We start from the raw sequence: 72,089 nt of genomic DNA, 5'->3' as shown, positions 1-72,089 counted from the left end.
TCCAGACCACACACACATACACACGAGCCATTCGAGACACTCCAGAAAGCAATAAAGTCTTTAATCTTGGAATTCAGAACAAACTCCAAAAATCCTGATGCAATTGAAAACTCCATTACCTTGTAAATGCAGCTCAATGCGTAAAGTGAAATCGTGTTTAGTGTTTTGCTAAAATGAGATGGTCTCTGCAACTTGTGTTGAACTGTTGAAAGTTGTTTACGGTTTGGCCAAAAGAGTGATTGATTCAAGATGGGTCCAGGCCACTGAGGATTAGCTACAGACAGTGGAATTTAATGTTTTAACAGTTGAGAGAAACTGTAATTAGACAAATTATTCATGTGTTTTAAAATGAGGTCAGGTTCAACGTCGGGTGACACAACAGAGTGTGTCAGAAAATTCTTCCTGCTTCACATCATAGTGTTAGCATTGTCTTGTCAACCTGCTGCCTCTTGAATTTAGTCAGAACATTGGCGTTCCTGCTTACGGCCTTTAAAACCAGCACTCAGGTCAATAATGTGATGATTTTTCATAAAAATCTTACCAGATCAGACAAATTTGACATAATTTTTCACTTTTTTTTGTGTGTTTTAGGATATGTCCTACAATGCATTAACCTCTTAAAGGGGAAATATCACTTTTTGAAGGTTCTTTAACATATATTTGGGTGTTTGTCTTGCTTTCTGACCCCCCAAAATCTGTAATTTGCAAGGACTTCCAAGGTTGAAATCCATGTGGCACGAGCTGTTCCCTCAGTTGTCATCCAATGATGTCATTGGTTTTTTCGAATTTGCATAATACCACCCCTACCTGTGAGTACAGGTACCGGTAGAAGGGGCGAGGCGGAGGGAGTGGTGGCTTATTAACATTTAAAGGGACAGGCACTGAAACCAGCTGTTCGGAACAGGGCTGTTTTAGGCAGATGAAAAGAGCTGTGATGTTTGATCTTCGGGGTATTTGGACTGAAGCCTGTCACAGACATGTCTTTAAGACACCTGGGAACTATTTCAAATTGTGGAAAAGGAGCATGATATGTCTCCTTTAATATGTAAATAGAAGTACAGCAAAAAAAAAAAAAAAGGTTTAACCATTTGACATTTAAGGGGCATTGAGTCTTTTGTTAAAGGTATAATATGTAGGAATTCCCCCCATCTAGCGGTGCGGTTGCATATCTGAACGTATTCTTGATGTTGCATTCAGGTGAAATGGGGCAGACATCAGACAGACAACAGACACTGCATGTAACAGGATAAACAAGCGTCTATGTAAACAAGTGGTCCGCCAGCACGAGGCAAAACAATACAGGAGTGACAATATGTTGTCATGGTGATGTGGTATTGTTTACCTGACCCACGTTTTACCGTCTTTCTCTCGCTGAGTAAAATTACATCTGGTTGGTTTGCCGACGGCCGTCTGCCTGACTGCACCTGAATGCAACATCAGTGCCTCCGTCCTTCCTCACACTACACAGTGGTGACAGTTTTAACAGGCCGAGCCCACAGCTCCGCTGAGTTTCCGTGGTTACCTACGGTCACGCTGCCACTCAACGTAAAAAATGGCGATGCAACATGGCCGCCTCGGTTCGGTGCGTCGCCCATTTATGTATTTGTAACGACTTGTAACAACTCATTCTAAGGTACGAGAAAGCTTTCATTTGTATGCGGGGGTGATTCCACTTCAGTGAAATACGTATTTATGAAGCAATATTTGATTTTTGTTAATAAAAAGCCAAATAAGTGACATACTGGGGCTTTAAAAAATGGTGCAAATGTCATTTCAAATGACATAAAACCAACATGAATACAAATTGTACCTTTTAACAAATATGATGCATGCTTTCAAAACATAATTCTGAATTGCTCATCTTGCCAACTCTTACTTTTCACCGACCCACTAACAGGCTAGCAAGTAGCACTGTAAATAATCAACCTGCTCTTTCTCCCTCTGTGTTGTTGTCCAAAGGTTTCTCTCAGGAGTTGTGGTACAACAGGAAAACAGAGGTAATGCTTTCACACTTTTGGACCTGGTCCCTGTGTCAGATTCTGTGTAATTATTCAACAGCCTGATTGAAAAACACTCTACAATTGACCCCCCCTCTGCACTGCAGGCCAATGACGCACATTGGTACAAGACTGAAAAAAGAAACAGTTACTCTTTCCTGCAGTTCCACTTTGACATCTGCCAGTTTGGCTACTTCTGATGCTGTTTTTTTTTTGGTTCGGTTCCATTAAACCATGTCTCAGTTTATTTGATCTCACAAAAAGTGGTGTTATTTCACCGTAGCTGTTGAGTGTTTTTTTTCCCAGTGAATACATTTTTGTGAGTCACTTTCTTTCAACTAGAAATCTTCAGCTACTTGATTCAAGGTGGCATCTGAAATACACAAGTGCTCCCGTCTCATATTGTTTGCCTCACCCTTGACTCAGCGCGGTAATAGAATGAGGCTTTCCATCATTCCCGGAGCAGCACATACTAATGTATGCACTTCGCTTTTCACATACACACAAAAAACGCCACATATCAAATTGGAGCTCATCCATTAGTCTCCGCCTTGACATGACTGGCCCACTGCCACCTACCCAAACAACATCCTCCTCCGACACACACTTCAGTCTGGAGCCACACACTGAGACAAGGCATCAGACAGGATGAGCTCTGCTGAGAGTTTTTATCAAAGTGTTGCACTCATTTGCACAGAAAAGGCACAGTGATAAAGTAGGTCAGTCGATTTTAATTTTCCCAGCTCTGACAAAATAATATGTGGAAATAATGAAGTATTCAAGAAGTCATTAGTCTGGTGTCAGAAAGGGGGGTTCCAGGTTTGACACACACGGGAGAAAAGTGCTTTATGTAAGTGTGTGAGCGTGGAACATGCATGTGTGCAGATGTGACACCTGCTCTATAAGCAGTAATCCCCGGGGTGAATATCATCATTCAAAGTGCAAGGGATGGATTTGTTACGCTATTTGTCAAATGTCACAGTGACACCAAGCCAGATTGTAAAAAAGAAAAAAGAAAAAAGGAAGACATTTGCACATGTGGGACAAGAGACGGGTGTTGAGTAGAATACAGAATCAGAGGCCAGGAAGACACAAGGAAAAGAGGATGAGAGAGAGAGAGAGATGGTGTGTCTGACTCAGTTCAGCGTGGAATCAGTGGTCTGAGTCTCGGGAGGGAGCCAGAGCATTTCTGTTCCAGCAGGTAACGCAGCTCACACCAGCCTACAAATGAAGATGAATGTGCTTAATCTCCGTAGTGCCAAAAACTACACCTCGCTATTGAGACACACACTCATTCGCCGACACCTACATGCCCCCACACACACATCAGCCATCAATCTAACGCGGGCGTCACTGCTAGAATGTTAGTATTTTACAATCATTTCAACGTCTCTGCCCTCGAGTGAATACGACTTGGTTTTTTGTTTTTGCAGCATCCAAAAGCCTGGGTGTGTGTGTGTGTGTCTTTTTGTGTGTGTGTATCGAAGGAAATCTAGAGCAGGGCCACAGATGCTTGACAGCGGGACAGTCTCATTATCCCGGTCCAGTGTGAGCAGCTACCAGCGACCCCTGCCAACCCCGTATGTCACTCAGAGGTTGCCTTTGGTAACAGCAGATTAGCCTGATTGGCTGCAGGGCACTCTAGCGGCAGAGGGCTGATTAAAACGTCTTATAGTTGGAGAATATACACATACAACTATCTAGAAACGATAACGTCAATAGATGGCTGAATGATGCATCAGAACATGACATTTTTTTAAAACATAAACTGCAATATCACTCTCTCCATCCGTTGAATTCTGCAAACTTCAGTCCCCGACAAGCCCTCGATGTCTCAGGGCAAATGGAGCATGTCCACGCTGTGATTTTCAGTGACATTTACAGTATATAAGGAAAATCAGCTTTCTCCTATCAGGGCAAGCCTCACCTGAAATGTCAATTCATGCCCTCCAGTATATCCATCTTTCATAATGGTAGTAATGCTTATGTAAAAGTCAGGTTATATAGTAGTAGTGTACAGTTTTAAAAAAAAAAGAGGCCTGTTAGGGCCCACGTTGGTCTTGCTCCAATCATTTCGTTGTATTTTGGCGTGATTAAATTGGGCTTATGATGCAACAGTCCAGATGACCAGGACTTACAAGAATGTGAACAGACGGAGTCATTCATCACAGCCGTAATCCTCTCATCCTTTTATTAGACAGTCACTCTACTCCGCTGCCATGTAGCAATGTGCGTCCACATACATGAAAACACCAACACAGTGATAATATAGACATTTTTTTGTTTATTTTGTTAATTATTAAGATCCCCATTAGCTGCAGCAAAGCCACATCTATTCTTCCTGGGGTCCAACAGTATCAAATATACAGTTGAAAACACAAAACATAAACATTATAAAAATTAAAAATAAAAAACCAAAAAACAAGTGAGCGATATGCTTCACCTAACAAGACAAAAACAGCGTTTACATTTCTTAACTGTGCTTCATTCATTCTTCGTTATATTAATTATTCACATACTAATCCATATTACACACATTTCTACATATCATATATGTATATATCATTTACACATCATACATATCATATTGTATATACATTCATTCTACAGAATATACATTATAATAACACACGTCATATATCCATATATAAATATACCATGTTTTCTTACTTTGATAAATACTGTTTTATTAATATTGAAATGATTCAGATGTGCAAAAAAATATAGCAACAACCTGTAAGAGAAGCCTGGGAGCCGACGGCCTGTTTCAGCTCAGTGTTTCTGAAAGCAAACATCCTTTTGGGAAGGACTGTTGAGCGCTGAATGAATTAAGCTTAATAAATATTCACAAACGTCTCCTCCTCTCGCTCTGCCCCACTGTGAGCGCTTAGCTACTCTCCCAAAAAGCCTTAGATTTTGTAGCCGTTCTCTTTCAAAGGGACTCAAAAAAAGTGATTAACACAGTGAAACGCAACATGTTTATTCTTGTCGAGAAAAATATTCATGCATTCAGAGCGAAGACATGAAACCTCGCTGTGAGCGCCATGCGCAAAGTCCCATAAACGGGAAAGAAATCATAATTATTAGATCAGAGTAATTGTTCTGTATGGGTGTTCTGACATCCATTTGTGACGGTCATTATTTTCCATCTGTCTGTTGCTATGGAAATAGTTTTTTCTAATTTCATGCTCCCAGGCACAACGTTGCTTGCTTGTTGTTAAGGGTGCAGGTTTTGCGTTTGACTGATGCTTTTGTACGTCTGTGACACCTCGCGTCCCTCCGTCCCCGCTGCTGCAGCACGTCTGTGGTTGTATTGATTTTCGCTGTACGCCGCCTGTCTGGCTGTGTTGCTTCAGTGGAGTGTGATGTGCTCAAGTCACAGCAGCACCGTTGTTAAGCCGGCCGCCGGTGGAGTCCCTCAGTCTTTTGATGTGAAGTATCTTGATGGTTCTCATTCAGCCTCCAGGCTCAGCTCTACTGCTTCACTTTGACCCTGATAAAAGCCATGTCAAAGAAATAATGCTGCAAGAATGACGTCATACCTGTGTATTTCTACTGCTGTTAACATCCTTGCATGAAGCGCTTTCATTGACAAAATTATTTAAAGGGATATTTCAACATTTTGGCAAATTCGCCTATTGCCATAACCCCTATAGTTTATATATTGTCGGTGCAAGCTGTTTTGAGATCGGCGGAGCAGAGACGCAAGCTACTCAGCTAACGCAACGGAGGCTTATGGTATTTCTATGTTTCCCTCATCAAACTCATCAAATACACAATCCAACAACTCCAAAACGCTCTGGTGGACAAGTTGTGACCTGCACATTCACCACACTATGAGATAATAACGTATAATATGTAACATTACGACACATTAAGCAAATACTCAAAACTACTTTGAAGTCACTCCGTCGAGCAGCCGTGTCGGGAATGTAGTTTCGCTTACGTATTTACCTCGAAAACAACTCCGTCTCATAACGTTCCGTTATTATCTCATAGTGTGGTGAATGTGCAGGTCACAACTTGTCCATGAGAGCATTTTAGAGTTGTTGGATTGTGTATTTGATGAGGGAAACGGCTTGCACCGACAATTAAAGGTAATGAACCTACTCCTAAAACTATAGGGATTATATTGTAGCAATAGGCAAATTTGCCAAAATGTTGAAATATCCCTTTAACTCAAAAGCCGAGATTACACTGCAACGGCACGCAATAACTTATGTTACAAGCTGGTCCAACTACACAACCCATTACATTTTCTCAGCATATCTGAAGCTGCTTTTCCACTGGTCAAAACTCCTGCCAAAGCCTCTGTCATAGGTCAAATGACTTTGCAGTAGACGTGAGTGTTTGTTGGCCCCAAGCTCCGATCAGCTTGGATATAAACACCACACCTGGGTGAACATGCTAATTTTCACCCCTTTTCCTGCTGTCTCATTTTTCAGAGCACACACACTTGTCACCTGCCCCAGCATGGTGCCGTTAAAGCAGAGACACCACGGCTGCACCTTCTACTGACAGGAAGCTGCAGCCTGCAAACAAGTTGAAAAACACAAAAACGTCACACTATCCGACAGCAGCACCTCACAGAGAGACGACAACGCTTGCACAAGTGACGGGACAGTGTGTGGGTGCTTTGTGAGTACATGTGATGACATCACTTCTTGCAGTTGTGTGTGTGTGTGTGTGTGTGTGTGTCTGCAGTCTGAACAAAAAGGCCAAATTGGCTGAAGGTGGAAAAGGGTTCAGTCTGTTTGTTAGCAGGTTTACTCACGTTTAAAGGGACTGTGAGGAGTTTTGGAAAGCAAAGTGTTTTCACACTACATTTCCCATGAGCCTCCGCGCGCACGGTGAAATTCTTGGACCGACGCAAGACGGACGAAAGTGAAAACATTTGCCAAGAATGTTTTCATTGATCAAGAATGAAAATTGGAGGTTCGAAGATGATCAGATACCGTCGTAGTTCCAACTATAAACTGCGATTTGGCGACGTTATTCCCATGACGCGCCAGGCAGCATCCGGGAAACCGAAAGTAGGAAGTGCTGGGTGAGTCGACCACTAAATAATAATATCAAAATAACTATAAAGACAAAACAATATATTTATCGAAAATGGACCCATTAACAAGTGTGGGTAACGTAGATTCATCCACATTAAAAGAATAGTTCACTCAAAATTCAAATTTCACTCATTATCTCCTCCCCCTCATGTGGACTAAGGGCTGGGAGAAGTTTCAGAGTCCTCCGTGGCTTCTCTGAGTTACAGGGGGTCTCGGCGTAGCAGTGCATGTCCATATAACGGTTGCAAATGGATACCAACTGTCTTCGTAACAAAAAGACACACCAAAAAACATCCAAATACCTCCATGCTGCTCGTATGTAATGTCCGTCTTGTATTGAAGCCCCGAAATGCAAAATTGTTCCGAAGAAAATTAAATAAGTCTATATTTCAAGCTTGTTTGCAAGCGGAAGCTCCTCTTCCTGGTCCGTCCAAATCTCAATCTCGCCTTAATGTCTTATTTTACTTGAGCCATTTTCATTTTTCAAGAGGAGATGTTGGAGATGAGGTGTTTCTAAAAATAGCAGGTTTGATTCTTGTGTCGGACTCGGACATCATCCTTGCGACTCTTCCGGTGACGACACTATGGCCAATCAGTGGCCGCCTCTGGCAGTTGGTTGACGTCACGTTTTTGTATCAGCTCAGTTCGCCTGGAACCTCAGCTAAGGCATTACCTAAACAGTACCAGGTACCAGGTCCTATCCCTAGTGGAAAAGCAAAAAAAGTAAGTTGAGTGGCGTTGAAAAGGGCCATTAGACTTAAAAGGCCTCAAATGACATTAGTCACCGGTGAAGATGCTCTATAAACAACATTACTTAATGTGTAACCTAGCTTTCCTCCGAACATCTTGCCCTCTTTTTTTTCACAGTGAACAATTTGCAACAAAGTGCCTTTGTGTTCTTGTGTGTCGCTTTCAGCACAGTGTGTGCAGTATTACCAGTGACTGGGAGACACAGTCGGTGGATATGGTTGTCATAACCTAAGGGTGACATAAGATATTCAAGCAGTTCTGCCCAATCTTCTGAGAAAAAGCTTAGCAGAAACAGGGTCAGAGCCAGATAAAGAATAACAACATTTTGAATCTCAAGTTATCATAATGTGGGAGAGAGACCGAGGAGGAGTAGAGAGCTGCCGTGTAAAACTACAAGAGAGCTTTTTACATCACAGAGCGGAGAGAGAGGAAGGCGACACGGCTAATAAAGGCGGGTGGAGGGGGGGGGGGAGCAGCGGGAGACTGAAGGCTTTTAAGCAAAATCACTGGTTGACGGAGTGGAGGTATAGGAGAGAGAGGAGATGGTCAGACCAGTGTGAGGAGATTAATGGATGTGTGTGAAATGAGACTCCATCCGCAGCAGAAGGTGAGTGACACTTAGGTCACACTTGGAGCTGTGCCTCTCTTCTGTTTCCTCCCTCTCCTCTGTTCTGTCCAACACCCTCCATCCCTCCATCCCTCCCCTCCTCATCTATTTCCCACCTCACCCCCCTCCCTCGACCTCCCCTGCAGCTTTCCTGTGACGTTGAACAGGCGTGGAGGTTAGCATCACTGAGTGGATGGAGGGGGGACATAAATAGAAACTGACCTATCATGAACACACACACCCGCAGTTACTGCACATTAACGCACAGAGGGAGCAGAGACAGTTTAACCGTCACCATTTCTGTATTTAGCGACGGTTACATGCTGCATTAACATAATCTGTTTTCTGTGTATTTTTTTTTTTGCAGGAGGATTAAAATAAAATGCCAACTACTGTATAAACCCGACCAGAGGATGATGTCCCCCGGTGATGCAGGGAACTCATGTCCTCAGTCGGTGACTCTCTCTCTGTCTCTGTCTTCGACAAGTGGAAGTGTAATCAGACATCTCAGGTTCGCCCAGCGCGGCTGTACTCTGCTTTATCTGCCAGCAGTCCTCGCGCTGCATGGTGACAGATCAAGGTTGGCACAGAACAAAAAAAACAACAAAAAACAAAAAACGGTTGGCACACTCGCACATAAGAGATGGATGGAAGAGGAGCAGCTTTAGAGTTTGAGCTATTCTGCGTGTTTAAAGCCCACCGCATGTTGAATTGGAATTTAAAGTGGTCTATTAATTTCAGAGTGAGTGAAAGAGTGAATAACAAAGGGGTCCTTGGACTGGTGGTAATCCCATTTAGTTGGTCCCTAATCCTGTGGTATAGATGGCCTGAGCTGGGGAGACTGCACTAGATGCTAATTACGAAGCGTATTGACTGTGACAGAGGCCTATTTTTAAACTGAAATTGTTACATAATTAAGAGAGGATCGATAAGTCAATTGAAGGAGAAAAAAGAACAGTGACATTGCCCACATATACACATGTTAACAACCCCCGAGGGAGCTGTGTGCACGTACTCTCCTTTTACCACCACGAATAGGCTGCTTTCCCTCTCCCCATCCCTCGCTCTCTCTTTCACACACATATTGCAGACACTAATGAAAGCAAACATTACCCAGAAGCCCCTACTTACAGTATTAGCATCATGCACTGAGGAGCCAGAGAACTGAAGGGTAACTACAATTTGTGCATCTAAATATTCAGCGGCTGCTCAGAGCAGCACAAGAAGGAGCAGGGAAGTGGCCTCGGACCAATAAAGGAGACGCAGTGAACTGGTGAGGTGGGAAATTAGGAACAGATTGAATTAATTTCATTCTCTTTTGTCATTTTTATTACAAGAAAAAAAAAACGCATTTGTGTTTAGTCATTATACATTTTATGCAAAATTATTCAAATGGAAGAAACAAGCAGCTCCAGTTTGGCGGCGCAGCGCTCTTGTTTCATGCATTTGAAAATGAAGTGTTTCTGACGGCGGTGGTCCAATGAAGCTGGGATTATGTAAGAGCGGTTGTGGTGGAAAGGTAACACCTCACCGACAGTTGTAACAGAGCAGCCAGTTAGTTAAGGCTCCACGGCCTCATTGCCTCGTATTGATTGGAGTTGCTCCGCTGTAAGTAAAGCCTCGGAGGTTATGGTGCACCATGATTTCTGTGGGTAGTAAAAATGGATTTGAGTTTCTCTGAGCCTACTGCAGCCTGGGTGTCAGTGTGACAGTATCCTCTTACCCAATACACTGCATGGCATTTGCTCTATACAATTACAGTCTTTTGTAATCACTTTTTACTGAATTCATGCAAAGCTAGCAGGTAGCTCACACTGGAAGCACAAGTCTTAAAGGGATAGTTCAACATTTTGGCAAATTGGCTCATTGCCATAATCCCTATAGTTTTAGGAGTAGGTTCGTTACCTTTAATTGTCGGTGCAAGCTATTTTTAGAACGTCGGAGCAGAGCCGCAAGCTGCTCAGAGCTACGCTACGGAGGCTCATGGGATTTCTTGGTTTCCCTCATCAAACTCATCAAATACACAATCCAACAACTCCACAACGCTCTGGTGGACAAGTTGTGACCTGCACATTCACCACGCTAGATAACAACGGAGCATTAAGAGGCGGCGTTGTTTTCAAGGTAAATTCATGCAAAACAGCTGATGCGCGTTCCCGTTGGGGGTGGGGGCTATGAGATAATAACAGAATGTTATGAGACAGAGTTGTTTTTGAGGCAAATGCAGAGACTGCTTACCGAAAAACTGCTTCCGACAGGAACGCGCATCAGCTGTTTTGCATGAATTGACCTCGAAAACAACTCCGCCCCTTAACACTCCATTGTTATCTCGTAGCGTGGTGAATGTGCAGGTCACAACTTGTCCACCAGAGCGTTTTGGAGTTGTTGGATTTTGTATTTGATGAGTTTGATGAGGGAAATCAAGAAATCCCATTAGCCTCCGTAGTGTAGCTCTGAGCAGCTTGCGGCTCTGCTCCGTTGATCTAAAAATAGCTTACACCGACAATTAAAGGTAACAAATCTACTCCTGAAACTATTGGGATTATGGCAATTGACCAATTTGCCAAAAATGTTGAACTATCCCTTTAAACCCACCCCCTCCATGGACCAAACATTTTTCCCCCTTGTTTTTTATTTTTATTTCTAATCACACTGGTTTATGCTCAAGTGTTATTATTTCTGGTGTTTGCTACTTGATGCTGTGACATCATGACTGCACAGCTGGAGCTGACCTGCTTGATTAAGTGCGGTGGGTGAATAGATGAGACCTCGGCACCACACAGTCATGACCGCCAACGCTCTGACTCCCAGTGACGTCACCGGCACGAATCTCGGAGCACTTTGGTTGTAAGCATGACCTTGCGTGTCAACTGGTTGCCTGGCAACTGCTCAGAATCAAGAAGTGGTCCATCATTCAAGACCCCATACTATCTTAAAACGGCTTATACCATATAATGTGTGGATTATCGGGCTTTAGAGGTGCTTGTAGGCAGATTTTGTTACATTTGGATGGAGCCATGGCCGACTGCCCGCCACCTGTTTCCAGCCTTTGTGCTAAGCTAAATGTCTGCTGCTGCCTTTAATTTGATTGACAGGCATGTTAGAGGTATTGACCTTCTCTTAAAGTCCTCCAATATCTCCCCAAATGTCAAAACTCCTCTTCAAGCTTCAAAAACACATACAAATTAGAGCATCATATTCACATTTCCACACGCACGCACACACATGCAGACACAGACACACAGCTCACACACTATGGCAAGCGGATTTAACATTTAAAAGCTAAGTTTGACTATCCGAAATTAACATTGTAGATATCAACAACGTCTTTCTGACTAGTCGTAATTACATTTTGAATAGTTGGATTTTTTATTCAAGATATCTGTAATTCAGTTTTGCCTACGTAGTCAAAATACTACGTTCTTCCTATCCACAATTGTCATTTCTGATATCCACAACTACGTTCTTCCTCGGACAAATTACGTCACTTTTGCCATTCATGTGTATGGGGTTTGTCATTACAGATATCTACAATTCAGTTGCAGATATCCGCTATGTGAATTACGGATATCTGTAACTGAATTACGACTAGTACTAATTCCGGTTTGAGATATCTACAACGTCATTTTGACTAGTCATCATTCCAGTTACAGATATCTACAACGTCATTTCGCCTAGTCAAAACTTAATTTAAGATATCTGAAAAGGGACATGTAGATATCTTTAATTGAGGTGAATTAAAGATATCTTGAACTGGAATTATGACTAGTCAGAATCAAATTGTAGATATCTCAAACTGGGATTAGTAATAGTCGTAATTCAGTTACAGATATCTGTAATTCACATTGCGGATATCTGCAACTGAATTGTAGATATCTGTAATGACAAACCCCATAAACATGAATGGCAAAAGTGACGTCATTTGTCCTAGGAAGAATGTAGTTGCAGATATCTGAAATGTTCTTTTTGACTAGAGGCAAAACTGAATTACAGATATCTACAACACATATCCAGTCTGGCTTTTAAATGTTAAAATGGCTTGCCATACACACACACATGCTGTTTACATTGTACAGATGTCACAGCTGTATGTTCGGCTCCGGTTCAGCTCTCTAGGACACTTTTTTTAAAGTGTGGTCTGAAAATGGCAACAACATTAACAACAGCTGCATCTGAATCCTAATGGATAGAGCTGGGATTAGCCTGCAGACAGAATACTATATGTCTCATACTGGCTCTACATATTTAATACCTCAAACCCAATCATGTATTCATGTTAAATGAGCCAGCTGATGATTTTTTCATAACAAATGGAGGAATACATGTAGAAGTGTTTGATGTCTCTATAGAGGCTCTCTGGGTTTGAGTCGGACGGCTGCCATCGCCCCAGAGTGATGGAGTTGTGTGCTGCTGCTGCAGTCATCAGGATGCAACTACTGTACAGCACGCACGCAGTATTTAGCTCTAATGAGCCTCTGACTTTGAGGCACATCAATGAAGCGCCTCATTCATAATAAAGAGGCTCTGTCCCGCGGGCAGCAGCTAAATGAACTGGGACCGAAAGCAGGCAAACAGTTTAGCCCGCTCCCTCAGCTCGGTGAGCGTCGGCCGTGATAATTAAACACACAGCTAAAATCCAGAGAGGTCTGGTACTGTAGGTATAGCTCTGCAGACACCGGAGACACACACATGGACATCTGACGCAGGAAAAATTAGAATAGGAAATGACTCGTCCATGTCATGACATTATGAGCCTGTGAGTCAAACCGATGTGGAAATAGGTATAGATAAACAACAACAACAAAAAGCCCTTCCCGTCCCATTATGCCTGTGAGTAAGAAACAGCTGATTACATCTCCCTATCAACCCTTGAGACGCAAGGAATAATAATGTAACAGAAGACTTGTGGGAGACAAAGTCGGGATTAATTAAACACGGAGCAATTTCCAAAAAATTATCTTAACACAACACACAATTTATATACAATGCCCTGTGGATCCCAAAATAAATTCAGCATTTTGTCACACTCTTCTCTCCAAATCCCCTGGGAAATGATCAATGGATCAACTCTGCAATGCTAATACCCAGAACAAAGCACACAGGGGGATTAGCAGTGTTTATTATCATTATCCTAATAGTCCCCATCCAAATGAAATGAATTTTAGGAACTCGTCTCCCGCCTCGCAAGGGTTTGGGTGTGTATGGCATATGGCGGCTGAAGAGGCCGTCGCCAACACCTGAGAAGCAGCCGAGATGTGATGGATGGCATGTGTACTAGAGGGCTGCACGGGCCTGGAAATTAAGCCCGTACCCGGCCCGAGCCCGAGACTCTCAAACCCGACCAAAACCGAGCCCGAATTAATAAATTAAAAACCAGGCCCGACCCGACCCGTTACCCGAAGTGTTATTATGCAAAATGCACGTTATTTTCAATGACATTTAACAGCGCGACGCTCGTCAAGCGGCTCGGAAGTGAGACGACTCGGGAGAGAGAGAGAAAGAGAGGGAGGGAGGGAGAGAGAGAGAGAGATGGACTCGGCCGTGTGTGTGTGTGTGTGTGTGTGTGTGTGTGTGTGTGTGTGTGTGTGTGCCAGAGCAACCTCACTCATACATGACAGGAACCAGCAGAGAAGGAGGAGAGACGTGCCCAGCGACACCAGAGGGCAGCTGCATCCAACCTGCATCTTTCTGGGCTCCCCCGCCCAGACTGCGGACGGATGATTGGATCACGGATCCACCTGAAGTGGCACTAGCGACACACACACACACACACACACACATAGGCAGGCGCTCGCGACCAACGACCAAGACCAGCTGTCCGCGTGCAGCCCGACCCGACCCGGGCCCGAATTAATTAATTAAAAACCAGGCCCGGCCCGGCCCGATACCCGTCGGGTCTCGGGTTACCCGCGGGCTCGGGTCGGGTAGCCATGCTCTAATGTGTACAGGTCAGCGCCGACGGTGAACGATCTGAGACACAGCCGATGTGACAGCGACGAGGGAGACGCACGTGGAAGAACCAGAGAGGAGCACGACGGAGCATCAATCACACAACTGTTACATGGAAACACTGATTTTTTTTTCTCCTAATGTGTATTCCTCTTTCCTTCACTTCTGTGCTGGGTTTTTTTGGTAGGTTATACAACATAATGAAACTATCAGAATTAAGCCAAGGTCAAATCAGAGACATACAGTATATTCTTTCTGATTGCACAGCCATCTTTAATAAAGCTCACCTCATGGCAAAGACTTACCTCTTATTGTACTTCAAACCGTTGAGGAGACATTTTACACGGTCCATGACTGGCGAGTGCAGATTGTGTTGCTCCAGGGCTGCAATGCTGCTGAATAAACTACCACCAAATGTTACACAGTTAAAGTCACAAAGTTGCAGAATCAGGCACGTTCTGCTCCTGTAAATGTGAGTCCTCAGTATCCAGAGTGGTTACAGTTAACAAGACGGGAAACACACCGTCTGTGGCCTTGGTCTCCGTTGACACCAGTTTAACAGTTTTTTGCTTTCACATTCAATGAAAGCATGAATGACAATTTCTTTAATTGAAAGTTGTTGTTAAAGGGAAACTTCACCCAAAATCGATAATTCACTAATTTTCTACTCACCGTCATGCCAAGGAAGGGTTTGGAGAACATTCAGAGTCATCAAAACGCTTTTGGAGTTCCAGGGGGGGTCCGGCTGGCAACGGATTTTCATATAATGGTGGCGGATAGAGCTCACTTTTGATTCATCCAAAACACACACTATGAAACATCCAGATACCTCCATACTGCTCGTCTGTACTGACCCAAGTGTCCTGAAGCCGCCACTAGGGCTGCAACAACGAATCGATAAAATCGATAAAAATCGATTATTAAATTCGTTGGCAACGAATTTGATTATCGATTCGTTGGGTAGCGATTAACTTGGCCCAGAGCCAGGGGAAAAAATGAAATATTTCTTATCTTTACCCGTGTCCAAAACAGTCAGCAGCAGCAGCAGTCATCCAGCTCCAATAATCCACTAATATTATTCCCGTTTACATCGCGTTCCTGGCGGCCAGCCTCACAGCCTGTTTCATTCATTTGCATCATGTAAAAAAAAAACGTGTTTTTAGCGGCGGCAACAGCAACAGCCGTGTTTCTGATCAACCAGACCTGTGTTGTCCGGTCCCACCGCGTGGTTTACTCCTGGTCCAACGTTACTTACGGTCCCCGCGGCTCGGACGCGGTGTGTCACGGACATGGTCACGGACTGTCTGGACCGGTGGTCTGGACTCGGTACCAGCAGCGGAGAGGCTTCTCTGTCTCTTCTGTCAGCCTCTCCTGTCAGGACACTGAAGCTAAAGCTAAAGCTAACGTTAGCTAAAACAATTTTCTTTTTTTCACACAATGCAAATGAATGAAGCAGCTGGCCGCGAGGAACGCGATGCAAACAGGAATAATATGGATTATAAAACTGTTGGAGTTTGATGACTGCTGCTGCTGACTGATTTTCTAGTTGGTCTTAGTTAAGACCAACTTAGCAGTTACGACCAGGCTTAGTTAAGACCAGTTGGTGCAACCGGCCCCTGGAGTAAAGGTAAGAAATATTCCTTTGAGGTTTGATCAGCTGTTCCTCTGCTCAGAGCTCGGTGTGTGGAGGACTCAGATTAGAGATTTGATCATCATTTACCCGTTTTATTTTATGGTGATGGGTGCTTACAGATGTTTACATCAGATCGCTGCTGTGGGTGTGTGTTAAGTTGTGGGTGTGACTGACCGGAGGGTGCAGCAGCCTGTCCCCCCGCGGTGACTGCTGTTTATCATGGTGTGATTACGTGGGCCTGGTCGGGGAAGCGGGCTGTGAGCGAAACTGAAAACTGTCGGAGTAACGTCAGGTTGTTGTCGGTTGATCCGGTGAATGATGAACTTTCAGGGTTGATCAGAATTTTCCTCTGGATGTAAACATGCTGCAGACTTCCACTTGTAAGCAAATCAGGCAGTGCCCTAATGAATTTTGTCTATTATTATTTTTTAATGTATTATTAGTTTAACAGCTCTGGGCCGTTCAACTAACTTAAAAAAAACGTATTTGTGCAATTTTTTGCACTAATATTGTCCATTTGGAATAACATTCTGTTTTTGAATAAAGTTAGGGAGAAATAAATAGGCTAAATGATACCAGTGACATGCTGGATCAAACTGAGAAACAACTCCTCCTCTCATTCTTCTCTTCCGTACAATGTAAATCAAATTTGTGCCTTTTTTTTATCCGATTAATCGATTAATCGAAGAAATAATCGACAGATTAATCGATTATCAAAATAATCGTTAGTTGCAGCCCTAGCCGCCACATGAAAAAGTTGTTCCAAAGAATTAATTTGATCTCTGTTTTCAGCCTTGTTGTAGCAGCAGCTCCCAGTGGCTCTGTTGATGTTTGTGCGCATGCGCAAGATTTGCTGCGAGATGTTCGTTCATCGTTGTGAACCATTGGATGTTTGATGTAAACACGGAAGAACGTCTCACTGCAAATCTTGCGGCTTCAGGACACTTGGGTCAATACAGACGAGCAGTATGGAGGTATTTGGATGTTTCATACTGTGTGTTTTGGACAATTCAAAAGTGAGCACAATCCGCCGCCATTATATGTAAACCCGTTGCCAGTCGGACCCCCCCCTGGAACTCCTAAAGCGTTTTGATAACTCTGAATGTTCTCCAAACCCTTCCTTGGCATTACGTTGAGTAGAAAATTGGTGAATTAGCTATTTTGGGTGAAGTATCCCTTTAACAATAACTTTAATTAAAGGGACAACGAGGAGTTTCTCCATCGGCAGAACGAAAAATTCCGCGACAATAAAAAAGTCTCATATTAAAGTAACATTGCGGAGTTTTTCAGCCTTAAAATAATGTTTCCAGACTCATTGCAATGGTAGAAAAATGGTTATTAGGATGAATGGTGCTGCCGCTGCAGCCTGAGCCGGGTCACCTCGGCTGAAACTGCACTATGTAACTTCCCTGCACGGGTACGAATCACCGCGCCCCCCCCCCCCCCCCCCCCCCTCTGCATCGAGAGAGAGACGTGGTGGGTAAAAGCGAAACTTACGGTTCCCCTCCGGTCGTCGAAGCCCCCCCCCTCCCCCGACCACCCGCCACACAGTCTCCTTGCAAACATGTGGCAAATACTGTCGTTTATTAATGGGAATAAACGCTGGATGCGCTGGCTGGTAAGTTTCGTTTTCGCTAAGTTTCGTTTTTCCCCCAGACGATAGCGCTTCTCAACCAGATGGTGGAAGCACTGAGCTGAAACTCTGCAATGTTGCTTTAATGTGGATGAATCTACGCTACCCACACTTGTTAATGGCTCCATTTTCGATAAATATATCGTTTTGTCTCTGTCGTTATTTTGTTATTATTAGTGGTGGCAGAGATGCTGGTCGAGCTGACCAGCGTTTCTTTACTTTCGGTTTTGTGGCGAGTCATGAGAATAACGCCGCCGAATCGCTGTTTATGGTGGGAACTATGACGGTATGTGATCGTCTTCAAACCTCTGACTTTAATTCTTGATGAATGAAAACATGAGTCTGTCTTGCGCCGGTCAAAGAATTTCACGGTGCGCGGAGGCTCATAAATGTAGTGTGAAAACACTTCTCTTTTCCAAAACTCTTGTTGTCCCTTTAAAGAAATTGTCATTCATGCTATCATTGAATGCGAACATACATTTCAAGTCTGTGATTACTTTTCCATACAGTAGTAGTTTTGCATTGCATTCCAACTGCTCTAACAAACAGAAGGTAGAAAGCAGCCAGTATGTGACTCAACATACTGTAAGCTCCTAATCCATAACTTTACTGTTCACTTTGCTACAGACGTACAATTACTGCTAATGGAAACTGCTCATGGTTACAGCCGCTGCTTCACATTGAAAGTGTTAAAGCGCAGGGTGGCTTTGATTGTGACAGGAGAAAGTATTTGTCACTCTGGCTGACAAGCCGGTGATCATCAAAAACGCACCCAACAAAACAAGCGGATGCAATCAATGGCATCGACGTGTCTGTAAACAGATTCACCTACAGCTGCACGTCTCTGTTCTTTCTCTGAAAGTTTTTCAAGCGTTGTATAATCACACTTTTTGAAACGTTGCATAAGACGTATAATCAAGACTTTTGGATTCCTCACTCTTAGCCCCCCCCCTCGCCGCCTCTTTACTGCAGTGACCAACAACCCAAAACCTGAAGCCTTAACAGTACGTTGAGTCACTGATTGGCCACATTGTGTTGTTCATGGAGGCAGGTAAAATGACTCCATTAGCAGCTACAGAAGTGGCGACCCCGCTGAGGTTACTGGTATTTAACTCAATAAAACGCTTCGCAATTTAATCTAACTTTAGCCTTTTAAAAGTTCTGCTTGTCTGACCCTCTCAGTGTGAGTGATTCATGAATCTGAGCTGAAAGAGTCCAACTTGTGATTGTACCCTGCTGTGAAGTCTTGATGTATTAACAGTTGAATATATATAAACTCTCAAAAAAAAACCTCCTGCCTGTGTGTGAAAGAATAAAACTCTAATGAGCTGAATGTGATGGCAATAGTAAGTTTAAGCCAAAACAGCCTCAGTAGCTGTTACACACGACTCCTGATGGACATGTTGTTGAACGAGGCTTCCACTGTTGGAGAGGAGTTTTAGTCGCCGTGGATGGAATTATAAAAGGCTATGGGAGTTCTTCTGGTCTACAAAGTACACACATTTCATACTGTATAATTATGATTATTATGATTTCTCACTGATACAGAGAATCTGTTTTACTCCATGACAGAGACTGAAGCTTGGGCAATGTACTGTAATTGCCATATAATCAGCAATCAAGTTCTGTAATAATTAAAGCTCTCACATATCAGACTTTTACAGTGTTGTATCTGAGGTGTTGATCCCTGAGAGGATACATTATTGTGGTTTCAAGAACCAAATAACATCTCAGTGTAGTTTTACATCCCCTCTCTCAGGCTTCTCTCTGGAGCTCTGGTAACAACAGGAGAGCCAATCAGAAGAGAGGAGACCCCGCACCTCTCTTCTGATTGGCTGACTGTTTTCAGAGTGAAAATTCTAAGAAAGAAAACAGATCCTGCACAGTATTAATATATAATCTCGACCTGCTTCATGGGCAAACAAACACATCTCACAAATCTCTCTTTATACTACATCTATATTAGATGATGTCTCTACACTGCTTAATGTCAGATTGCAAAGAGAAACAGTTAATCAAACACTCTCAAACAAGAACAAAGGAAGCTCAGAGGGAGTAGGATGAAGAACAGCTCATGCAAATTTACTCAAAGCCTGTTCTTGACTTGGATTTCACTGCCCACGGCCGGATTAATCTACAACGATGCCCTGAAGCAGTAATGAGCCACGGGCCCCCAAGTCAAAGCCCACCACTTCCCACCTCAGGTTAGCTTGTTTATAATTTGATTCAATTCAGATTAAACGCTATATAAACACAACTTGATCTGCAATTATAAAGACATTAAATCACAGTAGAGCCCTAGAAGAGGGGTCTCCACTGTTCACAACCATGCTGGCAGCTCTGACAGACTAACACTCACTGAAGAAAAGAAACAAATCAACAAGTAAAAGCTGAGGTACAACATTTTCTCATTTATTGGGGGAACAAAGAAGCAGAAATAAGCTGCAGAGACTTTATTTACCATGAAATATATAAACCATGCATATTACAGGTTGTTTGTGTGGGTCTAATATCATCAGTAGCAACTTTGTACCTCAATTTGATGTGTTTGCAGCATTAGCATTTTGCTGTGTGGGAGGGGAATGTCATTACATTGCAAGTATTTTGCAAGTATTAAGTCTAGACCAGAGGAGTGAATAAACACAGTGACAGACTGACCTGGCGGCAGTTAAAAAATGCCCTCAGCATTTGACTTTATAGCTGCATGGGTGGAGCATGTGACCAGACAAATATGCCAGTAATAAAAATACCACAAAATAATGAGGCCAGGGGCAGTAGTTCATTTTCCCAGTCAGTATGCTTTGTTGATGCCTCGGTGTGACTAATGTGACAAGGCCTCTTACTGTAACATATGCAGTCATATTTATATATGTAAAGACATAGATTATTATTCTTATAATACACACTGACCCAGATTACCATACCATACCATACCAACTTTATTTATAAAGCACTTTAAAAACCCAGTGGACCAAAGTGCTGTACAAAATGTACATAAAACATAACAGAATAAAAACTATAAAAATAAAGTGCATTTAAAATAACTATATAAAAACTATATAAAACCAATAAAACAATTTAAAACATAGCGCATAGGTAAAAATTTGTCAAACAATAAATAAATAATAGCAGATTAAAAGACATCAATTTAAAACGGGGTCAAAGGCCAAGGAGAACAGGTGGGTTTTGAGGCGCTTTTTAAAAACATGCAGCAATGGTGCTTGTCTGATGTCAAGAGGCAGGTCGTTCCATAGCTTTGGTGCCACAACTGAAAAAGCGCGGTCCCCTTTGAGTTTGGTTGTCATTTTGGGGACTTTCAGGAGCAGCTGGTCGGCTGACCTGAGGGGGCGTGTAGGAGCGTAAGGTTCTAACAGCTCGGAGAGGTATGGTGGGGCAAGGCCATTAAGAGACTTAAAAACAAATAAAAGAATTTTAAAATGAATCCTAAAACGAATGGACAGCCAGTGTAGCACAGTTAAAATGGGGGTAATGTGCTCATGTTTATTTATGCTAACCCCTACATATAAGGCATTACAATAGTCTAGCTGACTAAGGCGTGGATGGTCATAGGTGCTGCCTCGAGAGAATATGTTTTATTTTAGCCAACTGCCTCAGTTGGAAGAAACTTGACTTTACAACTGCCCTGATCTGACTGTCAAGATCAAGTCCAGGATCCATTTTTATCCCAAGGTTTTTGATGGTGGGTTTTGAGTATTGGGCTAGTGAACCTAGATCAATGGGTGGAGACCCAGCAGTGCCATTAAAAACCATCACCTCGGTTTTATTTTCGTTAAAATTTAAAAAGTTGAGTGCCATCCAGGCCTTTAGGTCATTAAGACATTTAAAAAGTGATTCCAAAGAAGATGCATGATTGTCCATGATATCAAGAGCCTAATATTGAATTGTATCTGAATCAAGTCAATTACCCATGTTTCTGATGTTGCCTTCAGCTGCATTCATACTAATCAAATGTCTTCACATGCTTCTTGCTAATTAGAGAGAACCACACAGGCATGAAATGCACAGGATCGCTGCACTCATTTAGTAATGTGACCCAGCTGCTGTGACCTGGTACACTACTGTCCTGGTATTGTAAACTTTCTCTGTCAGGATGATGTGGGACATTCGGGGACATGACTGTTATTAAAGGGATAGTTCACCCAAAATTCAAATTTCACTCATTATCTACTCACCCTCATGTCGACTAAGAGCTGTGAGAATTTTCAGAGTCCTCCGTGCCTTCTTTGAGTTACGGGGGGGGGTCCGCACAGCAGTATTTGTCCATATAATGGTTGTGAATGGATACCAACTTTCTTCGTCCAAAAAGACACACCAAAAAACATCCAAATACCTCCATGCTGCTCATCTGTAACGTCCCTCTTGTATTGAAGCCCCGATATGAGAAATTGTTCCGCCGGCGTGATTTGCACTGACGCAGGAAGGGCAGTGAACCGAGACACTGGGAGCTTCCGCCACAAACAAGCTTAAAATATAGACTTATTTAATTTTTTTCGGAACAATTTCTCATGTCAGGGCTTCAATACAAGAGGGACATTGCAGACGAGCAGTATGGAGGTATTTGGATGTTTTTTGGTGTGTCTTTTTGGACAAAGAAAGTTGGTATCTATTGACAACCATTATATGGACAAATACTGCTGCGCGGACCCCCCCGTAACTCAGAGAAGGCACGGAGGACTCTGAAAATTCTCACAGCTCTTAGTTGACATGAGGGTGAGTAGATAATGAGTGAAATTTGAATTTTGGGTGAACTACCCCTTTAAAAACCCGGTCCAGAAGCTGAGAGATTCAGGTCAGGTCTTGCCGACTCAATAAGGAGGTCTGAGTCTAAAACACACTGGCCTCAAAGACTCAGCGAGAAGCAACTCAGGTTGCGCTCTCCTGAAATAAACCTGTCAAGTCATCCTCACCGCAAAACCTACAATAAAGCCACTTCTTCACCCCCAGCACGTGTAGTCTTCTGGGTTTGATTTTCTTGAAACAAATTACATATCTGCCTGGTATCATACACCTTCTAAAGCCTCACACATGTGTATGTGACATGTGCACATGTGAAGTCCTCCCACTTCCTCTGCTTGACTGCACCAGCCATCTATTATCATACAATTATCTCGGCGTTTAAGCTTAAGCACAAAGGGCCTCTCTCTGCTTGGGCGTAATAAATAACAGCTCAATATATTACTGTAATAACTCTATGGATGAATGATATCGCCTCTGTGCATTCCCCTCTCTCTCTCTGTCTGTCTGTGTGTCTGTCCTCCGCACCAACACTCAGTATTTGACTCACTTGATTAACCCTGAGTGGAGGACACTGTGCCTTCATGAGGGGTGGATCAGACATACAGAAAGAGAAACACACAATTACAGTCAGGTCTCTGAGGCCACTTAGGCCTGAAATAGCATGAACTAGGCGGCACTGGGAGATTTATGGAGCCCAGAGCCTTCACCTTCCTCCGGGCTGGGAGCACACCGAGTCCCAGTCGCAAAGGACCATCAGCAGGCCTACTGCACAGGCTGTAGGCCCTTATTATGACCACTGTTATTATTATCATATACATGTTTATGATTATAAATCAAAAGCAAGGTCAGTCCTCTTCCTGTGTTTTGCTAAACACAGTGTCTTTTCAAAATAAAGTTTTGTTTCTCCCCTCTGATGCCACAGAATGAATAATTCTATTTTTATTTATTCGTCTGGCTTTTATCTCGAGGAGACGTATGAATCACCCTGGGCTCGTGTCCCTGAGCGAGTGTGTTTTTATCTGCCTGTTGTTCGTACTTTTCCTGAAATTTCTTCCTCTCTCCAGTGGTCTGTAATCTCTCTCATCAGTGATCCCGCTCTCTGTCTTCCTCCCAGTCTGCAGCCGTGCCCATTAAGTCTGAGCACTGCTGGTACAGCGCTAGGTATTTCAGGGCCGTGTCTCTCTCCCTTCCCTCCCCTCTTCAAATGTCATCCTCTCATGTTGTCACATGGCATTTGGAGCGAGTCCTCTGGGGGCCGGGCCGTTTGAAGTATTGATTGAAGTGCCTTCGTCCCCTGAGCGCCATTATGTAACAGAGATGCAAAAAAATCCACAAAGTCACGGGGAGGGAGGGACAGAGGCGGCGTGAAGAGAGATAGAAGAAGGCTCGGACGGAAGGAGGAAAATGCAAGGGAGCACAAAAGAGATGGATGGAGAAGGAGATTGAGGGATTGAGAGGAAAGGCACTAAGAAGAGGTGGAGACTTGTCGACCGTGGATGAGAGGGAGGCAATCACCGAATCTGTGGATCATCTGTCAGGACAGTGGTGGAAACCTGGACAACTGCAAATGAGTGTCATAGATCAAGCAGCTGAAAATAGGCCAGTGAAGGAAGCTATCTTTACTTCATCATTACTGTTGTGTCTCATCATGGGATCACAGGGACTCTGGTGTTGCACGGAGACGCAGGACAAGAAACAGCAAAGAGATGAAGGAGAATAAAAGTGGGATTAAGCTCTTAGAGGAGTAAAACACTTTTTTTTTTATTTAGCCTATCACAAGCCAAAGAACAGATCGTTTGACAGTTGAGAGTTTATTGATTCAGATAAATGTTCAGTGACGGCTGCAGCATCCAGGCTGCTGATGCTGAAAGGCAGCTCTGATGCATATGAGGACAATGCAGCATGCATAATCTTACATGATCAAGTATATTGATTGTATGTATATCATATGAAGGAAGCTATCTTTACTTCATCATTACTGTTGTGTCTCATCGTGGGATCGCAGAGACTCTGGTGTTGCACAGAGACGCAGGACAAGAAACAGCATATACTGTATATGACTTTCCTTCAAAGGGATAGTTCAACATTTAGTCATAGCAGTAGGTTCGTTACCTTTATTTGTCGGCGCAAGCTATTTTTTAGAATGGTGGAGCAGAGCCGCGAGCTAGTCAGAGCTACACTACGGAGGCTAATGGGATTTCTTGGTTCCCCTCATCAAACTAATCAAATACACAATCCAACAACTCCAAAACGCTCTGGTGGACAAGTTGTGACCTGCACATTCACCACACTATGAGATAATAACACAACGTTACGAGACAGAGTTGTTTTAGAGGTAAATTCATGCAAAATCGCTGATGCGCGTTCCCGTCGGGGGCAGTTTTTCCATCAAGCAGTCTCTGCATTTACCCCGAAAACAACTCAGTCTCATAACGTTGTGTTATTATCTCATATTGTGGTGAATGTGCAGGTCACAACTTGTCCACCAGAGCGTTTTGGAGTTGTTGGATTTTGTATTTGATGAGTTGTTCTAAAAATAGCTTGCACCGACAATAAAAGGTAACAAACCTACTGCTATGACTATAGGGATTATGGCAATTGGCCAATTTGCCAAAAATGTTGAACTATCCCTTTAAGTTCCCCCCAGAATAAAGTGACACAAATGGGACGGATACATTCATGTCGAAGATTTGTCTTCTTTATTATGCATTTACCTTTGATGGATGCTAAAATATCACAGATGTGTGTGTGTGAATACACTAGCACACACACACACATGCACACACACCTAATGATATTAGACATTTTATTTTGAAAGATGAAAGCTTCAGGACAGGGTGAACTAATCCAGGATGTGGGAGGGACCTAGAAGTCAGACTGAAGATGGTGATGTCCACCCCTGCATGGCCTCAACCCACACACACAAATAGACACACACACTCACACATGCACACACACACAAACAGGAAGGATGGTCCATATTGCACAAGGTCTTGGTTTGACACGCAGGACTCCCCACCATGATGTACAACCCCTCTTCAAAGGTGTCAGAGATGAACGTTGCTGCAGGACAGGCTCAATATGTGACCTTTGATCTGAGTCAGACCTTTGAACCACATGTTTGCTTGAGGATGGGCATATGTGTGTGTGTGTGAGTGTGTGAGAGATCTTACAAGCCTGTGCTGTTACCTATGGGTTTTTCTATCCCAGAGTCTCTCACAGCACATCTACACCTTTTTTGTTTTTTTTGAAAACTGCTACACAAAAAGTTGAACATTAAAATTCCACATTTGTTTCCACTGATGAATCATTTGCCTGCTGCTTAAATGGGCTTAATGAGTTTGGGCTTTGTTCAGTCAACAAGTTGTTAACTGGAGAAAGTTAATCTTTAACTACCCTGTATGTTGATACAGTTTTTCCTGTTCCAGTCTTTGAATAAAAGACATTGAAGGGAAGAGCTGAAGAAACAGGAAAAGGAGGCCTCCATCCAAGTCACTGGATAGTTTGATGGAGATAGAACTCCTATGAATCAAATGCTATGAGCTTCACAATAATAACCAGATCTTACCAGAACACCTATGGGAGATGTTGCACCAACGCTCTCCACCGCCGTCAAACCATAAAATGAAAGAACATCTGTTCATCATCATCAGCTCAGAGACTTGGAGAATAAACGACAAGAAGCACTGAAGCAGTTCTGGTAGCACTTACTAAGACACTTTATGTCGGGTTTTTACATCAATTTGTCATCCACCTTATGTTCACAACAGGCATGCAATGGAATATACTGTAAATCATTTCACCAAGTGCGTGTTTGCATTGAAACATTAAAACGATAACACGTCCAACACATCTGTGTCATCAGTGGTTTGTCTGCGTCTGCAGCGGGCCCACTCTGTAAACAAGGGAATAGCAAATTTAGTTTTTGACGCTCTGACATCTTTCAGAGAGACGCCGCTAAATCAGAAACACGGCGGCTACATATGAGCTTGGGCATGAAAAGCAGCCGCAGCTTTTTTCAAACACACAATCAGTGAGTGATGCGTCGCGCGCCGAGGCTCGGCAGTTACAGCTCTCTCCGTCTCTGCTACGTGGTCATGTGACAGCTCGCTCTGAACAGGAAGACAAACTCGTCTGACAGTGTAAAAAGAGTCAACTGCCTTTTTTTAAGAGGGGTGACTCATTTTTAAAAAAAAGCTGCTTATTCTCACTGACTTTGTTGTGGGCAGAGTATAGAGACTGAAAAATCCCCACAGCAGCACTGTCACGACTTCTGACATGTTTTGACCGACCAATATTCCTCACTCTAGCTACACCCATCTGAGAGTCTGTTGCTACCTGGCTGAACTTTACCAGTCAAATTAACTAGAGTAATTAACCACCATGATTATCCACAGCTATACTGATGACTAAAATTTAAATTTAAATACTCGCTGCTTGACATTTCTAACTGTCGTATAGCATGAAACAGGTAACTTCATGTCTGCTGACCAATCATTTTTACCCTCCTTAAAAGGATAGTTCAACATTTTGGCAAATTGGCCTATTGCCATAATCTCAGATTTATTGCCATAAATTGTGACCTGCACACTCACCACACTATGAGATAATAACGGAACGTTATGAGACAGAGTTGTTTTTGAGGCAAATGCAGAATGCAAAATGACTGCTTGCTGAAAAACTACCCCCATCGGAACCTGCATCAGCGGTTTTGCATGAACTTACCTTGAAAACAACTCTGACTTCTGTTATTATCTCATAGCGTGGTGAATGTGCAGGTCACAACTTGTCCACCAGAGCGTTTTGGAGTTGTTGGATTGTGTATTTGATGAGTTTGATGAGGGAAACCAAGAAATCCCATTAGCCTCCGTAGCGTAGCTCTGAGCAGCTCACGGCTCTGCTCCGCCGTTCTAAAAATAGCTTGCACCGACAATTAAAGGTAGCGAACCTACTTCTTAAACTATAGGGATTATGGCAATGGGCCAATTTGCCAAAATGTTGAACTATCCCTTTAAGTTTTATTCCGAGAGATTTTCTTGAAATCAAACCCCAGTTTTGCATTTTTTTTCTCTAATAATCATCTTTACATTCTGTATGTTTTTGTTGATCCAGATTGCAGGGGACAACGAGAGTCATAATCCAACATCATTTCATCACCAGCTCAGTGTTGCTAAATACCAGCTTCACCTGCAAACTAAACTAAATTTGCCACACAGGTATTATATGCTGTTTATCTTGCGCAATGAAAGCATCAGTCTGTCTGCTGTTTCGTTGTTTGTCCTGATCGTCCACTAAAAAAAATCAAGACGTGGTCGTTCTAACAAACTAGCTGCTCAATGAGTGTTTGCTGCAGAGTTAAACTACCATTGCTGTTACCAAGGTAACCACCTGGGCCACTAAATGAAGCAGGATTGAAATCTTTTGAGGACTGCACGTCGGTCACAGAGGCTTCGGCGTCGAGTCGACACATCACTGAGAGAGAAACCTAGCAGTCTTGTGTCTGTGTCCTGACAGCTGTACACCTGCGCTGCTTTGTTCCTTGTTCTTTTCGTCTCCATCTCAGAACAATCTTTCAATTCTGTCTCCACTTATTGAAGAAGAGGAACATCTCTCCGTGCTCCACTCTAGTTTCTTGCCTCATCTCTCCCCCCGCGCTTTTATCTTAACAATGTCTTGTTAGCCTCCTGTCTCTCCTCCACACAGAGAACAGACCTTTCTTGTGATTAACTCCAGTGAACTCTCCTATAACCCAGAGCCACTCAGCACACCAGAACTAGAGCTATAGCCGCTGTTTACACTCTATGAACCCGAGGCCTATGAAATCAAACCAAAAAAGTCCCAATAGTCTGCGGCAAGCTTAAGATCTCTGTAAGTAAATGTCATGAGCGAGCTCCTGTGTGACAGGTGGCGTCCAATCAGAGTTTGGTAAATATGTCAGTTAATCAGATTCATCTGCCTCCTTGTTTGACTGTGTGACTCTTCTCTCTCTGGAGGTGTAGAACAAAAGGACAGCTTCCACTCTGGAGGCTTTTAGAGCTTGCACCGTCTCATTTTACCTCTGGAAGTATCAGCAATTACCTGGATGCCCTTCATGATGAAAGGTGGCCTCTTGGCTGTTTTTGTGATATTAGACAGTAGCAAAGTTGCAGTGAAGCAGTCCCGAGGCAGAGGAAGCAGCTACTATAGCGGGATGTTGTTTGTGATGGATTTTGAATGCACCACACACACACACACACACACACACACACACACACACACACACACACACACACACACACACACACACACACACACACACACACACACACACACACACACTTCCCGTTGCCTCCTCTTCACGGCTGTGGCATTAAGGATCCATATGAGCGGGTTTCACACCATCATGTGAGGATATTTGTGGCCGTGAGCGTATTTCTCTACATGGCTGCAGCTTTGAAATGATAAAATAGATCTGTATTATACAGCACCAGCTTCCAGAAAAAAAATGTAATTTACAAAGTGGTCTGCCTAATAATGTAATGTTCACTGGTTATTACCCAGGATTGAGCTCCTCTCTTTGAACTCCTCATCATTATCATCTCCGTATCAGCGTGTCTTTAAGCCAACTCCTGCTGATCTCAGAGATAGGACGCTCAAGCCAGCAAACGCTCCCATCTATCATAGAACACTTATGTAACACCCCAACCTCCCATACATACTGTGTATATATATATATATATATATATATATATATATATATATATATATATATATATATATATATATATATATATGCATCTACTGTATGCTGCTGTGACGGAGCGAGGAGGAAGGGCGCCGGGGAGATATCGTTGTTGCCGTCATCATCATCATCATCATCACACAATGGAGAACAGAGGTGCCGCAGTGCGACTCGGCAGGCGGGAACTTAAGGCCATCAGCTGAATACTCGGCACACAGAGGCTCACACATGTTGCAGAATATTAACAAGCTGAGATTTTAAAATCAACACCATGCTCCCATGAAGGACCACCCCCCCCCCCGAACAACAGCAGCGTGCATCCTCTGCTTGTTGCTAAGCAATATCTACCTGGCACCTGCGAGTTTCAGTCTCCACGGTCAAACCTTGTTTATACTTTTTCCCGATCCGTCAACTTCACCCCGAGCTCAATCTTATTCTTAGTTTAACTTCAAGAAGTATTGACTGAATTACTGAGACGCACATCCATACAAACACACCTATGTGAGGTCAGCTGGTCGCCTCTGCATGGGGCCGGCTCGGCTGACCTCGCGGCTCGCGGGTTGCCATCCATCACGGTCTATCGTGCCCAAGGTGAGTGTTTGTGATCAGGCGGTTCACAGAGCCAGGGGAGACAGCCAACCGTAGAGAAGCAGAGCGGTGAGGTCAGGGGTCAGGGGTCGAGCCTGTTCCCACAGTAGCAGAGGGGGCTTGTCTCTGTTCACTATCACCTCATCAACACACTCCATCTCCATGAATTATTGAGATGGAGTAATCCTTTTTTCAGTAAAAATAAGTGGAAGGAGGCCTTGTAAACACATTTTCCTAAGCAGATTAATTCCTATTGGAGAAATGTGACAGTGTGCTGTGGCAGTTCTGTAAGCCTGCGTGAAATACTGAAGTCATCCGAAGTGCACAGATTATTTTTAGTATGAGGATGACACTGTTTCAATCTCTGACACCATTCAATCTAATAAGTCACTGTAATGACTCAATGGCTAATTAGTCTCCTAATTGAGTGTCTAAATTACCAAAACTCTGTGTTAGTGAGCTTCGCTGTTGCTGAGCAGCAGTGGAAGATGGAGTCCCTTTTATCAAAGCTTCGGGCTGCGCGGTCTCCCCGGTCCAGCTCTAAGTCTGGACTATCACACAGGGAATTGTGATGTGAGCATGATCGAGTCTGACACATGTTTGCACGGAGTTACTTTGGAGCAGGGGAAGCTGCTGGTGACTGGAGAGAAGCAGCAGCAATCATCGTCTCCTGGGAGAGTCTGGAGGGCTAAGCTATAGAAAGTGTCAGAGCTGGCAGACCTGCAGATGGGCTCTTCATTTCTACCCTCCTCTTCCCCCGCTATCTCCATAATCGCAATTTAGAAAGTACAGAGCCAAAGTGAAATCTCAACTTATGGGTTCTGTCCCAAAGCTCAGAGCTCAGAAAACCTCCCTGAGAAAAATCACAATCACAAATCTTCAGCCTCTTGGAGCATCATGTTACTCAACAGTGTGTTGTGTGGTCTTCTCCATGGGTCTAGATCAGCAGATAGGGATGTTTTTTCAGACTAACTAACATCATTGCTTATTCAATATCGCCATTTTTAGAACAGACACAATTTCCGGTGTTCAGTGCAATTTAGAGCTGATTGTGTACAAAGTCAGAGGAAAGATGTAATTAGCATGGGCAGTGCAAGCTTGAGGGAAAAAAAAGTCCTGCAGCTTTATTAAACTGTTTTTATAAATATGCACAAACAGAGGCTAAGAGGAGAGTGACTGAAGGGAAATAACAGAGAGAAGAGGAGGTTTGGAGTCTCACAAACAGACATGGTTGGTGTCCTTTAATGGCTAGCTAACGGCTAATGTGCAGCTGGTTTGGGGCGAATGAATAGAAACAGCACAGCGCTCATTTGCATGAATGAGGGAGAGTGAAGGAAACATTTTCTTTACTCTGTGTCTGAACTCGCCCTTCAGACTTTTCTGGGTTAAATGATGTGTCTCAACCAAGTGGATGAAAAATAAAGCCAACAGGCAGGTGACAAAAACTGCAGTTCCTCGAATCACCACTAGGACAGTTTAGTTTAGTTTATTATGTCGAGGACAATCCCAATTAATCAACTGTATCAATAACAGTAAAAAGGGCAGCTTTAGCCAACATGGCTAAAGTCCCTATAGCCTCACGTGTAAAAATGTCCAACTTAGCTGAAATAAACATAGTCACAGCCTGGTATAAAACAGTTTGGTCTCTATACTTCATTTTCTTCTTCACTTTGATATTCCACTTTCCTTTGGAGCGCAGTCAGACACTTTCTCCACCAAAACTTGACATGAATAAACCTGTTAAAGGGATAGTTCACCCAAAATTGAAATTTCGTCAAATTTGGACGAACCGGGAAGAGGACAGACCCTGGTTCGTCCAAATTTGACGAACCGGGAAGAGGAGCTTTGAGAAGCTTCCGCTACAAAACAAGCTTGAAATATAGACTTATTTAATTTTTTTCGGGACAATTTCACATTTCGGGGCTTCAGTACAAGACGGACATTACATATGAGCAGCATGGAGGTATATATGGATGTTTTTTGGTGTGTCTTTTTGTTACGAAGACAGTTGGTATCCATTTGCAACCGTTATATGGACATGCACTGCTACGCCGAGACCCCCTGTAACTCAGAGAAGCCACGGAGGGCTCTGAAACTTATCCCAGCCCTTAGTCCACATGAGGGTGAGTAGATAATGAGTGAAATTTCAATTTTCGGTGAACTATCCCTTTAATGTAAGCCGCTGCCAGTTGAGTTTGATTTTCTGTTCAGATCAAGGGCATACACAAAGACACAGCGGGGAGCATGAGCAGTTAGCCGCTGTACAAACTGCTATGTTGGACACAGCAGGAAAAGAGGTGTAAATTTGTGGGTTCACTCATCTTGGAGCTAGGGTTTGTCACAACTACTGACAGCTAGGTGTGGGCCCAAAAAACACAACTTGACATGGTTGGTACGGTACCAGAAAAAGACAAGGACTTTATTTCACACAAAAAGTCCATGGGGATTAAAGAAAGGCAACCAGAGCAAAGAGAGCTAGGCTGAAACAAAGTTTTTTAAACAGACAGAAGACAGAAACAGGGTGGAGAAAAACACTAAAAGTCAAGAACACTGCAGGCAGTGATTACAAGGCAGAGGTGAAACACATCAAGGCAGGGCAAACCATCTCAAAGACGGGAAATGCAAAGGCAGGAAGCGGAGAGACTGTAAGGATGTATTCAGACACGTGGCTCGTTCACTTCGTCCTGATTCAGGGGTTTAAACGATACAATTATTGCATTTTTCTTTTGGGTTGTACACAGTAACAGTCCCAAGCACTCCAAAGTTGTAAACAGATGCCATGCGCGAACCAACTGTTTTCTCATTGGTCGGAAATCTTACCTGAATGCCTCCTTCCAGGTATGATTTCTGACCTGAGTTGACCTGGGAAAAACAAATATCATGGAACAGTTGATTACTGCGCAGGACTGGAATGGAAGCGACCACTTCTTCTTGGCGATCTCGACCCGCTTGTTTTATCCCGCATCCGAGCGCGATTGCTGTGTTCACACATGACATGACCAAACGAACCGATCTTTGGAAGCAGTAAAAAGTTAAAGCAGAAGTAAGTGATATATTTGTGTTAATATAAGTCTTAAATAGTTATATCTTCCAACAGCAATCACTTACATAGAGTGTTTGGTCTGAAACACGGGTCTCTCAGTCCCTCTGCTCTGCTCTGAGCCGAAGAGAAAACATTTATCGTATCCTACAGTTTTTATCCAATGAGGAGAGAGAACGGCATGCAGGGCTGTGTGTGCAGCCAAGGAACGCCGTGAATGTGGCGACGTAGCGACGAGGACTGTTATGGTGCGTTCAAGGAAACTCGTATTTTTCCGACCGTGAAGTCATACCAGTTCGATCTGGTACGAGTTCACTGGTCGGAAGTTACGAGTGGCCGTTATAGTGACTTTCACCGGTAAAACAGGTCGGAAAAACACGAGTGGGTTGCCTGGAACGCTACAAAGTCTTAAGTTGTGACTTGAAGCTGTAATTTACGATTTCAAAAGCCTGCCTGGAACGCAGCATTAGCGAAAACGACCGGACCACTTACTTCTGCTTTAAAAAGAACAGAAAAAAACTAACTAACTAACTAAAACATGATCTTAGTCAAGAAGGGACAGGGTTGATAAATGCCAGTGCTACTTAATAATAATTTAACCATGGGTCTGAAGGCCAATTGAACCTTTATCCACTCTTGTAGGCTACTTTCAGTGCAAAAGTTCCTATCAAACCTTATGGTAATTTAAATGTAAAACTTCATATATGTCATATTATTATTATTACCTTTGTGACCTACAGGTGGGAACCAGATCTCCACATGTTTGTTGCTTCTCATTCTTCTGAAGCACAAAGCGAAACCGGAAAACCTTAGAAAAACCTGCGGTGCATGACAAATAAACACTTGATTTATTCCAATGCAATCACTGCACCAGAAGTATTTTTTTTTAGGGAATTGTTTTTCTGAATTAAATGCTACGCTTGTCCTCTGTAATGAGTCTTCACACGTCTTTTTTGTATTACAGTAAAGTGACCATGAAATCCCATTTCACATTATCAGCCTGCTGTGTTCCCTCTGTTGCCTTGTTTGCCTGAAACTGGATTTGTGATTGTGTTTCTTCATTCCTGGATTTATCTGCATCTGAGGGGTGTGCACATGCATGCCCAGCATTAAGCAGACTGGTGCTGGGGTAGTTGTAACAGGAACATTAGAAATCAGTGAGAAAGATAGAGTGGCCTAGCCGAACACGGGCAGATAAGAAGAAGATTGGGCACGGGGGGAAGGCAGCTGCCTCAGCCACCAGCAGCTGGACGCTGTGTCGGTGTGGACGGCTCATCAGATGAGACCGCTGATGAGACAAGAGTCGGGGCGCAACCTGAACTGCCCGAGTGAGAGGGCACGGCTAACAATACACTCCCCCCAGCCTCAAAAGACAGAAGTTTCCTGTTGTTCATTTAAGTATCTCTTTGAGGTGCGTATTTGTTCTTTTCTTTGTCCTGATCTCCTTGCCCCTTCCCTCACCTGCTCCTCCTCAACATACCAACTCTCTGCGGCTGCAAACTCTGTAGGTGCAGCCGAGGGGAGAGGATCTATCATTCCCATCAGTTGAGAGAACTCCAGGAGTGTTATTACTTTGAGCCAAGCCATTAAGCTTTTACCCCGGAGCGATCGATGGCAGATGCTGGAGGGGTTGTTTATCTTTTGTCTTCTTATCAGAGCGGCAAGGAGAGGTGGGGGGTGTTGAGAGAGGAGAGGAGAGGAGAGGTGGGGTGGGGGGTTACAAGAGGAAAAGGAGGCAGAGTGACAGAGGAAGAAAACAGAGGAAAAGGAAGAACACCTTGTTCTAGTGGGAGAGAAACAACCTTTTACTTATGATTCTCAGCGTGGTCCGCATGCTGCCGTTTGATTGGGCTGAATGCGTGTGAGGAGCTTGACACTTGTGATGTGTGAGATCAGTGATTAGACAAGGTTATGTGAAAGGCTCACAGCTCGCAGGGGGAATGACTCAGTATGATAATCAGATGATCTGAAAAGTCCTGCTTCATATCATTAAAATCACAGGCGTAACAAGTCGGCTGCATTATGCAACACACACACACACACATATACACATTCTCTCTACCTGTGTGTTTGGTCTGGTGTTTTATCTGACATGAGTCGGTCTGCTTCTGACTCTCAGAGGGATCAGCTGGTTCAAAGTGAATGACCGCTGCAAGGTGTCTAAAAGAGGGAAAGCTTCCACACAAACACACACACATACACACACACAAACTCTGATATGTGTGGGAAATCGTGATGAAAGCCACGCGAGTCGCCTCTAACAAGGAAGATGGACCGAGCATGACGCAGGACGATGAGAAACAGCTGTCTGGAGGAGACGCTTCCCTCCCTTTCATTCTCCCTCTATCTCTGTCTGTCTCTTGTCTCTGCCTCGTAAACACACTCAGACACACACACATCTGCTAACTTCTCTCTCTTCTCTTTCCCCCCTCTCAACTGACCAGCGCCATCTCCAGAGCCGTCTCCTTAAATTGTGTTAATTTCTCCTCGTAAATGAGGTGAAAACACACAGAGGGTATGAGTTATAGTGAATTAATCTTCCTAATTATGACATGTGTGTTTTTCTTCATGCCTTATTTTCTTAATCCGTTTATTCAACTACCTCTATATCCCCTTTGGCCTTAATGCTCTTATTTATCCTCTCTTCCTCTCAGGCACTTTCCCTTCTTCCCTTCTTCCCTGTGTCCCTCGCCTCATTTAATTCAGAAGTAACTTCATTAAAATCATCCAGTTGATCCTGCATGCAGGTGTGAGGAAAAATGACTTGCAAATCAAACAATTCCTAACAAGCAAGTGTGTTTTCCTTGGCGGCGGGAGAGTTTTCTGTTGATCTTACACGCAGCAAATCCTCATCTCACATGCAGGCTGGACGGTGGCAGCACAAATATCAGTTATCAATCAGACAAAGCCACTGTGGTGGTTTTTATGATGTGCAGCTGTAGCTATGCTGCAAATGAATGTGGCACACAGTACTGTATCAGAGTCACTGGATGTGGTATTTGCAGTACTGAGTGTAAGATTAGTGAGATTGTGTTTACCTGGCCTGCAGAGGACTGGTGGTGTGCTGCTGTTGAAAGGGCCCATTGATAGGCCTGAAGCCTGGGCATTTCCTGCTGGGCCCCCGCTGACAGCACTAACGGCGCTCTGGGGAGCTCCCTGTCAGCAGCTTCCACCCTCCATAAAGCAGCAGCTTGAAGCAGCCTGACTACCAACAGCCTCTGGAGTGAGGTGAGGGGTCAGGGGTCAATGTGAAGATGAGGAGGGGGGCGGGGGAGGGCAGCCTCAGTGGGAAATTTTCTCCAATCTTTGATTCTCCTCTCTCGCCCTTAATGACAACCGTCTCGATCCGCTCTTGTTGCTGGTTATGGAGGAGGTGTTGCCATGGTTACACACACTTTGATTCATACTGTACAGTGACATGTATCTGTGGTTGATCTGTTGACCAGAAACCATGTGGTTGTTAAGTCATGAATGGATGTTTGCCAATCAAATATGAATATCCAAATCAGTGTTTCCCCCAGAAAATGTGTTAGTTAAGGTGGTGTCTGTCCTGTGTGTGTGTGTGTGTGTGTGTGGGGGGGGGGTATTAAGTTTCGCTTTCACCACACGCTGCTGTTATGCATGCGCGCCATGTGCATTTGTTTACAAATGCCGGCAAGCAATCAATCAATAGAGCGATAACGTTATATAAATGATGTTAACACCAAGGGGGCAGTTGTGGGTCTGAGAAGTGAAGCTCACTTCCGCGTTCAAAAAACTGCAATCCCCCCGGCTTCCTCTGGGGGCTGGTGTCAGAAGGGAGCATTCCCCATAGACCCCCATGTTAAAATCGCCAATTTTACATCCTCAATAAACATGTTAAAAGCCTGGTGTCAGAACGTTTTTTTGTCTCAATCGATAGTTTCTACCCCCGCACACACTCTGAGGGGGGTGAATTTTTTTTTAACTCTACCGTTTTACTGTGATTAGGTTAAAACTCTGGCCAATTAGGGCGCGGAAACGTTGAGTGACAGGTCCGAGCAGCTCCGTGGACAGCTGCTTCGAGGCCAGTGGGCGGTTTCTTGGCCGGCCAATCCAACATGGCGCTGTTCAGGCCGCCATATTTGAGTCACAAAAACGACTCCCCAAAACCAATGGGTGACGTCACGGACGCTACGTCCATTCTTTTTACAGTCTATTTGTTACCACGTATAATTGTGTATAATTGTGAGAAATTGTTCTGCCGGTCAGTGCAAAGACACAGGAAGAGCAGTGAACTGAGACACTGGGAGCTTCCGCTACAAGCTTAAAATATAGACTTTAATTTTTTTGGGGGCTTCAGTACAAGAGGGACATTACAGACGAGCAGTATGGAGGTATTTGGATGTTTTTTGGTGTGTCTTTTTGTTACGAAGAAAAGTGAGCACCATTCACAACCATTATATGGACAAATCTACTGCTGCACGGACCCCCCCGTAACTCAGAGAAGGCACGGAGGACTCTGAAAATTCTCCCAGCCCTTAGTCGACATGAGGGTGAGTAGATAATGAGTGAAATTTGAATTTTGGGTGAACTATCCCTTTAACTCATTGAGTGCCAACCACGTAATTTCTCGTTTTTCGGTCCCATGCGTTGAGTGCCAAAAACGAGATTTTTCGTTTTTTGCTTTTTTTTTTAATTATGAAAATAGACACTTTAATACACATTATATGTAAATTTGGGGACTCTACGACGAGGAGAACTGAAATAGATGACGATCAAAGTCACATGACAGCTCATGATCTGGAAGTTTTTATCATAACTCGGCTTTTTCAAACGGAGTTCTGCATGCAGATGCAGCGCAGCTGCTCTGCTCTCACCCGCGCTGCTGCAGCAGCTTGGAGCTGAACCAGGAAGCTCTCAGCCCACAGTCCCGCCCGGTCTTCACCTCGAGCAACACCGTGTCCTCCCCAAGGTCCTCCCGCGGTAAAATCTGATGGTCTCTGGGCCAAAGCAGACCGGCATCACCGACCCGTACCACAGAAGGACCGCGACCACCGGCGGGACCGGTGTTCCCGAGACGCTGTGGCCGACAGACCCTCACGTTCCGCAGCGAGAAGCTGTGACACGGCGGTGCGTCTGTGTTATTGTTGTTTAGTGGCGCCCCCCCGATGGTGGTTTTGTGAATAGAACAACCATTGTTGTATATATTTATCTTAAAGAGCCCTTTGATCCAGAAATGCGAGTGTCAGAAGAGCGACAGGCACAAACAGAGCAGCTTTCATAAAAGACGCTCTATCTCCTTTTCTAGAAAAAAAGGAGGGATTTTGGTGAAACCCAGCCATGTTTAGCTTGACTTTTCTCAGGAACGGAGGCACGTAGAAACACATGGTTTGTGGTCATTTGAAGCATAAAGTTAAACCTTTCAATTGAGCTACAGTATGTGTTGGTGTAAATAATATAGAATACACTATGGCTCTACATAAAAAGTCAAAAATGGTCTAAATTGCCGGTACACTTGACTAAAACTTTGGAAAGGAGCGCGGCACTCAATGAGTTAATTAAGGTAAAAATGTAACATAGTTAGCATAAGCGGGTGCTAGGGGCAGATGATGGCCACCACTGCTAGCGGAAGTTAGCGGTGGCGGATAGCATTCGCCGCTAGCACTCGCTAGCATCCGGGACAGCTAGCGGGGCCAGCAGCTCTCCTACTTCTGCTGCACAAACTTCACCTGAGCTCTGTGATTGGCTGGAGAAAACACGACTCTTCACCCAGAAGCGTCCCTGTGCACAACAAAACAAAGCAAAAGACCAAAATACAGGTGGGGGAAGGGGGCTCTGCAGACACAGTCACCACCGACCACAGGACAAGCCCATAGGTGATGATTGAGCCAGATTTCATAGCGTTTATTTTTGAGCAAAAACCTCTACCTTTAAGCTACAGCTTTGGTACAGATGTTGCCATAATGAAGCAAACATAGTTAGCTACTAATGTATCAACAATTAAACAAAATAACTGAAACTGCCAAAATCAAATATAAACGACTCAATTCTTTACATTCATTCTAATTAGCATTAGCAAGTTACTTATATCGACATCTTCATTCAGTATTAGGATGTGTGGTCATCTAGGCTATTGTTTTAAAAACTCAACAGCTGTATCCTCACAGTTCAAAGTGTGTCTGCATTCCTTCTGGTTTGAAATGACGCAGCCACATTAGGATGTTTTTCAAGTAGAAATTTCTGAGGGTTCATCCCCCCACTTTGTGTTTTTATTTTCCAGTCAGACTCAGTCATGCCACACAGCCAAACCAAAGCGGCCCGGTGGGCATCCTCCAAGGCTCCCTGCCTCTGTTCCAGCCCCTGACTCTTCCTGTGATCAGCCACCTGCCTGCACAGCTGCTGCGCCTCTGCTCATTAGCTCCTCAGGATATAGATGCAGTCACTGTTGTACTTTGCCAGATTGTTTATGTTGCCTCTCTGCTGTATGGTTTTGGGGCGTTCTTACGTCTCGGTACCTGTTGCCTGCTCCGAATGCCTGTTGCGATAGTTCGTTCAGGTGCCTGAGCTGTTTTCCTGATCCTGTCTGATGGAGTTTGACCAGCTGTAAGCCTGATGTTTTTAAAGAGTAAACAGCAGCACACACTCAGGTCTTGTGTATGTGTGTGTGTGTGTGTGTGTGTGTGTGTGTGTGTGTGTGTGTGTGTGTGTGCACATCTTGTGTCTGCTTATCGCTGTTCTCCTCCTGGGTCTAATAAAATCACAGCACTGGAAGAAACCTTTTATAGCCCCTTTTATCAGAATGGTCAGGAAACCAAATGTGTGCCAAAAAATGACAGTTGATGCAAAAATGAACACTTAATATTGAGGCCTTTGGATTGCATTCATCTCATATGGAAACATCAGCAGCACTGTCCCGGCCACCATTTATCAACATACCAAAGGGTGAAATATTCCGAAGATGAAGGATCAATGAGTTCACATATTGAAAGCAACAATAGATTTTTCTGTCCAAACTGTGTGTTTTGTGATTTCAGATGGTCTCCTTCCTCTTATCTACAGGGAGGAACAATAATAGAGAGAAAAGAAAAAGAACAATGTAGAGGAATAACAACGGCAGCACTTTGAAAGTGTTGTGGTAGAATTCAATTTGACAAACTGAAAAACTCTCTAACCTACGGTGAAGGAAAAAGAGAGGGGAGTCACGGTGGAGGAGGAGGAGGAGGAGGAGGAGGAGGAGGAGGAGAGGTCATTGTGTAACTGAACCTCTTCCACATAATAACCTGTATGACTGCTGTTATGATCTCTGTGTGTTTAGATGATTAAATCCCAGTTAAAGTGCTGAGCCTTTACAGGCTGAGCTAAATATAGCACACACACACACACACACACACACACACACACACACACACACACACACACACACACACACACACACACACACACACACACACACACACACACACACACACACACACACACACACACACACACACACACACACACTGTGTGAGAGTGAACACACAGGTCAAGCCGTGTGCATGTGTGTAGTTATCAGAGGGTTATTCTTGTCTTACATCTCTATTTTCAGCAGTGACAGTGAGTCATTTATTTAATAACTATCTCAGTTTAAATTAAATCCATGTTCATTCGTGTATTCTGTTTCACGAGCAAGTCACCTTCACATGTTTGGATTATGACTCCAGGTATTTTTTTGTATATCTAATTACCGTTTGCAATAGGATAATTGAAGATTTATCTTATCACATTGTAGCACAAATTGTTTCCTTATCGCCACCGTTAATAGAGAAACATCAAATCATGCAAAGACTTAAGATTCTCATCACCCTTTTGGTTTCCACATTATCACTTGAAATGACGCTGGCCTGCTGCGAGCTTGCCTGACCTTTCTGACTTAGTCTGTATGGAAAAGAAAAGTTTTTTTTACCCTTTTTTTTACGTGATTAAAGTTAACTTTTGCAGGTTGAATTATTCCCCCCCAGCACTGACACTTTATTGAGCAAAAATGATGACAAGAACATCGGACACCTCCATTTTGTAACCTTCATCATGAGAACAGAGGCTCAAAGGTAAATGTACTTCTACTACCTCCCTTTTTTAAAGATAAGGGATGATGCAATGTGATGCAATGCCCATTCCTGAGAGTGCAATACAAATGAACAAATGGTTTTGTAAGGGTAAGGAGTAGAAAGATCACCAACTAGTGACTAAACCAAGGAATAGTGGACAGTAGATGCGAGGACTTTAACTGCTCTGAGGTGCCAGACCGGCTCTCTCTCCAAAGTTAATGAAATTTGCCTGCCAGCATCTCTAAAACTCAATAATTAACTCATCACATTTGGGATATTTAAACTGTGAGGCATCTCCCTATGAGGTGGTGGTGGTGGTGGTGGCAGGTGGGAGGGCGGGGCACAGGGCAGTTGCTAGGAAACTGCAGAGGGAGAGAGTTAAGACATGGTGCGCTTTGATCGCCAAATGGGTAAAGTGAATGCCACGACGTTCATGGGTTTGATTCATATCCGTTTTATCTCTCTTCCTGTTTGTCTCCCGATTATTAACTGTCAAGTGAAGGCAATGAGCAAAAAGAGATTAATAACTGAATTACAGTCTGGAGCAGTGGAGCTGGCTCTGAGAAGACAGTTAAAGTCCCCTAAACCAAACATTTATTTTTTAACATGTCAATGTAGTGTTTGGGTTCTGCTACAAGACACTTCAGCAAGTCACTAATGCACGTCATAACTGAGCATTTTAGATTTGAAAATGCAGTTTCAAAGCCAGAGTCTGAAAAAGTTGGATTCAGTTTGTCAGCACCCAGTCAGGTTTAATATGTCACAATCCCTAGCAACCAATCCCGTTGATTTTTTTTTTTTTGCATCTCATTTGTTGTTCACGTTGGTGGTGACACTTCACATGTACTTATACAGCTGGATGTGATGATGCAGTATCATTAGTTGACGTGGCCGAGAGGCGTTACTGGGAGACCAGGGTTTGAATCCAAGTGTGAGCTTCATGTTTTGATATCGTCTCCCATCTCACCTACCCCCGCTGACGCACATCGCCGTTCCTGAGCAACCCGGTGGCGGTGGGTGGGTGCAAGTCATGACGCATTTACATACTCATGAATATTCATAGAACCTGGAATTTTTCAATGAGGGAGAAATAGAAGACGTGTTTTTAGCCTCTTTGAGAGTTTTTTTAAACAACTTTTTTGTGGGAAAGCAATTTTAATCAAAAAATAGTCATAGCAGAGCATTTTTTTTTTTAATCAATTTTAAAATGCCCCTTTAGGGGGACTTTAATGTACCTAAAATTCCTTGCAACAGCTTTGACTATGCTTGCATTGATTACATAGCAAGATAGCACATCTTATATGTATATCTTTGCGCTGGTCATGTTAGTCAGCTAACCCCGCCCCCAGCCTCTGATGTAACATGATCTTGGCTGTAAACCAGCAAGGAGTTGGTGCTGGTCTGGAACCAGTTTGGGAAAGAACCGGTGCTAAGACAGGATCTAGCGCCAGAACCAGCTGGGTGGAAAAGGGGTAAAAGATCCTCCCTGGATCAGCATGTTTTAAAGTTTGCTTCAGTATCAGATGACCCAGCGATTCCTTTATCTACATCCATGTGTATACTGCTGCATACAGATGACTCATTCAGCACAGTCTTGGTGCCAGGCTATCAAAATGTCAAAAGACATATTTGCCAAAACGTGGAGCTCATGTTTTAGCCCAGAGTTGACCTCACTGAATCCATAGCCACAGGCAAGAGACGATGTTGGCGGGTGGGGGGAGTGTCAGAGGGGCGGCCACAGTGTCAGACTTGGAAGACCCTCACCTGAGAGAGTGATATTTCAGATTCAGTATCAGTTTAATGTTCTGTCAAACACCAGATCACATGGACAGACAGAGTGCAGCCCTGCGGTGTGTGGGTATAGGTCTGAGGTCGGGGGCGGCCACATTAAAGATGGTGGTTTTCAGGGGACCTCCGCAGCCTGCCACCTTGGCGTTGCTCTCACAGAAACAGCTGCGTCCTGAGTGCCAGCTGAAATCCCTGTCAGATAACCCGGAGTTCACCCTGCCCGACCACTGACACGCTGCCGCCGGCTGTCCACCCTGTCACTCTCCATGACCCTTATCACTTATCACCGGTCTGATCCCAGCATATACACATGGTCACGTAGAAACACTTGGAAACCACACAGATGGCCTCCGAGAGGACTACACACACACACACACACACACACACACACACACACACACACACACACACACACACACACACACACACACACACACACACACACACACACACACACACACACACACACACACACACACACACACTCCTGTATGAACTCAAAGTGAGTCACACTTTCTCCCACTTATAATTCATGCTGAATGACGCTCTTTGATCACACTGGTGTTTACCGAGCCGTCCAGCATCTCCGCTTATTTTCACGGTATTAAATGGCATCAAGGATGGCTACGAATGCTTCCTGGCATAATCATTCAGAATGTGCAGGTGAATACATTGAAGCGATTAGCGTTAATATGGGGTTGCGCTCTGCAGCAGTCGGCTGTCCGATAATGGGAGACCTGCATTCAGAGCATCTCATCCCTAAAAGCATCAGGATTGTCACTAAACCATTGCACAACCTCAGAAGCTTTGTCCGCTCATTTGTTCATTACATATAGAGGCTGTTTGTGGGTGTCAACACATGAATGTGTGCTGTGTATTTTGGTCAAGTTGTTAATAAAGTGGATCCACAGCCTGCAGCCACCTAATTACCACAATCCATAGACATGAGAGGAGCGTTAGACACAGACAGACATAAAAGCTGCGCTTGTTTCAGCCACTGAGAATCCCTACTGCATAAAGAGTGAGAGACACATAATTATTCTCTTTATGCTGCTTTCTAGTCCACTGAGAGGACACATACATGTCACCTGCATCCTGGACCTGCATGCATGAAGTAGAACACAATGTTCAATACACTGTAATTTAATGCTGCATATGGGCACTATAGTAGAGTAAATGTGGTTGACCATGTTTAAATCAAAAATGTGTCATGGCAGAAACTTTTAATGTTGTCTTCTTTACATGAGGGTTCAAACTGTGACTTAGTGTCCCATCTTGTATTGAAGGGTGGAACATTTGCAAACTTTAATGTCACTCATAATTAGGAATGCAAGATAACTATCAGCCCGATATTGGCTGATAATTATCGGCAATTACACAGATAAGTCCAATAATTACATTACTAAAGCCAATTATAGTTTGCCAACATTGCTCATTTTCAGGCTGTTTGCCCCCTAGGTTGATTTTAAACAATAATAAATCTTGAATTTGTGGTGATTACAGTAGTCAGATGCAGAGCTATAATGTTAAATAATTATAACCTCAGGTGTGTATACAAACTATTAAACATGTTATTGGTTATAGATATTGGTGAGAAAATATTGTTATTGTGCATCCCTACTCATATGTCTGTTGTTGTATCCATGGATACAGTACAGTACTGATCATGCAGTGAGCATGAGCTACTGTACTACTAACTCATTGAGTGCCGCGCTCCTTTCCAAAGTTTTAGTCAAGTGTACCGGCAATTTAGACCATTTTTGACTTTTTATGTAGAGCCATAGTGTATTCTATATTATTGCCACCAACACATACTGTAGCTCAATTGAAAGGTTTAACTTTATGCTTCAAATGACCACAAACCGTTTGTTTCTACGTGCCTCCGTTCCTGAGAAAAGTCAAGCTAAACATGGCTGGGTTTCACCAAAATCCCTAGTTTTTTTCTAGAAAAGGAGATAGAGCGTCTTTTATGAAAGGTGCTCTGTTTGTGTCTGTCGCTCTTCTCACACTCGCATTTCTGGATCAAAGGGCTCGTATAGATAAATATATACAACAATGGTTGTTCTATTCACAAAACCACCATCGGGGGCGGGGGGGGCGCCACTAAACAACAATAACACAGACGCACCGTGCCGTGTCACAGCTTCTCGCCGCGGAACGTGAGGGTCTGTCGGCCACAGCAGCTCCGGAACACCGGTCCCGCCGGTGGTCGCGGTCCTTCTGTGGTACGGGTCGGTGATGCCGGTCTGCTTTGGCCCAGAGACCATCAGATTTTACCGCGGGAGGACTTTGGGGAGGACACGGTGTTGCTCGAGGTGAAGACCGGGCGGACAGTCGGCTGAGAGCTTCCTGGTTCAGCTCCCAGCTGCTGCAGCCTCGCGGGTGAGAGCAGAGCAGCAGCTGCTGCATCTGCATGCAGAACTCCGTTTGCAGAAGCCGAGTTATGATAAAAACTTCCAGATCATGAGCTGTCATGTGACTTTGATCGTCATCTATTTCAGTTCTCCTCGTCGTAGAGTCCCCAAATTTACATATAATGTGTATTAAAGTGTCTATTTTCATAATTAAAAAAAAAAGCAAAAAACGAAAAATCTTGTTTTTGGCACTCAGCGCATGGGAACGAAAAACGAGAAATTACGTGGTTGGCACTCAATGAGCTAATATGCAACAGCAAATATGTTTTGAAGGATTTGTAATCAGCCTGGATTAAAGTGAATATCCACATGATGACATAAAAAGGGACTAAAAATGATGCTATGTAACAAATAAGTATATTAAATGATTAATCCTCTATAGTCAGTCTCATAGAAAGACACACGTTCTGTGTCTGCTTAAATCTCTTATCTGCACTGTAACAGTTACATGTCACTGCTATATATTACATATAGATAGATACGTTTTTATTGTCATTGCATAATCATAATCATAAGTACAACAATGCAGCGAAATTGGACCGCATAGAGTCATGTGATAAGATTGTAGATAACAGGTTCAAAGTATAAAACATGACAAGTATGTAGATTAGCCTCTCCTAATCTACATACATATCATGGTTTACACTTAAAACCTCTCAACATTCACTCTGTCTCTCTGTAACATCACCTGGGTTCTTCCTTTGCTTCAGCGGTGGTAGCTGCAGCCACTGAGGGGCTTTGTCACTCAGGATGACAGTCTCCCATTTAACACAAGCCATTGTTTGCTTTGTAAAAACCAGAATGCTTTCTACTCACTTAATCTGGCCTCATGCAGGAGTCAGCATTCAAATTCTGCTCTTTGGTGTCACACATTAAATTCTATGTCGCTGCCCGTCCACCTCCACATCCTCCTTGCAAATTGCACGCATAACAATCAATGTCAAGCTTCCTGTAATGGAAAAAAGGAGCAAACATAATCCAGGCAGTGGTTCCATTTCCTTAAGAACAAAATTGCAATTGATGAAACAAAGATACGGCTGTTCAGTGACCCTATTAGCAGAGAAGGTCAAGTGTGAGTAAAATGGGTTGATACATGCAGGTTTTTATTCTGACTGACTGCACCAGGTGATCATTAGTCCGACTCTACATTTCGTGCTTCATATTAGCGGAATGACCTTGACACCTACAATCTGTTGTTGTTTACCCTTCGCCGCACATTGTTCCTCCTTCTTTATTTATTGCAATATAAAGCTGACAATGCATGATATATACAGTATGTGTTTGTATAATTTATGTATATATTGTGGGGCTCAAGTAAATCTTCCCACTGCAGCTTTATTATCACTGCCTGATGATAAGATTTAAACAGATTTAAAACTTTAAGAAAAGGCATGATAAATATGACTTACACACACTGCACGCACGCACACAGACACACACACACACAAAGTGTACGCTCTGTGTAAGAGTAAGCAGACCGGTCCTGCCTGTAGTGGTGGTGGGCTTTAGATAAGAATATCAGTAATCTCAGCTCTTCTTATCATGCTGCTACAATAACATGACCCTAATCCTACACTGCACTGAATACATTCTTTAAAACCTATATTTGTGCTGCCGAGAATCTGTGAACCATCGAGCTCTCTTATCACACGGTGTCTGCCCCACGAGGACCTCGGCTTCCTTGTCATTCCGGCGACAAGAACTTGTAGGAAATGTAGTTAGTGCGTCCTCCTCTGCCTCTGGCTGCTTCTTGTCTTATATTTCATCATCTTGTCAGCTTGTTCCCCGGCCGCCACCTTCCCCTGCTTTATTCATCCATTCAGGTACAAGGAGAGCGAGCTGAGCTGCGGTCAGAACTTTCTTTTTTTTTTTTTTTTTTGGGACATCAGAAAACAGTCTGAAGCCGTGCGCCGCGGGCCGACCTGCTGCTCTCTCTTTTGATATCTTAAAGTGTGTCTGTGCTCATGTGCGATTCTGAAAGGATTTCCCGCCAGCAGAGTTAAGTCCTCAAAGTCCAGCCGCGCTCTCGCATCTGAAAGATAACCTGCCGTGTGGTCACTTCCAGATTCTGCTCTGCGAGGGTTTGAAAAGCAGCTCCTTCCCACTCACTTCTGTCCCTTCTTCACTTGTTCTTTTTCTCCCATCCCATCCGTCCTCCCCATTTTCTCTCAGATGTGCGCTTCAAAGTGCGTCACGGATCCGGCTGTTTATTCCCAGCCTTCCTGCAGGCGCCTCTCCTCCTGAGCATCACTTTCATTTGCCACAGTGGCTCTGATGGCCTGTCAACTCTGCCACACATGCTCTGATACTGTATGCGCAAAGTAATTCACATGCTTAAGAAAAAAAAAAAAACACATCTTATTTAAGAGGGAGAGGGAATCGTGAGCACATACATATACCCACCCTCTGTATTTATACCTAAAGCACACACACATATCCACAATCAGCCGGGCAGGGGAGGAGGGTATGACAGTGAAGAACTGCACACACAATAAAATATGCTCACATCTGCAGCTGTACTTTAAAGAAGCCTTTGCATCTTGCTTGTTCTGTTGGGCGGCGTGCCCTGGGTACAGCCGAATGCATTAATTACATATGCACTGCTATAGATCCACTGTCTAACTCTGCTGATTGCCTTCACCCACCGCATGTCAAACCTAATTGCAATTGTTAACCTTAAAGTTGCTCCTATAAATGAAATTGACAATCTGTCAACTTCGATTAAGTTGGTTAATAGAATGGATTGTGTAATTTCCTTTAAACCTTAGCTCACCTTCCACTTTTCATACAGTCGCCATGCTTCAGCTGTGCTTCCAGTTTGGCTGAGTGGTAAAGCTGAGACAGCAGAGTGTAAAGGTCCTCTGCTTTAACACATGTCAAATATTCATCACCCCCCCCACACACACACATACACACACACACGCACTTTTTTTTCCCTGAGTGGTGCCCTGTGACCAGCACTTCTCCAAGTCTGAATATAGCACCAGTGATCTTGGGATGCTGCGTTGCGTAATAAAGTCCAGAGTGTAATCGCTTTCAGGATTTAATAATTTATGAAGAAATGTTACACAACATGCAGAGGGTCTCATGTAATACATTCATATTTATTTCATTCCAGAGACACATTACATTTGCATTTTCACACATATTTCTACACCCAATGAGGAGCAGCAGTAGACTGAAAGCACACAGCTGGTGATACTCTTTAAAACGTGACTGAGCCACAAGTAGATTCAGATTCAGAACTCCATGTTCTATGGTTTCTTGTGTCCTTGCTCTTGGCTATATATGAATTATATATATATGTGTGTGTGTGTGTATATATATATATATATATATATAAAAATCCTGCAACATGGTTCAATATGCAGATCAATTACTCTGTATCTTGCAGGGAAATCATTTCAATCAGCGTGGAGAACATGGATCTGTAACTCTTAATGATTAGTCACGAAAACGGTCTCACTGACTCACTCTCTATCCGATCCTCTATATCACTCTGAAGTCAGGGGCTCAAACAGGCGATGGAGATGCTGAGGCTCGTGGGTATAAAAGGCTCAGTGTTAAAAAATGGAAAAACAGGAAGAGACCCCTCAGGGTGCAGAAGACAGACGAAGGCAGCCATCTTTATTCATAGTCCTGTCCGGACCTTACAGTACATAGTTATAGCAGGACAAAAGGAATAATAGATGACATGGATTATGTCGGCCCAGTTGCGTTGCTCCTGTTTGTGTTAAGATATGAAGAAAGGAGACCAGCATCCTTAAACACTAGTTGAGAACAACTCTGTCATTTAAAGTCAAAGTCCTTCCACAGGGCCCCATAGCTCTGTTTATATAATGTATTCAAAAAGTAATTAGATTTGTGCACATTAACTTATTTTTTGTCATTTTAAGGCAAAGCATTCATGGTGGTAAACCAAGCTTGAAATTAACTGAGCAGTTCTGCACCCCCACCCCCACCCCCCCAAAAAACCCCTCAGAATAACAGACATGATAGAGATAATAAAGTTTGTAAGGCAACATATTTCTGGAGGGATTATTTCCTGGTTGAACTTTCATTTCTTTGTGAAAATATCATGCCACCGACAATAACCAGAGTCTGATAGGAGGAGCAGAGTGATTTCAAAACACAGAGAACAAAATAATCATAGAAGCGACAAAGTTTGACACAATAATTTAAAACCCCTTGGTCACTGTGACGGATTATCTTGCTCAAGCAATTCTCGGGGCGTTGGAATTTGATTTTCATAATCAGAAAATCATCACAGAGAATGACTTGTTCTTTGGGGAGAAGAATGAATCTTAATATCTTGAGTTATACTCACTGCTCGCAGACACCTTCAGGAACAACAGAGTTGTCCTAGTAATGCATCAGACTGTGTGGTTGATACTGTCTCTGTACTGACACAGTCTGTCAGGCTTCATTCGCTTCAGTTGCTGCAGGAAAACTGGAAGTTCATGTTTCTTAATCCCTGAAAAGTGACACATTTTCAACATGATTTTTCAGTTTTTTTGTGAATTAAACTTTTTTTTTTTTTAAACCTTGGGCAGTTTACAGCTTACATTTGTACAATTTAATGAGTAAATGACTCAAACACTACTGTAAGACACTTTAACCCTAATCCAAGTAGAAGAAGATACCAGTTAACATTGCCAAGTCATATCAAGTCAAGTAAAAAAAGAAATTTGAAAAACACCCATGCACAGTGAACAGTCGAGGTGCTGGTAGTGTGGCGTAAAAGTGCAATCAATAGAAAGAAAACCACAAAATGTGGCAACATACTGCATACTAAGACTGTGTGGAGGATCTATGATTTATTTAAGCAACGCGTTTCACATATAGCTTCTTCAGGCTCGTATTTGGGCCAGGAAGTGAAAGGTTTTTAACACAGGAAACAGTACTCAGTCAATCAAATTTAGGTGAAACACATATAAGACAGACAAATTTCAATTGCTAGGGACTACCATTATACCATGTTGAAAAATAGGTAAAAAAAAACATTAAAATTCATTAAGCAGCTTCACATTAGATTAAAGTACAGATGCACCTCCTATGACCAACCAGAGAAACACATACAAAACCAACTATATAACAATACAGTACAAGTTGGGCATATAGAAAATACTAGCTCTCCAATGAGGATGACATTTATCCTCATTGGATACATTGAGTCCTACCGTTTCCTGTGTCAAAAACCCTTCACTGTTGCCACATTTTGTGGTTTTCTTTCTATTGATAAAAAAACCTTTATTTATCCCCAAAGGGAAATTCAGTTAGCCCTCTGTCAGTCACAAGCACAGAGAAAAAAGAAAGAAAACATCAATCAATTCATGAAAAAAAAAAAAAAAAAAAAAAAAAAAAATATATATATATATATATATATATATATATATATATATATATATATATATATATATATATATATATATATATATATATATATATGATCATCAGTGCAAACAGTGGATACATACAGGTCCCATGCATAGTCCTAGCAGGGGAACATTATGAGGAAAATAAATAAGTAATGCATAAATAGATGAATAAATAACAGTACTGCTATGGGCTCCCAGTTGCAATTGCAGTGCCAGGCCTGAGTTTAGTCACTGCCATCCCCTGCATTTAAAAGTCTAATGGCCAAACGAATAAAGGAGTTGGCAAATGTACACACATCGCTGCTGTGTTCCTCCTCTGGCGACAGCTGTTGATGAGTGAAAGGAATGAAGTATGATGATGAACTCGTAATGTTTCCTCCACACTCGTCAGTAAACAGCTGTTGATGCTAACGCCGGCTTTGATGTTAGCTTCAGAATAACCAATCCATCTAAGAAAAGGTGTAATTACAATAACTTTGTAGTCACATTTCTCCTCATTTGGCAGAAACCAGCTGGAAACTCCACACCTCCAGGAGCCTGTGGACTGATACACTGTGCATGAAGTGAAGAGACTGAACTGAAATCAGCCCTCCATCAGAAATACTGACATAAATCTGTATTTTGAATTGGACTTGACTGAAAAGTAAAATCACATGTTATTGCAGTGGTTCGTTTTATTGCATAAGGATTTTGATTATAGGTCAAAATTACAGTATGTTAGATTTTGAATCTAAGGTTTCATTTTTACAAAAAGCATCAACCAACACACAGCTGCGGTAACCAGAACCATCTACCTCCACATCCAGCTCTGCCTCAGACTGTGATGAGTCTCTGAGCCGTGCTATCAGAGGGTGATGTGTTCACAGCCAGGCCGGTGCAATGGGCCGAAAGGTAGACGGAGCCTGCAGCTTCAGTGTCATCTTTGGAGATGAAGAAGAGTGCAGTCAGTCAGCCGTGGCCCGAGAACAGATGCTGAGGTTATGCTGGGAGTATTGTATTGTAACAACAAGGGACCCGGTCCCTTAGGGTCCCATCTATCTCACTCCGTGTCTCTCTACATGAGGGAGCACACAATCTCAGAGGTGCAGCAGAGATTTCACTTAAAAGAAAGATATCAGATTTTTAAGTTTAATACTCCTGACTGCACAAATCCACTGGTAATAAATAACCTTGGTGGTAACTAATACTGGATTAATGATTAGTCCATCTCTCTGTTATTGGAAACACATCTAAGAGAACATTGATATTAATGAGCCAGCCATCCCAGTTAGTTCCTATTGCACATCACATGGACCATACTGCAGCACGCTTCCTGCACTAATGGCTCACAGGGCTCTTTTATCTCAGCTGTGGCCGTGATCCAGATGATGTAACAGCTCAATTGAAATATCATCACTGGAGAAAGCCAAGCATCAAAAAAAAAAAAAAAAAAAAAGAGCGAGAGAGATAGAGAAAAAGAAAAACACAAGGAGCGTCATCCCCAAAACAAACCTTAAATATTAATTCAGTGATGCCACTTACGTAAGACGCAGCACCAGTGAGAAGGAGGAGGACACGTGTGCATGAGAGGAGCAGACTAGTCCTGTTATATAGTCTCTGCTGGTTTAGACGCTTCGCACTGTGAGATCTCTCCCTGTCATTCTTCTATCTCACTTCTTAAACTTTCTGACTTTAACAACCTGAAACTTTTTATTTTAATTTTACCATTTACCAGACTGATCAGATACGCACGCGGGAGCGATAGCAAAATGAGACACTATTTATTGTAAAGGTGAGGCCGAGTGAGTATCGCAGGAAACTGTTAATCTTTCTCAAGACAGGAAAGGTTACCCAGAATCTGCAGACGTCCCAAATATTTACATAAGGTGCACGTCGACATTCAATCTCTCTTTACGCCTCGCTTCCTTTCGTTCTCGCGCTGTGAAATAGTTTACGTCCTTCCTCCGAGGTGAGACGCGGAGGAACCATTCCAAACTGTTTTATTAGATGTATCAGGGGAACCTAAATATTTGTGTAAGGGGATGGGCGAGGGGCTGGTGTATCATCTGAGGAAGACGCCTGCAGAGGGCGAAAAAAAATGGAATTTATTATACCAACATTTTGCTTTTACTCTTTTCTTTTCCTCTCAGATACACATCTACATGGACGGGCAGTGTCAGTCAGCTGGTTAGTTTGTTGAAGCTACTTCGGCCCATAAAGATAAAAGTAGGCTATTAGATCGTCTGACATGAAGTTACATCTTGTACACAGCACATAATCTTGATTTTACTTTGGTTTATGATGAAAAACTAATAACTTTCACTCAGCATTACCTGTTGTGTTATAAGTAAGCATGCTAATTTAAAGGGAAAGGGATGAACTATGCTACATTTTTACCTTAATTAAACAGCTTCTGAGTAATTGTATGGTTAAATAAATGACTTGTTACAGGAAGAATGGAGGCTCTTCCATGTAGCGTCTCTTGGCCAATTACCAACCTTGCTAGATCAGTGCAGCTGCCCAGGTGTCCCAGCTCTCGTCTCTTCTGCACCGCGACACAAATGTGCCCTGTAAACCGCAATCTCTTGTTTATGACAGATAAGACTACACAAATATATACGTCGTAACATCATATATGATATATAATGTTATCCACCACTCCACTGAGGAGGGTTAGCAAAACAGCGGAAAAGCGACCGGACTTGCATAGTTCTTCCCCTTTAAGATGGTGAACATGGTTAGGATTGCCAGTCCAAGCATAATAGCATACTGACATTAGCATTTAGCTTCAAGTGCAAAAACAATCTTGCACCACCCTGGTTATTCGTGTTCGGGGCTTAAATACAAGACGGACATTACATATGAGCAGCATGGAGGTATTTGGATGTTTTTTAGTGTGTCTTTTTGTTACAAAGACAGTTGGTATCCATTTGCAACCGTTATATGGACATGCACTGCTACGCCGAGACCCCCTGTAACTCAGAGAAGCCACGGAGGACTCTGAAACTTCTCCCAGCCCTTAGTCCACATGAGGGTGAGTAGATAATGAGTGAAATTTCAATTTTGGGTGAACTATCCCTTTAAGCAAGGTTCCAGTCTGCTCACCAGGCCACACACACCTGACCATTTCATCTGCTTTGATTTTCCATCACTTCCCTGCGTTGTACATTGAAGTCACGTGCGTGATGCACATCCCAACTTGTTTGTTGTGTGTGTTTACAGCACCTCTGAGAGCTCGACGCACTAAAGGCAACACAACCAAATACAGAAACGTGCTGCAAGTAGCACAGACGACGAGGGAAGTGTTTTCAGGAGACAGACAAAAAAAAAAAGTAATAAAGACTTTGGGCTCATACTCATCTGGAGAAAATTAAAACAAGCTGAGCAACAACAGTCTGTAGAAACACAAAACAATGCATTCAATCTGTGCCCTCGCTGTCTTAAATACCTCTGTAGTAATCCTGTTTAATCAGCCAGTGATTATTTTATCATCACTACTTAACATGCTCCCTCCTACACGAGGCAAAGAGACGGAGACTGAGATTCTAAAGATAACCACGGCCCGGGCCACCACTTCAGTGGTTAGTAATGGATACACTGCCATCTGCACCTCAGGGATAATTTGATTTGCCCTGACATGCTAAATTACCCTGCTTCAGCCCCGTCCATTTTATTTGCTAATTCAATCCAGTGTCACTTAACACCCAGAGCCCTGGCTGAGACGGGGCCCCGGAGGCTCAGACGGGACTGGTTCACTGTACTGTGTAGGTGCTCCCCTGTGTTCTGGTGAGCGGAGATGACCAGAGTGTGTCGAGGTGGCCGCCCTCTGAACTTCACAGCGCTGGATCTGGATGACCAACCATGACCTTGACATAGAGGAGGAAAAAAAAGAAACTGCTACAACGACAGAAATACTCGCTGACTTTGTTTGTGGTGTCAAGGGCGGTTGAACTGGGTGTGATCAACCTCACACATGAACACATGAATTTCCATGTAGATGAACTCATAGGCTACACACATATGCATGCTGGACCCTATGGCTTTGGTAATGTAGCTCATTATGCCCATGGCTTAAACAGATAAAGGCTCTTTCACAGCCATGCCCTGTTTTCTCAGTAGTATTTCTGAACCATCTGATCACTATAGACTCTTCGAAGAACAAAGGCCTATATATATAATACAATAGTCCTATCTATAATTCATCCCTTTGGTATATATATACATATCCTTTGGGAAGTGATCTAAGATAACTCTCCATTCAGATTTTCTATGTGGATGATTAAAAAAGATGTTCTCTCAGTAGCTGCTGGCCTTGTTTCTTTCCCACCACAAATGATACTCTCTGAACGAGCCATGTCATTTTTAGTCCCTCTGCATAAATACAGAAACCATTTAGCTGTAAATGTTTTTTCTTCTTTTTCCCATGTTGAGATGGGATTAAACAGTTTCAGCATCAAGTGACTGAGATGTGAATCAAACGTCTGAGCTCTTTCACCAAACTTTTGTGCTCCGTCTTCCCCTTGTTGATGTTTTTCGAAGCCTCCTCCGAGCTCTCCAATAGACTAATATTTGTCTTTCCACCTCCTCCCTCTCCGCGAACATCTGGACTGGAGCTTTTGCAGAGACGCACAGTTCCTTTGGCGAACCTTTCGTATCGTTTGATGGTTGCGTACATAACCGCTGATAGTTTACCCGGGGCCGTAAACATTCCCTCTCTCTGACCACCAGCAGCACGGCCTCTCAGCCGACTGGAGGTCCATGTCAATAAGAATATGTATCAAACGGAGATGCAGCACCGTGCTGTGACGTAGCAGTGGTCCATGTATTTATAATGGAAAATTTCACTGATTAAAGCAAAGTCAAACAATCTGCTACAGTCTGGTGATATGACAAAGATGTGAAAGCTTTTGGCTACAAACTGGCCTGAGATAAAAAAAAAACCTTCTTATCATTTTAGTGGTGAAAGGTCTGGTTGCATATGACCACTGATTAAATCAATAAATCCACTGAAGGTGCAACTTTAGATTGTTTTCTTTGCTGTTGGTGGATGATTTTGATCGGACGGTCTGCAGGGATTTGATGCGCCTGTGGAATAATTGGATCGGTCTGAGCACTGCAGAGTGAATGAAAAACACCTGAGCCTTTATTTTGTAGCATCTTTTTCTTGCTCTATGGCTGAGACTGTGATAAGAGAAATGAAGAGTGAGAACAGGGATGCACGTGCCTGAACTATCAATGCCGTACGTGCATGTGTGTGTGTGTGTGTGTGTGTGATCGTGTGTGTGTGCCACTATGTGCATATCTACATGTCACCAAGTCAAACAGAACCAAGGTTTGATCCAATTTTCTTCATGTGATGGAAGTCATTACGGCTCCGCCTCACAGCTCTGATTGAAGTCTCTTAGCCACAATGGGGCGGTGGGACTTCTTCTGGAGCAGGGTCAGCACAAGTCAGCGCAGTAATCAGGTGGGATTCAGGAGGGAAGATGTGTTCAATCAGGCAGGTTTCAGCTAAACTCTGCAGGTCATGAGACTGTGAATGTTATGAGCTGCGCCATGTAATGCTGCTGTCAATCAGAAACACTGACTGTACTGTACTCTAGCTACTGTATGTTCCCTGTGTTCCTAGTTTGTGTTTAATGTAAATATGTAAGTGTGATGTCCTCATTAAGATTTACATGCTGTTGATATTCAGTCAGACTGCATACATTTACCCATACATGGCTGAATGTTGATTTATCAGACAGACTGACACATTGATGTATGAGCTTTAACCCTCTAAATTCTGCATAAGCTGCTTGATCCAAATACTGAGGCTCCTCATTCAAAACTTTTCATCTTAAAGGGACATTGTGTAGGAATTCCTTCCATCTAGCGTTGCGGTTGTATATCAAAAGGAACTCGATCCTGTTTTTCATGCTGCATTCACGTGAAATTGGGCAGACGGCAGACGGACTACAGCCGCTGCAGGTAACGGCATAAACAAGCCTCTATGTAAACAAGTGGTCCGTCAGCACGAGGCAAAACAATACACGTGACAATATGTTGTCATGGCGATGTGGTATTGTTGACCTGACCCACGTTTTACCGGCTTTCTCTGGACTTCTGTGACTAAAATGACATCTGGTTTGTTACCGACGGCCGTCTGCCCGACTGCAGGTGAATGCAGCATCAGTGTAACTCTCCATTCCTCCTCACTGCGTTACCGCGGTGACTTTTCACAGACGCCACCTCCACCTGAGCCGACAGCTCCGGTGTCTCCGCTGAGTTTCCGTGGTTTCCTACCGTCACGCTGCCACTGAACGTAAAAACATGGCGACACCACATGGCAGCAGCACCGAGCTTACCCGCTCCATGGAGATATGAATGATATGAACGGCTCATTCAGAGCTGAAAGGAACACTTCACTTTGTTGATGGGGGAGATTACTGATGAATGAAAAACAGACTTTTGAACCAAATAATTGATTTTCATGAATAGATAACAAGAGAAGTTACACAATGTCCCTTTAAATCATTGGTAGGTAGGTAGTTCTCATCGTTTAATCACAGACAATGGACATTCTGAAATAAATGTGCAAAATTGCACATCAATGACTGTTGGACCCACAAAATACCAGTGGTTACCAACATTCAAGTATATTGAGTATATATTTTAAATATTAGTTAATGACTTTCACACCACTACACTTAAAATTGTACTTTTGACTCCACTGCATTCCTGAAGAGAAATGAAGCAGAGCGTTTAATCAGAAGAACTAATCTGAAGAACTGAAGAACTAATCTGAAGAACTAAAGTGTGATAGATGCACTGTGTCGATCACAGGAGTCAAACCGGTCATGTTGCGCTGCAAAAGATGAAGATGAGGAAGAAGATGCTACAGTATAAGTGTTTGAACTTAAACAAAGAAATGTGTGCTGGGTTGGACACGAGCAGAATTTATCACTTCCTACAAAAACTTTGCCATCCAACTTTAGAAAACAATGTGCACAGCAACGTGCTGATGGAGACAAAGGAGTACTTTTATTGAAGTACTTTTAATACCAAGTATTCCAGTACAGTAACTCAGGTAAAAATGTGAGAATCTATACTTTGCCTCGGGTAAATGAAGTTGTGTATTCTGTCCATGTATTTTGCTTTTCTGGGTGCCAGAACATTCAATCACAGGTGCAACTGCGACCTAATCATTTTCTCATTCACACACTCTCATTTTCATTGGCATGTGGAAGCCATTAAAACACGGAGCCAGCAGAGTATATGGGATCCATTAAAGCACACCTGGACCGGCCTGATACTGATGCAGAAACTAACTCAACTTCACAAGTTGGTCCACATACTTTTTGCTATGTAATGCAACTTATTCAGCATATTAGCAGACTTTCTCATTTTGTTATAGACATCATTCAAGAGTCATCATTGTTTCCTCTCATAATAATGAAAACTGTGTTAAACATGATGGTGCTTTTCCTAAGGTCACCTGGAGGGGCCTGATGACTGGGTTCTTCCTATAGTGGCTACAGCAGCAGTGTTTGTGTTAAATACAGAAGTGACTTGTTCAACTAAATGTAAAGTTTAAAAAAAGAGGTCTGTATTAAGCCTGTGCATGTTCCCATTTGTCCAGGTCATAGTATTTCAAAGGAGGTTAAATAGAAAGCAACTGGACTTAGTTATTTGTCTAGACAAATAACTAAGACAAATAACTAAGTCCAGTTGCTTTCGATTTAACCTCCTTTGAAAGAGGTCTGTATTGTATTTTGTCACAGATTAAACCTAAACTCTTAAGATTATTGTTGTTTCCTCAGGTTCAGCGAATGTGACTCAGCTGGTTCACAGCCTTACATCTTAGAAGATGTAAGAATTTAAGACTATATAATAATTATTCACCTTGCTGCACCAGGGAAACTTGTTATTAATCTGAGCTGGCTCCAAAACATTGCCCGGTGTAGGACAGGATGTTTATAGAGAAGTGTGTCTGTGATACTGCAGCAGGAAATAGCTGCGTGTCTCTGTAGATGGCAGTGTTGCACAGATTTCCTGCAGCAATCTCCCTCTGTATGCCTGTGTGTGTGTGTGTGTGTGTGTGTGTGCCCCTGATAACCAAGATAAATCCTTTTAATGGAAGAATCTCATATATATTCCTGAAATAGCAGCACATCTCATTTCTCATATTTAACTATACAAATGTGGAACACTGATACAAAAATCATTTAAACTGATTTGATTTCTGTCCTTGCAAACTAGATTTGGTGTCTGAAGTTAAGAGCCTTGATGCATAGCTATACGTATAGATACATAAACGGCAAAACCACAGGAGCATCTGTGCATTATGTTTGTATGTTTTAGAAGATGATTGATGGAAACTGTAGATTCCTCCTCATCTGCGACACAAGGCCGTCAGGAAAACAAGCCCGCTCTTTGAGCAAGAATAAACCGAGTCCTGCATTCATTTGCATTCATGTTTCCAGTAAATATATTCCACTCTGTTCCACAGACAGAGACATCACTGTGAAGAAGCGGAGTGTGCTTGAGAGCGGCCGTGAGCAGAGAGAGAGAGAGGGGGGGGAGTCGCAGGAAAAAGGATGAAACACAGAATAAAGGAGCAGATTAGGACCGAATTGGCAACGGAAATAGTAAATTTAGCAGATATGGTATTGATAACAGAGAGGAGGGCTGGATGTGAGGAATGCTGCCAGGAAAGGGGCTTTGACATGTATCGAAGGGAGAGGAGGAAAGAGAGCAATGACTTTATGTTGAAAGAAGGAGACGGATGTGACCCAGCGGTTAGTCAGGTCCCCTCTGGGGTCCTCGGGGGCCAGCTCGCCTTCTCTCTCTCCCTCTGTCAGGTCTCTTGCACTCTCGTCCTCTGCTCTCCTTCAACATCTGGAGTCTGTTTAGCATCATGAACACCAGAGCTCCCACCATGACACCTCTCCTAAAAATGCCTAGGACCAGGAGGTTTTTTTTTTTTAAGAGGGGAAGAGGGATAAACAGTCGGACGGTCGGGAACGTCCATGTGCAAGTGTTTTTGCACAGTGTGGCGCATTTTCAGGCCCCATCTCTCCTGTGGTTTCACACTATATTCATCTTCATTTATCCCTCGCTGGCTTTTACTGTTTTATTCATTACCGATCGCATTGCTACCAATCAGCAGACGCCGCCGCTCTAACCTCAAGCTGCTAAATCATGTTTGACTAAATGCTTTGACATTTTCGCAGGAGGAGAAAATCTGCCGCTTTTAATGGGAGACACTTCCAGTTAGGTATGCATCACTGTCAGATGCTTTGATAATCTCTGGTCAATTAAATGCAAGACTCTAGTGTTTACAGATGCAGTGTTGCCCCCCCCCCCCCCCCCCCCCCCCCCCCCCCCGCCTGTTGACAACATTGTAAATGAGTCACGTTTAATTGGAAGCTTTCATATAAGCCGCAGCCTATTTGTAAGGTATGCATTATGTGTGTGTTTGGTGTTTACACAATGTCACAGCCCCCACAACCCCCATGTCCAAAGGATTAGTAGGTTAGCAAACACCTCTGTGAAAGTGTTTAACATCAGCGCTGCGATGACGGATCTTCACGCCGGTCAGTCAGCAGATGAGCGCGCCATTCGTTTTCTGTTGTCAGAGAAGGTGACCTCTGTGTCCACGCCCGGGCCGTCGCCCCCACACACACACACACACACACACACACACACACTAGACGCCGGCTCATGGGAAAACAACAAGGTTTTAGAGAGTTTGTGTTCTGGTCAACAGCTCAAGGCACAGACGCTGTAAAAACCATGGGTGTGTGTGTGTGTGTGTGTGGGAGGGGGGAAGGTGATGCTTGGATCTTAGCCTTTAGGTCTGGGGGTGCTGACAACTGTAAAATGTATTATTGACTTCATATGAGCCATACGTGTGCCATGTGTGTGTGTGTGTGTGTGTGTGTGTGTGTGCTGAAATGCCTGATGTGTTATGCTTTGAGTTGAGATGTACTTTGTGTCAACTTATGCAATGAAAAGGATGGGTGTGGAGCCTGCTCAGTCCTCCATCGTCAGTGCAGGTTTTGCGCATGCAGCTGCAATTTGTGTGTGTGTGTGTGTGTATAAACCTTGGCTGTGGGGGTCCACATGGGAGAGGGCGGGAGTTCCTGGGCACCAGGCCTTCAACAGTAAAACATTTCAGGGGCTGTCCGTCACCAAAAAACCTAATGACTTCAGCAGACGCAGCCTGGATTTTGGCTTTTCCCCACCGCTGACACCAACAGCCATAAAACACTGCATGTTTGGAATGCAGAACATGGAGCCTGTGGACGAGAACAGCAACACACATCACACACAGACCAAAAAAACACTGCGGCTTACACGGCACAGCGCTCAAAGCCACTTTAATATATATATAAAAAAAGTGCTGTTACTCTGAGCAGCGGACTGTGATATTTGTTTGCAGGTACTCCAAATACACTCATGTGTGTGTGTGTGCATTCAGAGGGTACTGAATGATTCATAGAGTGACAGTGTTTACAGGAGGTCACACCAACAGACCAGTCCTCCTGGCCTTTAACCTCTAACCTACAGCGGCTAGAGAAAGGCTTAGTTTACTACATCAGCAGACAGAGAAACACACAGACAGATAAAGGACTGAGCATCAGTGACACCAAATTAAACTGAGAGGAGAACACACATTAACCCTCCTGTTGTCCTCCTGGGTCAAGGAAGGAAGGAAGGAAGGAAGGAAGGAAGGAAGGAAGGAAGGACGGACGAAGGGAAATATGGGAGGGAAGAAGGAAGGGAAAAAGGAAGGAAAGAAAGATGGAGGGAGGGAGGGAACAAATTTGTTCAAGGAAGGAAGAAGAAGGAAGGAAGGGAGGGAGGGAAAGAAGGAAGGGAAGAGGGAAGGAAAGAAGGAAGGAAGGAAGGAAGGAAGGAAGGAAGGAAGGAAGGAAGGAAGGAAGGAAGGAAGGAAGGAAGGAAAGGAAGAAGGAAGGGAAAAAGGATTGTGGAAAGAAGGAAGGGAGAAAGGAAGGAAAGAAGGAAGGATGGAGGAAGGAAACAGATTGGATCATTTTGACCCAGAAGAACAACAGGGGGGTTAAGGAAAAAGATGAGGAAGAGATGATTAAAGTTAGGAAAAGTGAAAACAGTGAGATCAAATAGATTTGTTTTCTCCAGATGAACAAAAGTGCATCACAAAGCAGGAACTGCAGTGTCCGGAAATCATGTCGGCCCCTCAACACACCATGTCAAATTCCCCAGCATGTGTCCATTAGAGTCCCTTATCTTGGCCCACCTCCTTCACGCAGGGTGGAGGTGGAGTTGGGTTACTGAGCTGACCTCCCACATGGCAGCAGCACACAGAGGAGGAGCTGTTACATGGAGCTAAGTCCCCAGATCTTCTTCTACCTGCAGCACAAGAAGCTCTGCAAATAAACACTTGAATTCTTTTTTAGAACTTTCCAACTTTGAGTGGCAATCTCATCCCGACTCCTCCACCTCTGATCATAACAAAGCTTTAAAGCCGTCATTAAGTGAGAGGAGCTTTGAGTGAGAGGGATGGTTTTAATCTCCCAGCATAGGCTGAACTCCAGGTCAGGCTGATCGAAGAAATGTCAGAGATTATTCCGGGTCCCGCCGAGGTCACTGTCATTTGTACCTAGTTTTCTTCTACTTAAATAGGTCACCTCTCCAGGAGCCACACGGCCACACGGTGTTACCATGGAAACCAGACAGACCATAAGGGGGGGGATTGGACGTGATGAGTTGTCAAGTCTGAAATGAATATAGTGGTTATAAGAAAGTGTGCTGTCACAGGGAGAAGGAGGACAGTTGTGTGGGGAGCAGGTGAGCAGTGGGCTCATTAGGAGAGAAGGGTCATGTTGTGTGGTCGTCTTACAGTCTGATGTGTGTGTTGTAGGATTTATAATGGACTCCACACAGAAAAGTTACTGTAAAACTTATGGTAACTAATTGTAACTGAAACGTACATTTATTTAGTCTCATTAGAAGAAACACTTTAATCTGTTTCTTAAATAAACAAACCATGGCACAGTGTTCCTCGGTAAAAATGTATTTTAGATTCTTACTGTAATATTGATTAAAGGGATAGTTCAACATTTTGGCAAATTGGCCCATTGCCATAATCCCTATTGTTTTAGGAGTAGGTTCGTTACCTTTAATTGTCGGTGCAAGCTATTTTTAGAGCGGCGGAGCAGAGCCGTGAGCTGCTCCGAGCTACGCTACGGAGGCTAATGGGATTTCTTGGTTTCCCTCATCAAACTCATCAAATACACAATCCAACAACTCCAAAATGCTCTGGTGGACAAGTTGTGACCTGCACATTCACCATTTTATGAGACAGGAACGCACATCAACTGTTTTGCATGAATTTACCTTGAAAACAACTCCGTCTTGTAACGTTATGTGATTATCTCATAGCGTGGTGAATGTGTAGATCACAACTTGTCCACCAGAGCATTTTGGAGTTGTTGGATTGTGTATTTGATGAGTTTGATGAGGGAAACCAAGAAATCCCATTAGCCTCCGTAGCGTAGCTCTGAGCAGCTCACGGCTCTGCTCCGCTGTTCTAAAAATAGCTTGCACCGACAATTAAAGATAACAAACCTCCTGCTAAAACTATAGGGATTATGGCAATGGGCCACTTTGCCAAAATGTTGAACTATCCCTTTAAGAGTGTTACTAATATTAACTACTGCAATCAAAGTTCATGCAGTGTCTGAGGTGTAGCCAGGTTTAACTTCCTGTAGTTCACTCAATGAGTCCAGTGGTTACCAACACAAGTCTCATACTCTGGGACTATATTTGATCATTGCCCTTGGACCTGAGCATTTCACACCTCATCAGCAACTCATAGAAGAAATTGCTCTTTTTATTTTCTAAAATTTATTTTATAACAACTCACAAGCCAAACATATTGGCAGGCTCTGGTTTAATATCTAATGATGGCTTATATTTTATAACCTTGTTATTTTTTTAACCTTATAAAGCAGCTAGAATAAAGTGGGATAAAATTATCAACAAGCGGTCAGAAACTAATCTCGTCTTATAATACTGTATTATGCATTATATTATACAGTGAAAATGTCCATCACTACCATATTCTTCAAAACTAAATATGTTGTGATTTAATTCATTAAACCTGTAATGTTAAGTTCAATTAACCAAACTCCAAGTGTGCAGATTAGCATTAGTGATCAAAAGAGTGACACAGTTGTGTCCGTCAGGGTCTGTGGCTGTAACTGTGTGTGTGTGTGTGTGTGTGTGTGTGTGTGTGTGTGTGTGTGTGTGTGTGTGTGTGTGTGTGTGTGTGTGTGTGTGTGTGTGTGTGTGTGTGTGTGTGTGTGTGTGTGTGGACCTGCTAAATGCCTCCAGATGTGAGGTATAAATCCTCCTTTGGATACATGTGGAGGATCTTTATGTTTCCCGAACTCAAACTTAATCATGAATCCGATTATTTCAATTAAAAAAACAACAACAACACAAAAACATTTTAAACTGAGCTTTCAACTGAATGATGGGTTTGTCATTGAGCTCAGCTGTATGAATCATTTATTTTATCATTGTATTTGTCTTTATGGATTGCTTTGCAAAATGTAGCTAATATAAAAGATAACAAACAAGATGAAATAAAGAAAAATCTAATTATTTGCATGTTAATTGTTGCAGTGGTTTTGCTCAAGGAAAAGTCTTCAACTCCTCCTCTTGGTCTGAAACTGACTGTGAGGCCGTGTCCTCTCTGTGTAGGTGATGGAGACAGAATCCACAGTCCAGTGGTTGAATGGAGGCCCCGGCAGTCTGAACTGATCAGATCGATATTTTATCTCCATCTTCTCTAGAACAAATACAATAAGGTCAAACACAAGATAAGAACACAGTACCACTGCTGCTTTAGGTATCATCTTTCCTACTTTACACCGCCTCTAGGAAACATGCCAGTTGCTTGTAGAGCAGCATCAACGGGGGGAAAAAGCTTGAGTAACATCCTCGGTTAACATCCTGGCTCTAATACCCTCCCTCCAGTTTTTTGCCCTGTGGACATGTCAAATGTTTTGTTTCCAGAAGAACTCGCTGAAAATGTTTGTTTTGCTTCTAAAAACCTCACTAATAAATCGGAGCGTGTGAGAAAACCAATACTATGCTGACACGCAGATCAGGCTGACAGCGTCACAAAGGGCTGTTTTCTTAGAGGGGACTCTGTGAGTGAAGCCCCCCCCCCCACCCCACCCACCCCACCCAGCCCGAGGTGCACCCCCAGGTTAAAAAAAAAAAAAAAAGACATCACGTTGTCATTGGACTGGTAAATGAAATGCTATTGGTTCCCTCTAAGAAACAATTTACCGACTGAGCGAGCTCTCTCCTGGCTGAGCTGACGGCGGCTCATGTCTCTCTGCTGTAAACAAGTGAAGGAACAGGCCCGAGCTCTATTACAGCATAAATACACCATCATCCCAGGCCAGTATACATGAGCGCCCCCCCTCTTCTCAGGCCACGCCTGACAGTCTGAGCGGGTCACATTGTTCTTTTTGTTTTTTTTTCAGAAGCAACAGATGAAGCTGCATCATGTTGCTGTGTTTCTGCGTGGCAGAGATAGAGGGCAGTGTTTGTCTGTTCTTGCGGAGCAGAGATGAGCTCCTGTCAGATAAACAGGGATCAGGAAGAATCCTTTAAAAGCATCAGAGGAGGGGGGAAAAAAAAAAATCAAGTAATAAAAAAATGTTCCCACGATTATCTCTGGATTTGATGCCCAAACAAACAGAATCCAAAAGAAATGCGTTTATTACAATCTCACCCATGCCTTCCTCCTCTCCTCTCCTTCTGCTGGGTATGGAGAGTGTGTATCCACACTAACACACACTGATTGTAGTTTTCAGTTCCACACATTGTTGATCCTGAGCATGATTACCCACCGTAATGACTGCTCTTCTACTTTTTTCTCCTTTGAAGAGACACATCGAGAGCATCTCAAGGATAATCTCGAGTGCATCTGTCTCTCTTGAGGAGTTAAGAGTGGTGTGTGTTTTGTAAGCCGCCTCATTTACCCTGAGTGTGTGTATGTGTGTGTGTGTGTGTGTGTTTCCAGCGTGTGTTTTCTCTCTGCTTGTGCTCCGACCTGTCGGGGACAAGAGCTGGAAAACTCTGGACTTTGATCTGGAACTAACATGGAAATAACAGAGACCCACACAAACAGAGAGAAAGGATTGTTCCACTTCAAATGTGGGATTGTTGAGACCATCACTGTTGACATGTTCTGCTCATGGAGCCAGATCAGATGTGGTTTGGGTTTTTGTTATTTATGCTGGACCCCGCTGTCAAACTGGATCACTGGGGGCCGGTGACATGATGCGTTTGTTGAAGTCGTCGTCTGTCTTTTGAGTACAGATGTAATGTTTTTCAGCTGACGACTTGTGTAGCAAAGCGTAGGTAGCCTACCGGTGTTGCGCCGAAAAGAGACTGCCCCCACTTACTCATTAATGCAAGGGGTGACAGAGATTTTATGAGGATAAATTAATTAATGCAGAAAGCTTTAATGTCATATTAAAGGGACATTGTGTAACTTCTCCTGTTATCTCTTCAGGAAAATCGATTATTTGGTTCAAAAGTCTGTTTTTCATTATTCAGTAATCCCCCCATCAACAAAGTGAAGTGTTCCTTTCAGCTCTGAATGAGCCGTTCATATCATTCATATCTACATGGAGCGGGTAAGCTCGGTGCTGCTGCCATGTGGTGTCTCCATGTTTTTACGTTCAGTGGCAGCGTGACGGTAGGAAACCACGGAAACTCAGCGGAGACACCGGAGCTGTCGGCTCAGGTGGAGGTGGCGTCTGTGAAAAGTCACCGCGGTAACGCAGTGAGGAGGAATGGAGCGTTACACTGATGCTGCATTCACCTGCAGTCGGGCAGACGGCCGTCGCTAACAAACCAGATGTCATTTTAGTCACAGAAGTCCAGAGAAAGCCGGTAAAACGTGGGTCAGGTAAACAATACCACATCGCCATGACAACATATTGTCACGTGTATTGTTTTGCCTCTTGCTGACGGACCACTTGTTTACATAGAGGCTTGTTTATGCCGTTACTGTCGTCCGTCTGCCGTCTGCCCAATTTCAGGTGAATGCAGCATGAAAAATACGATTGAGTTGCTTGCGATATACAACCGCAACGCTAGATGGGAGGAATTCCTACACAATGTATGTTTAAATAGCAATTACATAACAACACATAACTATGTGCTAATTACAGTATCAAGGATCCACAACAACAAACTACAGTAGTCAGTAGGCCTAATAAGTAAGTACAATGCATTTGTTCAATATCACCCCTTGCAGTCCTGTGTTAATGGGGGCAGTTGTTTTTCATCAGGCAGTCTCTTTTCGGCACAACACCGGTAACCCAGTTTTTACTTCACAACGTCTTTCACTTACACACACAACCTTAAGTGACGACCAACTCCCCCTCACTGCATCTCTGCAAGGAGATTAACAATCAAATCCCCCTCTGTCTATTTCTCTGACGACAAATGTGTGACCGTGACAACCAGTGACATAATAAGGTTTTTGCATGTCTCAGAGCTCGTGTCAGTGTGTATGTGTATGTGTATGTGTATGTGTATGTGTGTGTGTTTTCGTGCTGTAGGTGATTAAGATTACTGCTCATGTCTCGATTGGATAGCTCGCCTTTTGATGTGTCAGCCAGACGTCCAGAAGAACTCCACTGAGTGATTTATGAAGGTGCTGGAACACACACACACACACACACACACACACACACACACACACACACACACACACACACACACACACACACACACACACACACACACACACACACACACACACACACACACACACACACACACATACTCACTCACACACACACAGTTAAAAGCACTTTGCCTGCCTGCAGAGAGACAGAGTAGTGGACAGGACGAAGGCCAGGCCTGTGTTGTCGGACGGTGCAGACTAAACAGTAAACAGACACCTCACCGTGCAGTTTACAGAGCTGCACAAAGAAAAAGAACTGAAACAAACAAAATCTTTTTTCCATGAAACATGATTATAATCTGTCATGATCTCCGAACAACAACCAAAAAAAAAAAAAAACTCTTTGAGAGGTTTTCCCATTGCTGCGTATGATGACTGTTTGCCCGTGTCTGTAATCACATGGAGACGTGTCATACCAGAGTTAAGTCATAAAATAAATGGCACCCTGACAGAATCTATGGGCTCCATGTGTAATTGCGTTCAGTGTATCTCTGCGATTCTTGCGTGTGATGTCTGTCAGCGGAGTCTTTGTGGTGCAGGCTGTATAATAGGAGGATCTGGCTTTATAATGGGACCCCCTCTCTATGGGCCCTGGCTCGCTGCCAGAAACCCCAAATGCCTCTCACTGGCTGTTGGTTTAGCCGTTGATCCCTGGAAGTGGCGGTGGACGATTGTGGCTGTATTGGTGCTGGTATAAATCACAGGATATGGTTGGTTTTTTACTGTGGTTGATTTCTTTTTTTACATCTCTACAATAGGCTTGAGCTTTTGAACAAAGCTCAGATACTTTTTTTTTTTTTTTTTTACCCATGCTTAAAATAGGCATCTGTCTTCCCCCCTGAGCCTGTAAACCAGCGGGCCACAACGCAGATCTACATCTTTAATGTTTCTTTAGTCTCTTTAATGTTCGCTAGTCTCAGTCTCACGGTCTAACAGTACCCCGCTAGTTCATTCATGTGCTAACCTCTCTTGCACAGCCACAGACAGACAGACAGACAGACAGACGGGCACAGACACAGAGGAGCTGAGATTATAGTGAAGCTCATGCTCACTAATCACAAGCAGAAGTGAAGACGTTAGCTGCAGCCAAGTGAGTTATGTGACACTGGCTGGTGCACAGAGCACGGCAAATGATTTTTGAGGCATTGGCTGCTTCCTTCTTGTTTGGGAGACTTTGTTCTTCCTGGGTTTCAGGCTACAACAGACTACAGATCCTAGTGCTTTAGAAATGATCCTGTAGAAGACTGAAGAAGATCCATGAAGACTAACTTTCCAAATAAACGGATGCATCTGTATTGGAAGAACGTGATATAACCACTGAAACAACAGTGAAGAGGGTTTGGTTTGACCTCTGACCTTTGACTCTTAGTTATTCTCCCAACATATATTGTGGAAGTTCATTATGTCCGTATGTAGTATTTAGTTTTCCTTTTTTTCTTTTACAAGACAAGAAGTTGTTTCTCATACTTTGCGTGTTCTTCTACCCTCTTCAGAACTGTTAACAAGGTATGAGAAACAACTTCTTGTCTTGTAAAAGAAAAAAGGAAAACTAAATTCTCCCTACGCCTCGTCTTTGTTAAGATAAGATTAATAACCAAATTAAAGCATCCTTTCTAACAAAAAAATAAAATAATGAAAAAAAATAAAAAATGTGATTTTATCTCTATATTTTAGAAAAAATGTCTAAATATAACACGTTTAATAAACCCACAGAGGAGCTCCATACTTTAGACGGAACACTAAACAATGGTGGCAGAGGTTCAGAGATAAAATAGAGGATATCATGCCATCTCCTCTGATCAGGCCCGCAGCTTATCCCGCTTGTGGAGCGGTTTTCCACTGTGTGAAGGCGGCAGATACACCACCCACAGCCCCTCCCTCTCCGCGCTGAAAAGGGGTTATGTATGTATGTGTCTTAATTCTCTTCTACTAATGTCTGTGGGTGGCAAAATTAGGGTGGGCTGTGCTGGGGCCACTTAAATAGAAAACCGTGTCCAGTTTAACCGAGCTGCTCTAAGCCGATTTTTTAAGGTCACATTGGCACCAATGGGGGATTAGTTTGGTTCAGATCAATGTCTGATTGGGATCTTTCTCTCCGCCATTGCCTCCCTCTGTCCTGAGAGAATGCAGCCAAAGTCTTGCGATTTGTACTTGGGGAGAAGAAAGGCTCTCCCCTCCCATGGAGGACAAAGACACACATTAGCTCAGTTTTGCTGTTTTTTTCTCCTCCAGCAGTAAAGCGCCCATGCAGCCTAAAGGATCAAACGTATGAAGACATGACCAGTGATGGCACCCCACCGCAGCTGCTGTAGCTACTGTTGCACTGGATGTGTGTGTGTGTGTGTGTGTGTGTGCAAATGTGTATTCATATGTGTGCATATCCCCGTTGTGTGCATGTGTGTATTATGTAAAAGGGAAAAACAGGTGGTTTCTGCAGAAAGTGCACACATACATGTAGATGAATGCGTGTGAAGAGTCGTGGCTTGTGAGTTTTGTTGGTGTGAGAAGCTGCTTCTGAACAAGTGGCGCTCCACATTGGTGGGATGTTTGTCATGGTTCCCACAGGACTCAGAGAGACAACCTGGACCGTTACATTTAACATTTAACCTCCAACACAGTCGGTCAATGGAAATCTGCAAATGATCTTCCCCGGTCTTGTTTGATTAAAGATCACCTCACATGGACATTAAGTGTTTAACCTTGTTCACGTCCATGTGGTGGTTTTATAATGTTATTTATTGGTGTAATTGTTTAATTTTACACAATAAAGGACATATCATGAAAAATATATATGTAGTCTAAGACATGACTGCTATATCTCTCATATTCCCCTTAATTTGTCCTGTTTCTATTAAACGCAAAAGCAATTCTTTAATGGCGTCACTATTATATTGAACAGGCTACAGCTGCTTTTTTAAAACTCATTCTTTATTTAATTTTAAGGAAAAATAACACGAAAAAAATAAACAGCAGTGTCAGAGGGATACATGTCTTTTGTTGTGGTATTACAATGTTTTTAACTTCATTCAGAGTCTCCAGTGGCGTCTCTGCAGTGAGATTTATATGTTGTCCATTTGTCCCATTTAGTGTTGAATTCCGTTTGTTGGAGTCTCAGTATATATGTGAGTACAGCTGCTTTTTAAGAAAAAACTTGTATGATCCTGAATGATTTTATCTGCCACAGGTTGATTTCATGACAAAATCACAACACAGTATTTGTGGGAAAAAATTAAAAACAGCAAACCAAGCAGTTCTGAATTAAACCTACAGTAACTGTGCAAAGAGCCACAACAGACTGGGAATCAGAAAACCAGCGAGTTTGGGAAGGAGAGAACAGAAAACACACTAAAATGTAATACTAGTAAATGTTACAATAAATAAATATTAATGTCCAAGGAATGTTTTTTCATGAACAGTCATTTAAGAGTCAAATAAGAGCAGAAAGGTGTGTTGCTTCCTGAAACTCATCTAACATACGTTTAAAGCAGCTTCCACCATTGTTGCTGTCTATAAATGATGAGCTGCCACTCTCTGGAGGATTCCTGTTGGTTCACTAATGGTTAAAGTATCATGAAAGGACAACATGAACATCAGAGCCCAATAGCATTGTTTTGTCCAAACAAATCTCCTCCCTGTGAAATCAATCCATTCAGCGGTGAAGAGATTACGTTACTCTGAACTCAAAATATTATCAGTGTTTTTCATGAAATGTCGGTAAAAACCCACAATTGTTCAGAGTAAAGGTTACAGTTCATCAGCGGGGCGTGAAACATGGAGACATAGTAATTGCTGGTTTACATTGGAGAGTAAAATGTTTCTTTGTTTGTCTATATCTCTGATCGCAGCTCAGCGTATCATTATCCAATCAGAGAGGAGACCAACTCAACAAACAGGGTCGACCATAATTGACGACAAAGCCGCATGGTAATCTCAAATTATATATATAAAACCAGTCTCGTTGTTGAAATAAAAGAGTAAATCAGAAATGTGTCAGGTGATTTGTCCTTGTTCACACGTTGTATGATTGATGCTGGCACATCAGGCATAAATACTCTGAGAATACACAGAGAAATTCCCAGCAAATACTGAGAATAAACACAGAGGGAAGTGCAAACACTACTGAATACATTAGACTCGAGCAAAATCAACAAAAATATTCGTCTTGACAGCATAATTATTCGGATAGATGGTTTAATCAAATACTTAATTTTCCATTTAAAAACGGTGAAAGTCTATTGTCTGAATTGTTTTCTGCTGATACAACAGTCTCAAGTGACTTCCTACAAGAGTGCTCTAAGAGTCTTGAGCCTACTTTGACTGTTTTCCCCATAATAGAGTCTCCTCCCCTTCAGTTAAAGGCCATTGAGAGCGTCTGCAGCTGGGAGTGTTTGTCTCCTTGTAGTACACTGGTGAGGGTTAGTTAAATTAGGGTCACAGGTCAGAGGTCAACCTATAGGCCCTGCAGTAGAATGGATTTAATTAGCATAATGCACCACCTCAGGCACTCACCTGTAACATTAGTCTCATGAAGCCAGACAAGATGACGAGAACACATGACATCTACTACATTTTTACTGCCAAAGCCAAAACAAAAGGTAGTTTTTGTTCCCGTTTATTTTGAAACCTTCATTTGAAGCTCAATAGCTGATTAACTGGTCACTTTGGGATCTGATGGGAGAAGCTGTTAATACAACACTATATTGTATGAGTGGGCTGTCAATCAATTACTATTTTATTATGATAAATAATATCGATTAGAGTATCTATAGTTAAAGCAGAAGTAAGTGGAATATTTGTGTTAATATAAGTCTTAAATAGTTCTATCTTCCGACAGCAATCACTTATATAGAGTGTTTGGTCTGAAACACGGGTCTGTCAGTCACTCTGCTCTGCTGTAAGCCCAGGAGAAAACTTTCCTTGTATCCTACAACCTTTATCCAATGAGGAGAGAGAACGGCATAAAGGGGCGGTCCTCTCTGTGTGTGCAGCCAAG

Source organism: Trachurus trachurus (genome assembly GCF_905171665.1).
Source record: "Trachurus trachurus genome assembly, chromosome: 4".
Taxonomy (NCBI): domain Eukaryota; kingdom Metazoa; phylum Chordata; class Actinopteri; order Carangiformes; family Carangidae; genus Trachurus; species Trachurus trachurus.
Note: the sequence above shows the minus strand (reverse complement) of the source record.